Source organism: Rhipicephalus microplus, chromosome 10 (assembly GCF_043290135.1).
Source record: "Rhipicephalus microplus isolate Deutch F79 chromosome 10, USDA_Rmic, whole genome shotgun sequence".
Classification (NCBI taxonomy): Eukaryota; Metazoa; Arthropoda; class Arachnida; order Ixodida; family Ixodidae; genus Rhipicephalus; species Rhipicephalus microplus.
Genome location: NC_134709.1, coordinates 56238031 through 56310119, shown reverse-complemented (window position 1 = coordinate 56310119; position 72089 = coordinate 56238031). Strand labels below are relative to the sequence as shown.

General features: G+C 47.0%; 2 protein-coding genes and 1 long non-coding RNA gene across 3 annotated transcripts in view; 2 read left to right on the top strand and 1 right to left on the bottom strand.

Moving 5' to 3' along the window:
- The window catches only part of LOC142774254 (uncharacterized), a 43485-nt gene extending 38350 nt beyond the window's left edge, over positions 1 to 5135 (bottom strand). Inside the window, exons 1-2 of the mRNA XM_075874643.1 lie at positions 5007 to 5135; positions 2677 to 2861 (exon numbers count right to left, since the gene is read on the bottom strand). Coding sequence (XP_075730758.1) covers positions 2677 to 2861; positions 5007 to 5135 — 314 coding nt within the window. The remainder of the gene's footprint in view (positions 1 to 2676; positions 2862 to 5006) is intronic.
- Positions 5136 to 19689: 14554 nt separating this feature from the next.
- On the top strand, positions 19690 to 26345 carry LOC142774408 (uncharacterized). Its single transcript, XR_012886385.1, has 5 exons — positions 19690 to 19780; positions 22668 to 22741; positions 22841 to 22855; positions 24875 to 24892; positions 26244 to 26345. It is a non-coding gene; the product is annotated as an uncharacterized LOC142774408 (long non-coding RNA).
- A 661-nt stretch (positions 26346 to 27006) lies between these two features.
- On the top strand, positions 27007 to 57481 carry LOC142774253 (uncharacterized). The gene is made up of 8 exons (XM_075874642.1): positions 27007 to 27030; positions 27730 to 27824; positions 39343 to 39453; positions 42269 to 42502; positions 45289 to 45309; positions 48125 to 48145; positions 53107 to 53317; positions 57319 to 57481. The coding sequence occupies exons 2-8, from the start codon at positions 27752 to 27754 to the stop codon at positions 57479 to 57481; spliced, it is 834 nt and encodes a 277-aa protein (XP_075730757.1). The 5' UTR covers positions 27007 to 27030; positions 27730 to 27751.
- Positions 57482 to 72089: the final 14608 nt, after the last annotated feature.

Below are 72089 nucleotides of genomic sequence, written 5' to 3'. Positions count from 1 at the left end.
GCTTCCAGTTGGAATCCAGTCAGTACATATACCCTTAATTAGTAGTGGTTTCGGGACATTCAACCCTGGATATTGTACATTGACGTCAGAATGAGCTTAATTTGGATTTTTGCATGGCCTAAGCAAGAGAGAGAAATAAAGATGAATCGTCATATAGTTTCTACCACCTGAGGTTCGTTAATGTTCATCCGGCCAACTAGATTTTTCGCCTGGCTCATGTCCACGACGGACGTAGCAGCGAGTGATGGAAAGGAAAATGGTAGGTGTAGAGACAGGAAAAGATCAGAGCAGGTCAGAAAATAAACGTGGGTTAAGGATACTAATGTTGAAATCAAGAAGAGTAAGCGGACATGCCAACGTCAGAGTGGCGCCACCGCGGTAGTTATGGCACTCGACTGGTAACCTGAAAGTCACGGGATCGAAGCCAAGCTGCGGTGGCTCACCTGTCGATGGAGGCGAAAATGATAGAGGCCCGCGTAGTTAGATTTAGGTGACTTTAGAGATACCCATATGGTAGACATTTTCCGAGGCATGCAATACCGCGTCTCATAGTCATATTGTGGTATTCCGATGTTGAACAGCAAGTATCGTAACGTCAAAGTGACCTTAATTCCGCGTTTTGCATTCCCTAATCATCACACGATTTCTTCCACGCGATGTTTTAGTGCTCGTCCAGCGTACTAGATTTCTTCCCCCCCCCCCCCCCCGTGTGAATTCGGCCCTTGTGTCTGGGAATATATTTACTTATCCTGGAGTACTGCCATGCACCAGCTCAGCTCTTAGAAGTTCCCAAACCAGCTCTAAAATTAATAAGAACAATCGCGGTATTTTCTTCCAGTGTTACACATCCTTGCGGCACCATTCGTGACGCCGGTTGTTTGCACACGTAACATCAGGATGAAATAAGCAAGGTAGGCGACAATCCGGAAAAGATATCTCCCGTATATGGACTGATCCATCGATATACGGGAGATATCTTTTCTGGATTGTCGGCTACCCTGCATCAGCATGTAGCGCGTAATGCTGACTGGATTATCCCTAAGTGCCGACAATCCACGTGCTTTTTTTAGCAAAGTAGGTGGGGGCGAGGAGGTGGTGTTTGCAAGAGGGGTAGTGAACGTAAGAATTATACTACTTTCTTGTCTTTGAATGCAATGTGGTTTAGGGGCTCCTTGACATCCTGTACATGCTCTATCCACACGGCCGCACCACACGTACCGGGACACCTGCCGCACGCAGGAGAAGGGTGAAAGATCGTCGCTGATTCTCGGCCCGTGCGGTGAAGCTGTGCTGATAAAGCGCGTAAAGGCTCTGAAGGGGCTCTGCAACATTTCAAAGATGATATTATTTCTCGGGGTACTTCGACGCTAAACTTGTATTTTGTCTGTCTGTCTTTCTGTCTGCACATCATTTGTCTGTTTGTCCACCGTAACGATACTCCAAACGGCATCAACGATACCCCAAACGCCCAACCCCATCCGCAGCACTCACCAATATTGCTCAAGTTTCAGCGTTCATACTTGTGCGATCGTCAATGAAAGCGCAAATATTTTGCATATCTGATCACCATTACGACACGTCAATATTTTGTACGTGTGTCTTGGCATACATGAATAATTTTAAAGGTGGTAGCGTTTATCACGCTGCGCTGACAAAGCAACGTGAGGCTCAAAAAGGCAAGTGTTTCGAACGCTGTGCTAAGACGGCACGGTGGTGGCACCTGCCCATCACTTTGCGTTCTACACCTTGTCGCCTCCAAGACAGGCGCACATGCCTTCCTTCGTTGTTGAAGACAACTGCCAGATAGCGCTCGTGTCTAACATGCCTCAATGCGCTCGTTCGCCTTCGCTTCACGGATCGAGACTCTCAACCACAGTGCCACTAGAATACAACTCATCAATTTTCTCGCGCAGAACGTAAAATAAACGTTTTGCTCACTCTCTCCAGACGCAAAACTATCGTCTTTCGACGACATTTGCAGTGAAACATGCAGATATGGTGCCAATTTTTTGTAGAAATCTTCCAATGGCTTTGTTGCGTGCGCTTCTTCAGTCGCAAAAAAGGCTAGTGCAAGAAGATTTAGAATCCGTGAAGTTCACGTGGAATTCTAAACAGATTAATCGCACGCGTCCAGAGCTTCCTATATTGTTTTGTGCCAGCATGCCAGCTGAAAGGTAGGCAGGGTTGGGCCGCAAAAGGGCGAGAACGGCATTATCTCGCCTCTAAAGGCGGCGACGGCGCAGGCGGACAACTACGGCGCCAGAACCGACCCTTGTTTGGATTTCATAACAGATTTCACTGTAAAAGCATTGAAGGACCACTTTAAGACGTTACGGCTAGTGATAGTGGCTAGTCATATCTGAATGTGACTATTGGAATGTCGCCTAATGTGCTAACAGCGAAAAATTTCTGCTCAGAGTTGCCCCGCCACGGTGGTCTACTGGCTAAGGTACTCGGCTGCTCACCCGCATGTTGCGGGATCAAATCCCGATTTTGGCGGCTGCATTTCCAATGGAGGCGGAAGTGTTGTAGGACCGTGTGCTCACATTTGGATGCACGTTAAAGAACCCCAGATGGTCGAAATCTCCGGAGCCTCCACTAAGGCGTATCTCATAATCATATGGTAGTTTTCGGACGTTAAACCCCGCATATCCAAACAATTATGGCCAGGCTTACATGGCTCTGCAGTCGTCGTCGTGCTCGTCGTCGTTGTGCTGGTCGTCGTCGTGCTGGTCGTCGTCGTGCTGGTCGTCGTTGGAGTTGTTGTTGGGGGCTGCGTGGTTGTCGGATGACGCGTAGACATCGTTGTCGTACTGGACGTAGATGTCATCGTTAGACTTGGCGTAGTCCTTGTAGTCGGACTAGGCGTAGGCGCTGCAGTCGGGCCTTGAGTGCGTGCTGTTGTCGATGGACTCGTCGGACGCCTTGTCGGACCTGGCGTGGCCCTTGTCGGCAGACTTGGCGTATACGTTCGTGTGCCAGGAACCGGTCCCACAGCTGTAGGGATGACTCGTGGTGCAGTGGTTCGTGGCGTGGGTCGAACGATAGGAGGCGATGCTCCTGTAACGGAAGAACGACCTTAGTACGATGGTAGAGAAACGCATTCGATAATCCCTTTGCGACATACGCAATATGATCAACTGCGATAACAATTCAAATGCTCCAAGAGAACGTGGCACCTACTACGACACTTGCTCGATCACTGTGCGTCCAAGTCGCCTGCGCAAAAACAGCTTCACCGGCTGCTACATTGTCACCCTGGCATGGACGGTGAGCTGCTTGAAGAGTTGGCTCGTCGTTACGTGAATCTCGCCCAGCCGAACGCGCTGCCAGAGCGCTTGCCCCCATACAGCAGCAAACCGAACTCCCGACTGGACGAAGATATTACGGAGTTCGAAATCTATGCCGCATGCAATGCTCAAATTTCGCACAACGTTGGCACCTGTTCTTGACGGCGTAAGGAACAAGTGCATCCGAAATCTCGACGTGAAATCGCTGGCTGCCGCTCACGCGATCCACTAACGAGTTCTGGTGCTCGGGCCACATACCACAAGAGTGGAGACATGCGAGGCTCGTATTTATCCCCGAATCAAGCAAGAAGATGGACATCACCAACCTACGCCCCATATCGCACACATCATGCATTGGCAAGCTAATAGAACGCGTTTTTCTGGCTCGATTACAGACCTACACTGAAGAAAATCACCTTCTCCCTCCCACGATGCTAGGCTTCCGCGCCCACCTGTCGACGCGAGACGCGCTGTGCAAATACACCACGACTTCCTTCGCACCCCACCGAAGGCTCGCACTCGCGCCGTGCTCGGTCTAGATCTTCATAAGGCATTTCACTCGGTGCGACACGAAGCCATTGCCTCAAACCTTACCGCCTTTGACCCGGGTGAACGTACGTATAACTACGTATGTGACTTCTTTTTGAACCGTACCGTTGGAATATCGTTAGCCAGTGGCTCCGCCTCTAAAAACCTCACACTCGCAGACAGAGGCGCCCATCAAGGAGCGGTTTTGTCTTCATTTCTATTAAACCTAGCTATGCTCACGCTGCCTTCTTCACTCGATGGGATCCCAGGCCTTCGTCATACCATCAATGCAGACAACGTCACGCTGTGGACCACTACGGGTTCAGACGTCCAGATATAGGAGACCCTCCAACGTGCGGCCGACGCCGTCGTTAGCCACGCGACGCAGGCGGACCTCACGTTCTCGGAGAGCAAGTCGGAGCCCTTGCTGCTTCGCCCTTCCGACCACCGTCGGTACAAGTACCCTCCCCAACCAGCCATCCACGTCTATGTCAACGGTGTAGCCGTACCGCAAGTTGACCACATCCACATTTTAGGCCTATTCGATCAATCAAATAAACAAAACACCATCGCACTGGAACGCCTCATTGTTGCCGTCACTCAAACAACCCGCCTAATTGGTCACGTGTCCTCTTGAAAGCAAGGCATGAAAGGGAAAGAGCTACTCCCGCTGATTCACGCCGTCGTCATATCTCGTCTCACGTACGCGCTACCATGTACACCTGCACCTACTGGGATGCGAGAAGGACAAACCGGACCGACTTATTCGGAAAGTGTAGAAGACGGCTCTTGGCCTCAATCGCACGACCTCTACGTCGCATCTCCTCAGCCTCCGCATTCCCAACACTGTCGACGAACTGATCGAAGCGCATTGCACAGCACAGATTCAGAGACTTCGCGGTAGCGAGACCAGCCGCTGGATTCTCGCGCGCATAGGACTTACCGCCTCGCCACCGAGCGATGACCCGGTCTCTATACCTCGGACTTTACGTCGACGTTTTTGCATCAAACTTCTGCCAAAAACATGCTTGCAGGACACTACGACGGTAGACGGTGAGCACGAGCCCAAGCCTTACACGACGACTACGCCTCGCGGCCCGATGTGACCTACGTGGACACTCTGCCCACTACCCCTCTCAACCAAGCGCGTACGCACTTGAGGGGGGTGCGAGTAGTTATTACGCTAACGCAATTTGACGAGTAGCCGGCTCCGTTCGTGCCCTCCACTCCGCCGAAGTCGACGAAGCGGCCACAGCTCTCGCGGTGTCCTTCGTGTTCACTGCGATCCTCAGCGACTCGAAAACCGCTATCTCCCATTTCGCTCGTCGTACCGTTGCTCGCGGTTCAGTCCTTTGCCTACCTCGAAGATGGGGATCCACCACCCATATCTCTCCTCTGGGTCCCGGCGCACGCGGAAACCCGGGGAACGAGAGGTCCACCGACAAGCTCGAGAATTCGTCAACCAAGTGGTGGGCCACGCCACCTACCCAGAGAACATCGGCGAGCCCCTTAATCCCTATCACCAAATTGCTCAGCACTATCGCCTCACGCGTCTAACAAAACCACCGCCATATCCTAAACTCACAAACCACAAGAAATCACGTGGTGCCGCCTTCAAACGAACTCGTTCCCGTGCCCGCGGGTAAACGCACACATTTACCCCGATCTGTTCAGTCCGCACTGCTTAAAATGTGGCTCCATCGCCTTCGTCTCTCATATACTATGGAACTGCATCGAGGAGCCACCCCCACCTGATCTCCTGACCACTCCCTCGTCCGAGGTGTAAGAAAGTGTACCCCCCGATACGAGCCTAGATGTACAGCTCTGGGCTATACAGCTAGCTGAGGAGGTGGCGGCCAGGCACAGCCTGACCACCATTCTTCTGTGAATTCTCTTTCACCGAAATAAAGTCGTTTCTCTGTATCTCCCCCTCTCTCTCCCTATCAAGTTAGAAAAATGAGCGTCTTATCCTTTGAGCCAATGCCCGCCTTTGCAGCAAGACTCTTGGCGCCAGAAGTTCACGTTACTTGGTGCTATGAGTTTTCCATTGGTCGATGTACTAGAGATATCCGGTGTAAACTGTCGCCTACCTTGCTTGGCCATGCAATTGCACGCCCGTCCTGTTTTGTTTCTCATGACTATCATGTGCGATAAGCCAATTTCCCTTCGTCCTTCGCATTTGCGAATGCTTAGCCATAAGTCTCTATCTCAACGACTAACACCCATAAATAACGATTAAACAACCTTTGTAGTCATCGGTCACTGTAACTGGAGAAAGCGATGGGAAAGGTGTCCCACGCGTGGTGAGTCGATGGTCTGGCTTACTTGGATTTCCTCACACTCGTTCTATTTCTCACCCTTTCATCTCTTGCTCAGCCTTAATTTTTTCTTGTATACGTTGGCTTCTTCTTCATAATAAAGTTTCAATTGGAAGCGCTCGTTCGCGTACCCTTTTCTGGTGGTCAGTCCTTTTCTTGCGCTGCTTTGCAATGTAACCTCTAAACTTTTTTTCTTACCTACCACGTTTTCTAGTACCACAGATAGCTATGTTTTGAAGCACTTCTACAATTGAATTTAATACGTCAGATTCTCACCGGTTGCCGGCGCCTCGGTGGTAGGAACCACAATTTGAATTGGGCGAGGATCGCGATCACCGCGGTCTCTTCGAAGAAGTTCCCCTTCTTCGTCAACTGCGAACGGTGACGCCAAATGTTTAGCAGCTAGGAAACAGCAATGCCATATACAGAATCATTTAAACAAATAGAATCACGAACACAGTAATGTAACACGTTGCGCTAAACATTGCTGGTACATAGGTTAAAAAAGCTATTCCAGTTTAATATTGTTCTGTAAATAATTATTCGTTACGTTAGAATACTGATCGAGTGATTGCGTCGATTACAAGTGTCAGAGCCTAAATACAACGGAATATTGTTAGTTGTATCTGGATTTAAGGTCCCGTACTATAGTTGCTAAAAAGGTACTTTGTCTGCATACGCTCTTGTATTTATAATAAATTGCAGACTTAATCTTGCTAATTTGCTAATAAATCAGTGGCTCACATCCACTTATATGCATAACACCCATGAAACTTAGATCCTGCAATTTTTTTTTTGTGATTGGTTAATCTTACGCCTAATGACGAAATCCTATTTTTCTATTCATAGTCCGTGAATATTTGCATAACTAATAAATGCTAGCATTCATGCCGGATGATTCATTATACTAACGAGAAATGTTTACGGAGAAATTTTCGTGCCCTTGACTTGCGTCGGCACGTTTGTTTGAAATGCGATGACAGATAATTCATTATGCCTAAGGGAAGTCACTCTTTCTCACGACCTCTCTGAAAGGATGTAAGTGTGTGGTATGAAACGAACATTTTATATATATTGTTATTTTCATAAAGACCGTTATTTATAATATATCTATTCCCTGTGCGTTTTAACAACAATAAAAGCGTGAAGAATTTATATTTATATAACTTCATTGCCCATCGCACAGCTTTTATCAGACTAAAGTATCAGACTAAAGTCAAAATATCAGACTAAAGTAAACATTCATTTGCGTAAGAGGACTTGCCGGTGGATTCCACTACAAGTGACTATGCTTTCATCATCACCATTATCACCAGAGTCGGAGAGGTTATGTAAGTAGCTGAATTTTGATATTGCAAACATGATTTTATCATTCAAAGTGCACTTAACAGGAACAGTGGCTTGTTTTTGATAGACTATAACTGCACTCTGAAATCTATAATGCCATATAATATCATAGGTTTGATTCTAGCGGAGAAAATCGGGGTTGCAATTTCATTTTTGAATTTTTTGTGAAATATTTGTGCGGGACGTTCAACATTTCAAAAATATATTTTCCATATTTTGCGGCATTGGCTCGATGAAACGTCAGAAACTTCGTACGCTAGGTCTGTGGCACCCACAGATCACAATATATTTCGTTTTCATGAATTACGGGCTATCTAGGAACCAGTTGACGCCTTCAAAACGTTTGACGCCACCAATGTTAAGTGCAGAAAGGGTTTGGTAGAATCTCTACAAGCTTGTTCTTTTTGCGCGTTTTCTCACTTACCAATTGTCTAGTGGCGGTATAAGAGTAGTGTTTTCGGGGTTGCGAAATGGTGCTTTACTAATACACAAAACGCAAAATAACATTGCTCCATCGAAGCCTGATCGTAAAACCGAATTCATTATCGTGAGTCTTGCAGCGTTTGAGTTCTAAGAGTGCAGATTATGGATATAAATCGAGTCATTGTTTCTTTTTAGACTGCCTTAAAGGCCATTGGCTGACTAAAAAGCAACAACGTGCGGCTGCAATATTACTCACTCACCGTCATTTGCGCCGACAAACAAGAAAGCGACAACCCCAACGAGGAATATCAAGCAGCACACAGCGCAGATGGCGAAGACGATCCTTTCCGCTTCCTCCTCATCATTGCTGCAAATGCACATAAGAAATGTGCATACATCCTTTACACGTTTTGATAAGGAATGTTATCAAACCATTGTGAAGTTGGGTAATCAGTGATGCTTTGCACTTGCTACTAACCACATGGTATCACCACCGTAATAAAGTACACTTTTTATCCTGTGTAGGAAAAGTCATGGAGCACGCAGTTCTCATTAGAGTAACCGACTTTATCGAAGACCGTGACGCATTCCTGCACACCATGCTGGGATTCCGCCGCAATCTCTCCGCACAGGGTGCACTTCTTAGCGTTTCGTCGAGTTATTGCCTATTATTTCAGCTTAACGAGGAGGTCATAAGATCCCGTGCTACGTGACGCCAACAGACAAAGAACAGGTACCCCACATTTTCCGTAATAGATACTGACACTCCCACGTTTAGAATATATATATATATATATATATATATATATATATATATATATATATATATATATATATATATATATATATATACTACATAGAGTGGGCTCTCTGGCCATCAATTGGCCCTTGCACCATAAAGCACCATATATCATCATCATTATCATCGTAGACTGGATGGGACTGCAGCTGTAGCTCGGTGGGTAAAGCCTCGAATGCGTTCTTTGAAGCTGGTGGGGCGAAAAGTTATTGCTTTGTCCACTTTTCTTTTTTACCATTTACAATACAATGACCGCTACTAACATCCTTTATACACTCCTTGGCATCATGGTCTGTTCGCTCTCAATAATGTTGCGTGAATAAAAAAAACAAGTTTCTAAATTTTCTCTTCTCTCCTGCAAGCACTATTCGCGTAGTGCATGTGCCCAGAAAGAACACGGTTTCTCGTTCGAACATGCCATGAATAACTTTCTCGTTCGAACATGAATAACTTTCCTTGCTCTGATCCAGCAACTTATTTGTAACAGACTTTGCGAGGCTTAAGAAGTACTTGCTAACATAATTGCCACATAAAATGTCACAAAGACTGTCACAATAAACTGCATCTCTGCTCTTTGTAAGTATTACCTTTTCTACGACAAACTCAGTAAGTTGTAAAACAAGCCACACAATATCATTCAATCCACTTCAAGTGACATGTGGGAGCTTTTAGCGCTAGCATTTACTGTCGAGTACAACAGCTGGGTTTGATTGTTATTATTTATGCAGAAAAATCTAGGTATTCTGAATTACACCGAGAACGCGGCACACCCGTGTGGTTCGGAATAAACAAGTTAAAACATACGAGCAAAATGTGTGCAGTTGTGGTCGAGCAGCTCGGATATTTACTTACATCTCAATATCTGGAAAGCAAGATAACGGTGAGGGTGACTTCATTGTGTGAACACTCTTAAGGACATACAGAAATTATACATTGCTACGATACAGTGAGTTCCACTTTTTTAAAGAGTGAAGCTGAGTTGACTGACTCATATGTACTATAAAAACTGTCGTTCCCATAAAGCTCTAATGTTTTAGGAAGTGTTGTAGGCTGTCGACCACTTAATTCTGAAAAACAAAACTGACGCTGAGCTGAAGGAAAGGCGGCAAACATCATTGAATATGAATGAATACAAGTTTATATCATAAGCTTGCTTTTTCTTCCTCGAGTTGCGCGTCCAAAGCAGCTGTATGAACGCAGCCTCCCATTGCGAATGGCTGGCAGGCTGCGTACACATGGCTGCTGAGTACGCGCTACTAAATCTGTCTAACGTCTCTGCCGACTTACTACGCTTTTGAGGCTAGCGTAAAGAAGGTGCAGAACTCAAATCACTGGACTGCCGTAGCTGGCGACCATTTATTTTAACGCTCTTCATTGAAAAAACTCCCAAGCATTTCCGCAAGGGTGAACATGGTTAAGTGCGAATACACTGGGTGATGCTATGAGGGGTATTTATTAATTCGAACTAATATATTTATTAATCACACTATGTTGCCTTTATGATGTGATGGTTCCTGGGAATCGCAATTTGATCACACGGGGGAGTTTACGTTAACTCACTGGCGAATGCCAACGGATTATAACTTTACTCCCCCTCACGACCCGCTCTCGACGGGAGACTAAGAGAGAAGGCGGGCGCGCGAGAGAGAGGGGTGCGCGCGCAGCTGCAGTCAGCGAGGAGAGTGGAGGAGCGAGCGAAGGGGGAGGGGGTATAAGGCGCGTTACAGACACCGATATCAGCGTCGCGTCCGTGGCTTATTAGGTAGAGCGTCGCGCTGCGGCCCGCCAAGTCCTGTTTCTTTTAAAGCTAGAGAGAAGACTGCGGACGCCGCCGACGGCGGTGGATGATTTGGGGTCGCTTATAAAGTGTATTCACACTTCAAAAAAAAAAAAATAATAACGCGGGCTTATCTTTTAATGAGACCACTGCATTGCAAAACACTTGTGTAGTGTGGGAGGACGACAGGAACTAACGCCTGAGAAAAGCACATTGTGAAGCTGCGATTCCTCCATCCTACTAGCAGGATCGTCAGAGATTTTGGTCAACGCGAGCTACCCCGGGTACCCAATGTCTATTGAGATGGTAGAAAACTGCGCAGTATTACATTCTCCAGTACTTGCTTGTCGAAACGGAGGACCGATGCATGTACGTATTCGTACATGCGCACTGCTTCGGATGCAGAAACAATAAAGTGAAGCTTCACCTTAGTAATTTCAAACGAGCCCAATATGTTCTGTTGTCGAATTCTGCGCAATATTCATACTTCACTTCGACTGAATGAAAAAAGATAACTGTCTCGCATTCTACAACGGTTCTTACCCGTCGACGTCGCTGGAGAGAATCCACCTGCAATTCCGAATAAATAGGCAGAAATGGCGTAGAAGATTAGAGGTTGGCAGTTATATAATCTTTCTCTAGTTGATGCATGCAATGCGACCGAAAGAATCGCGACATACGTGTCCCTCTACTTGTGGATAAAAACAACCTCAGGAACTTCTATCGCTGTCCTTTCTCTCGGGACAACATCTTCGTTTCATGATGTGTGCTTGTGCGTTTGCTTTCTGTGTTCTTATCTCTTTTTCGCGCAGTTTTCGCAGTTATAGATTACGAACTCGCCCAGCGTTCTGTCCTTTTTCTCTAAGTGAGCTGTGCACATTTTTTCTATTCATAGCATACGCCATACTACGAATCAGATTATATTTACTGGAGATAACAAGATTATTGTCACTTTTTATAATCGCTTACCGCAGTCATATCAGCATGAAAGGATCGCTTTATGATCGGAAGTGACTTGAGTTCATCTACAAGTGCTCTGAAAACCTTCTTCGCATTAACTCTTGACGTGCGCACTGATTCTTTTCAGGGATAATGGGACGAATGTGTCGCACTTTCATTTTCTTTAGTGAAAGCTTTCTCCTCCGCTTCTTGTTGCCATCAGCTCAATGCATTTACGCTACAGTGTACCAGGAACATTTAGAAAACAGAAAATATATTTGCCACATTTCCGAAGCACGGTATCAGGGATGCGTTCAGTTTAATTGTTTTTTTTTGTTCTGCCGAACTTTCTTTTTAAATGGCGTCAAATTGTGAGCAAGACAGCTAACGTTGCAGACCTATGGTATGTTTTTCCTCTGTTGGATCTTGAGAAAGTCAATTTTTGTATGAAACTACGAAATTCCTATCGAAGTTGAAGAACTTAAATGGCCAAAAAATTACGTTGGCAGTGTACTTCACAACAGATGAAGCAATTCCTCACTTAGCCCAGCTACATAACATACACGTATGGCTGTTTACTTGAAGTTTAAAAGGGACTACCGTGTTGCAAAGCAGCACTTTGTTATGGAGAAGGCCCTTAAGTTCTTCTTTACCCCTTTTTGCCACTATGAGAGCAGTGACAATTGGACCAAAAGCTTCAGCTAAAATGAGGTTTATGACGTTGAGGTAAAAAAAATAAAGAATGACAAAACTCATGCTTTAGATGGGCATGAAGCGAAAGGGAAGGCAAATGCTATGAGAACGCCTGATATCACGGGCCTGAATAAAGTTCACAAATCTTACGTAGTTGTTTTAAACACACCTCTATGATTCAGTGCATCCAGTGACGTCACGTCAGTGTAGGAAGCCGTGATTCATGACCGAAGTTTTATATATGGGCAGAAATTCAAGCATAAATGCGGTGTTCGTTCCTATATACACTAACCAAAGAGACTGAAAGAAACTAAACTGGTTGACCCTACTGTGGTCATTTAGTAGCTAATGTACTGGGCTGCTGACCCGTAGATTGCCGGATCAAATCCCGGCTGTGGTGGCTGCATTTTCGATGGAGGAAAAAATGCATGAGGCCCGTCTGCTTAGATTTGGGTGAATGCTAAGACCCCCAGGTGGTCGACATTTCTGGAGCGCTCCACAACGGCATCTCTCATAATGATATGGTGACTTTGGGGTGTTGTACCCGACTTATTGTTATGATGTATGCGAAGACCTCCAACAAGACCACTGGGCCGAACATAACAGGCCGAAGCGCAGATTGTGTACCACATCTCAAAATGAGTTTCCCCCAAAATTTTTTACAGTTTTTGAAGTATCCTGCTGTACTTCTCGCACTGGGCATTTTCATGCAAAAAATTTGGCAAGCTGATTATAGCTTGGTGCCCTCGTAATACATTGGGACAAGTGTTGTCTCCTTTTTTGGAAAACTCTTCGTGGGTCTCTGAGACACATGCGTCCCTTTTTTTTCCTCATGAACTAATGGTCATATTTTGCGGAAACTTGCTCTATACTGTTTCTAATGTGATGATGTTTATTCGAACAGAGGAGTCGCAACGAGGTCGCGACGGAAAATGGGCAAGTCTGGCAATGGCGGCACAGGTTCTCGCGCAATCAGAGCACGGGCTTTTCCTTGTCTTCCGAAGGCGCATACGCGATGGTGCGTATGCTCTACTACATTACCCCCGGGGTGAAGGGTAGCCATCCTGGCGACTCAGGGAGTAGGCACAATGAGGGGGTCGTAGTAGGGCTTGAGACGGTCGACGTGTACGGTCTCGCGTCCTCGACGGCGCAAATCTGATGATTGTGTTAATGGCTCGATGATGTAATTCACCGGGGAGGTCACGTCAATGACACGGTAGGAACCATGGTATCGGGCAGAAGTTTAGAAGACAGGCCAGAAACGTGCGGGGGCACCCAAAGCCACACAAGGGAGCCAGCACGAAATGTAGGAGCTATGCGGTGAGCGTCGTCGTGTCGAGTCTTTTGTAGACCTTAAGCCTCACTTGTCAGAGACCGAGCCAACTGACGGCAGTCTTCAGCGTATCTGGCGACTTCCGAAAGCGGCGAGCACTCAGATGCATCAGGGTGGTACTGTAATGTAGTGTAGAGTGGGTGGGAAGGTTCGCGGCCGTACAACAGAAAGAACGGGGGAAAATCAGTAGTCGCTTGCGTCGCGATGTTATAAGCGAAGGCAACAAAAGGTAATACAGCGTGCCAGTTAGTGTGGTCGGAGGAGGTGTACATCCTAAGCATGTCGCCAAGTGTGCGGTTGAACCATTGAGTGAGACCACTCGTCTGTGGATTGTATGCGGGAGATTTCCGGTGGATGAGGTTCCATTTAGCGATGATAGCCTGGATGACCTCCGACAGGAACACTTGACACCTGTCGCTGAATGATTCCCGTCGAGCACCACGGCGTGGATTGAAGCTGCGGAGAAGTAAAAGTGCAACTTCGTGGACGGTCGCTGCCGGTAGAGCAGCAGTCTCAGCGTAGCGTGTCAGTTGATTGACGCCGCCAATAATCCCGCGGTTTCCAGAGCCACTAAATGGGAGGGGGCTATAGAGGTCGATACCCACGTGGTCGAATGGGCCAGCCAGGCACGGGAGTGGCTGCAACATGCAAGTTAGGTGCCGCGGAGGTGTCTTGTTTTGTTGGCAAGTGGTGCAAGACTGAACGTATTTCCGCACAAAGCGATACATTCCTCGCCAGTAATAGCGTTTGCGCAGCCTTTCGTATGTTTTCAGGACACCTGCGTGAGCACTTTGGGGATCTGCATGGAAATTCATGCAGATGTCAGAGCGCATATGAGTTGGGACAGCAAGGAGCCACTTCCGACCACCAGGCATGTAGTTGCGGTGGTACAGAATGTTGTCTCGTAAGAAAAAGTGGGCTCTTGTCGGCGTAGCGCTCTCGTGGAAGGGACAGTAGACGGATCGGTAAGGTAGTCGACTAACAAGGCAAGGTATGGGTCTTTACGCTGCTCCGAAAGCATGTCAGTCGTGTCGAGTAGTGACAAGGTGGTAAAAGGCGGAGACAGAGAAGCCACATCTGGTGTTAATGGGGATCGCGAAAGTGCATCGGCATCCGCATGCTTGCGACCGGAACGACATATGACACGGATGTCGTATTCTTGCAATCGAAGTGCCCAACGCCCCAGGCGTCCGGACGGGTCTTTCAAGGTGGACAGCCAACATAGGGCGTGGTGGTCTGTGACCACGTCGAAAGGATGGCCGTAAAGGTACGGGCGAAACTTCGTCAATGCCCAGATTATGGCCAAGCACTCCTTCTCTGTCACGGAGTAATTCAATTCAGCCTTCTTGAGAGCGCGACTTGCATAGGCGACTACGTATTCAGCTTGGGTGCCTTTCCGTTGTGCCAAAACTGCACCAAGACCGATGCCACTTGCATCGGTGTGAATTTCTGTGGCCGCAGCAGGGTCGAAGTGACGAAGAATAGGTGGTGAGGTCAGCAGGCGGCGAGGCTGGCGAAATGCGTCGTCACATGCAGGTGACCATGCAGATATGCCTTTGCTGTTGGAAAGCACACTCGTGAGAGGTGCGATGATGGACGCGAAGTTGCGCACGAAGCGACGAAAGTAGGAGCAGAGACCGACGAAACTTCTTAGGGCTTTCAGTGACGTGGCCAACGGAAAGTCAGCGACAGCTCGAAGCTTATCGGAATCCGGATGAACACCGTCTCTTGTGATGACATGTCCCAAGATGGTTAGTTTTTGTGCTGCGAAGTGGCACTTCTTGGAGTTAAGTTGTAGGCCTGCAGAAGTTAGACACGTCAGAATCTCGTGGAGGCGAGCAAGATGTGTCGGGAAATCGGATGAAAAGACTACGACGTCGTCCAGGCAACATAAGCAGGCTTTCCACTTGTGGGCACGCAAGATGGTGCCGATTATGCGTTCAAATGTGGCAGGCGCGTTGCAGAGCCCAAGTGGCATCCCTTTGAACTCAAATAGGCCATCCGGCGTTACAAAGGCTTTTTTAGGACGATCACATTCAGCCATTGGCACCTGCCAATACCCACAACGCAGATCCAAAGAGGTAAAGTACTCAGCGCCTTGTAAACAGTCAAGAGCATCGTCTATTCGTGGTAGCGGGTAGACATCTTTTTTCGTAATATTGTTTAAGCGGCGATAGTCCACGCAAAATCGTACGGTGCCATCTTTTTTCTTGACCAGAACCACAGGTGATGACCAAGCGCTTTGAGAAGGCTGTATGACTGCACGTTTAAGCATTTCATCTACTTGCTCCGTGATGACGCGGCGCTCTTCGGCGGAAACGCGGTAAGGACGGTGTCGCAGAGGCGAATGTGAGCCGGTGTGAATAGAATGAGTGATAGTCGTGGTGCGGCCCAAATCAGGTTCTTGAAAGTCGAAAGGAGAACAAAACTTGTTAAGGAGAGCAACAAGTTGGCGGCGATGCAAGAGGGGAAGGTCTGCGTCAATAGCATTGTCGAAGGCTGACGAACTTGATGGCTCAGACGGATGAGTGATTGCAGACATGTGACATGGCGTTTCGTCGGGAAGAATAATATCATCGATATGGTCGACAGGTTGCACATATCCTAACGTTTCACCACGAAGTAAGCCAATTGGGTAGTTGCAGTGGTTGGTGACATCGGGCATTGGCAAGCTAATAGAACGCGTTGTTCTTGCCCGATTGCGGACCTACGCTGAAGAAAATGACCTTCTCCCTCCCACGATGCTGGGCTTCCGCGCCCACCTGTCGACGCGAGACGCGCAAGTGCAAATACACCACGACTTCCTTCGCACCCCAACGAAGGCCCGCACTCGCACCGTGCTCCGTCTAGATCTTCATAAGACATTCGACTCGGTGCGACACGAAGCCATTGTCTCAAACCTTACCGCCATTGAACCGGGTGAACGTACGTATAACTACGTATGTGACTTTCTTTCGAACCGTACCGTTAAAATATCGTTAGCCAGTGGCTCCGCCTCTAAACACATCACACTCGGAGACAGAGGCGCCCCTCAAGAAGCGGTTTTGTCTTCATTTCTATTTAACCTAGCTATGTGCACACTGCCTTCTTCACTCGATGGGATCCCAGGCCTTCGTCATACCATCAATGCAGACGACGTCACGCTGTGGACGACTACGGGTTCAGACGTCCAGATATAGGAGACCCTCCAACGTGCGGCCGACGCCGTCATTAGCCACACTACGCAGGTGGACCTCACGTTCTCGGAGAGCAAGTCGGAGCTCTTGCTGCTTTGCCCTCCCGACTGCCGTCGGTACAAGTACCCTCCCCAACCAGCCAGAGGACGGTGTAGAGACGGTCTAGAATAGAGGTGAATTAATACTCTTTTCTTAAGCGCACGTGAAAAGTGTGTGTGCCTTCATCGATTTAACTGTTCTGAAAATGCATTTTTTTCCAGGCCACGCGATCGAATTCATAAATACACAAGCGTGTATCACTTAAACAATCTGCCCCCCCACCCCTCACACACACACACTTTTATTTAAACGATGCCTCGGAAATTTCGGGACCTTGTTTTCTTTTGGGCGAAGCTCCTTATGGCCTGGCTCACGAGCGTCTATTACCATCACCATCATCATCAGGATCAGTACAAATGCAGGGACGGACGCACGGACGGACGGATGGATGGATGGACAGATGGGCGCACGGATGGACGCACGAACTGACGGAAGCAAAAGCTTAAGGATGGACGGAAACGCGGACGGACCGATGAACGCTTCGCCCCACTCATCATCATTCACTCCGTGGATATGCTGTGATTTTTTTCTTTATAAGATGACCATCTCCAAGCAATGTAGCACGCGTCCACATGATGTCGCGTGCGAGCTTAAAGGTGCAATGTCTCTAACATTAGGTGAGGGCTCCCCCACCCGATACCGGATAAGCACCACAGTTTCGGAAAGCCTTCCGCAAAAACTGAACATTGTGCATGGCCTAGTGCAGAGGGCAAACTACCTGCGTGAAACGGTGCCTCATACACATAAGGTGCTATATATGAAAAGAGACACGTGAGGTAACACACAACCTTAAAAAAAGTAGCGAGTTTGCGTGGTGTAGCACTGGTCTTCGCGTTGATATGCAAACTCGCAGAGTTGTGCTCGCACATACCAGGAAGGTATGCTCAGCTGTGTAGAGACCGCAGTAAAAAGGACGCTCATCGTTCTAGAACTTAGACAAGAACCACCATTTTACGAAGTTTATACATATGTGCCTAATCATGTGCGTCTTATCCTCTTGGCTAGGGTTCCCGTCCACAGTGGATGCAAATTAAGCGCTGGACGCACAAGCAGCAACATCAATGAAGTGAACTATCCTGACTTTACTAAAACCTACTTCTAATATTATTATTATCGCACAGTTTCGAAATTCTTCAAATGAAATCGAAACTTTGAGACCTTCTGTTCAATGTGACGAAAACTTCGAGCCCCTTAAAATTATGATGTAGAGCACAAGGTGTAGCACAGGGCAATTTATTGTTAGATCAATGCACTCTGGGTGCTCCCAATGAATGTTTACTTACACATACTTGGTTTGGTCTTTTTCTTTTAAGGTTACCATCGTGATCAAGTACAAACCACTTTGAAGAATTTTGATTTTAAATAATATGAAAATCTGGGGAAAATGTTCTCAAAACTTTCGTTTTGAGAACATTGTGCGAAACTCACAGCAACAGTTGTAGACTCCTTGAGACCATTCGCACTGGGTCATTTCAACATAACCATACATGATGATGATCACCTCGTATGCATGGGCCATGTGTGATATGCCTCCTTCAAGATATACAGACGAGTTTTCTTTTTTATATACGAAGCTTATTATCATCGAGCTCAATCCGGTGTACGGCGTGACCACTCTTACTCCGCATGCGCGCCTCGATCCCCTTTCTCCTCTGTTATGCTTTCCGCGTCTCCCGGCTCGCGATGGCGATGCAGGCAGCGTCTGCTGGTCTACGCTCGCTTTCCGGCTCGTCTCTCCTCCAGGCATCTCTCACGGCGGCGTTCACACCTCATTGCGGATGCACGCCCCCTCTCCTACCTACGCTCCTCCCTCTATTTCGCCTTGCAACACCGGCGCCGGCAGCGTGTGCTGGCGAATTTCTTTAATTGAAAAAAAGGCCGAGTGCTCGCGCAGCACAACCGTTCCTTGGCAAACCCGTACATATAGGCACTGGATCTTGACCTCCACAGTAGTGTCGATGGGTGATTTCTCCTCTAAGTTGTTGAACAATAAAATTCTCAGCGTGCGCATTAACTAAAAGTGGACTGCGGGTCTCTGCGTCCAATCGGAGCCTTCTGTCTTTGATTGCACATTAGCAGTGATTGGCACGTTACAGTAGGGAAGGCTGGTCCATCAGAGTGTGCCTTGCGCCTCCCCGAGTTTCTCTCCTGGGCAACTTCGCATGAGCGCAGCGTCAACACCACCATTAGTGTAAGCGTTAGCGCCCGCTGCTTCGCAACTACACATCGTTCTCTTTAGCGGGAGATGGTGTAATTTCTTTGAATGAAGATATCACAACTGAATGAATTTTAGAATCTAGTTCATTCAAGTGTATGACAAAAAAATTTATCACGCGTGTTACCTTTTTCTGAAGTCCTACAACATTTCACGTAATTAAAACCAAACAAAAGGAAAAGAAAAGGAAGCTCAATTTGCAGCGACATTTCTTGTAGGTTTTAAGTGGAGTGCTTATAATGTAAATGAAGAGTTACTACATCAATTGAAAAATCAAGTTGCCATCGGTAGGGTCCAAGCCTACAAATTTCAGAGAATTCGGCCGATACTTTAAAAAACAACGCGCGTATGACGTCCGATGATCTACAAGCATTCGCAAGAGGAAGAGCTCATTCGTCCACTTCAATTAATTTATAATAACACAATAATTATTATGACACAGCTATAACCTAAAAACAATGTCTCATGTACTTTCCTTAGCTTCCTTATCTGTCGATTTTGTTAAGCAGCATCTAATCGATAGGAGAGCCATCAATCAATCTCTAATGCTTCATTAATTCATAAAACACCCACTATATGACGAATGCTTCATAGAGAATGGAAGTCATTGTTGAACGAGCAGAAAATCAGCTGCGTGAGCCAGCCTTCTTACAGTGGGTAAGTGCCACATCTGAAACGAACTGACACGCGCTGCGCCTGACACGAGGCGAGCGTGCGCTGATACCGGCAACGGCTATTCCTTTACCGGACATCACGTCAGAGTGGCTGCCCGTCCTCGAGAGCTTCTCTCGCAACTCCTTGCTTCCGCTGCCGAGCCTTTCTCTAGTGAGCTCAGCTAACAAGGTCAGTACTTGGCGACACTGCCCGTTCTGCTCATCCCCTAAAGGCCACATGTGTGGACAAAACTTTCAATTACCCAAGGTTTCTTAGGTGGGTTACTAGGTTCATTACCGCAATGTTCATGGAAGTGGTAGTTGAATGATTTGGAAAGGTTCATGATTCTGTGACGGTGCAACGCAAGGACCCGAAACACTGACGATGTCTTCTTTGCCGTCAGTGGTTCGTGTCTTAGCGTTGCGTCATTACATATTTATGAACATTGTTCATGAACAGGACACAACGCAGAGACGGAAGGTACAAGATGGTTCATTGTAAAAGTAATGCTAATGTGTACTTAGTTGGGCTAGTATTTTCATGAACAGTGAGTCCCAGCAGTACAAGCTACCAGACGCCGAGTACACAGGAGACAGCTCTGTGTCCTGCGTGCTCAATGCCCCATTTTATGCGCTCCCTGCTGCGGTGGTCTAGTGGCTAAGTATACTCGGCTGGTGACCTGCAGGTCGTGGGAACGAATCAGCTCGGCGGCTGCCTTTCCTACGGAGGCGGAGTTGTTGTAAGCCCGTGTGCTCAGATCTCCAAAGCCCTTCACTGCGGCGTCTCCCATAATCATATGGTGGTTTCGGCACGTTAAACCCCACATATAAAGCAAGTTGTTGCGCATATTTTCCTTGGACACCTAATAGTCATATTTATTGGCGCAAAATCGGGTAAGGCTGACGTTACCTCAGGAGTGCCAGAAGGGTCAGTACTTCGCCCCTTGCCCTTCTAGAATTATGTGAACCACATCAGTGGTGATGTCGATTCTTCTGTACACATGTTCGCATATGACTGTGTGCTGTATAGAGCAGTTCATGAGAAAGATGATTGTGCAACTCCGCAAGGTGATATAGACCGGATCACACAGTGGTGAGCAGATTGGCACACGGAACTGAGAGTTAAAAAAAACTGTGCACACGTGTTTTAAAAAAAATCAAAAATATCAGACTCTTTAAAACGGTAATAGAACTAAGCTAATGCCAATATGCGATTTTAAATTTTTGGGAGCGTTCTCATGTGATTTCTCATGAACCCGACAGACGGACTACGTTATTGCCAAAGCATCTCGGACGCTCGAGTATCTCAAAAAGAATTCCAAACGATTTTCGGTCACTGTAAGGACTTTATATACTTTATCTTTCCAATGTACGATCAACGCTTGAGTATGCCGGTAAGGTTTGCGAACTCTGGACACAAACGAATACAGACAAACTGGAAAGAGTACAAAGTAAAGCAGTGTGGTTTTTTTTCAAAATTATTCATGGCAATTTAGTGTATCTGAGACAAAGAAGTTAACTGGGCGGGACGGTCTTCAAAAACAACGCCGTACTCGTAAAATGAAATTGTTCCATGACATCTACCACTCACCTACGGAAATGAACCGTACAAAATATTCGGACCATGATTCAGACATAAAGGAAATATTGTGTACAAGTATCATGTATGAAAAGTGCTTTTTTCCGAGTACAATTACAGCTTGAAACCGGCTGCCGTCTGAAATTGCGAGAATAAGTTCGAATACAAGGTCTGTTCAGGCGCTATACGTTGTTACTGTTGGTTGCCTGTTGTATAGGCCATGTTGTATCGTAGTAGTATAGTTGTGATAATATTTCTCTGTTTGGTCATAGAACCTGTATTTGTGCTATCTACTCCCCTCCACCTCCACTGTAATGTCTGTGAAGGTGCTCTGGGTATTCGAATAATAAACAAATAGATAAACCACGACACCATCGCCGTGAACTCGCGAAAACATACAATGTGACTTGAAGGTGACACGAGATATCTGCGGCATCACCAGTGCACAAGTTCCGAGATTCTAAGTCGCCATCCAAGATTCTAAGTCGCCATTGCCTTTTTGGCAGCTTTTTCATCAGCTGCTTGCTATTCAGCGGCTGCTCGTGAGTTCGTCCCTGAAGAGAGCGCGTGATAACCTTTAGAAAGACTTTGTAACCAGCTGATGATGATGGTGACAAAGGCATCGCACTGCACATGCTGCACGCGAATGAACGCGAACTGGCTATGCAGGCACCACGAAATTTCGTCACTGTTCGAAGTGCCATTTCGCGCGCTAGATTATACACAATTGTGTGAGTTAACTTGTTTCCTTGGATTCCTTGCGAGATTGGTTGGTAACAACAGAATAATTAATTATCAATCTTGTGTTGCAGCAATCGTTGGGCTGCATTATGATGAATATAACTTTTAGTAACACAACGCGAAGCCCCACTCTCCCATAAAAAAACGCACCAAAATATTGCTGCCAGTTCACCTTTGAAGGTAGGTTCTCCAACCACTATTATTGTAATGCATAAAGTACGTTTTTGTAATGCAATAAATATTCAGGAAAGAAAAAAAAAACAAACATTGGGGCTGTCACCTAATGCAAAATTTTTACATATTATTTATTTATTTATTTATTTATTTATATACCTCAAAGGCCCCTATAGGAAGGAGCTTTACATGAGGGGTGGGCATATCTACAAAAACAGCTCTTCTATGATGCGTTTGAAGATGGCTTGGTAGGAATGAAGCACTGCCTTGGTGGGAAGGTCATTTCAGTCCCTTGATGTGTGGTTGAAGAATGAGGAGGCATGGGAGATAGTGTGGGCTTGAGGGGGGTACACGGTCTTTTCGATATTTATCCTGTTTGCGGAAACAAGCGCACATCTGTCCGTCCATCTATCTATCCGTCCTTCTATCTATCTATCTATCTATCTATCTATCTATCTATCTATCTATCTATCTATCTATCTATCTATCTATCTATCTATCTATCTATCTATCTATCTATCTATCTATCTATCTATCTATCTATCTATCTAAACTGCTGGTTTGCTCGTATGCCTATGTGCAGGAGAGCTTTTTTCGACCATCAACAGTTCGTGGACCTCTTAAGAGCTCCGAGTAAATAAAACCAAGTCACCATGGGTAAGTGCCAGCCGCTACGCTTTCATTTGTTTCTGTGGCATGCTGTTTAACAACGTATTCTGCCGCGTCTGATACTTAATTCTCATACTCTACACGCAGGTGAATCTGAGATAAGTAAGTATACGAACCAACACACTGAAAGTATCAAGCTCAAGTACTCGTTCCTATTATACGACATACGTCATTCATCTAAACAAAACCCAAATCTTTGAATGCGTGCAGATATGTGTGGTTTAACGTCTCAAAACCCCCATATGATTATTAGAGACGCCGTAGTAGAAGGCTCCGGAAATTTCGACCATCTGAGGTTCTTTACATGCACCCAAGTATGAGCACACGCACCTACAACATTCTCGCCTCCATCGGAAATGCAGCCGCCGCACCTGGGATTCAATCCCGCAACCTGAAGGTCAGCGGCCGAGTCAGTGGCATACCAACTCTTTCGCGAGTGAGGGGAGGGGGGGGGGTGGCTGACTTACCTCACTCGTCAGCTTTGATTATATATATATATATATATATATATATATATATATATATATATATATATATATATATATATATATATATATATATATATATATAAACAGCATGCAAGGAAAACTCTCACAGTGGCTATGTTAGCAAAATTTCACTATCTCGTAAGATTGCCTCGTAACAATTTCATTCTACCGCAAAAACATAATTGAGGTATTACTGTTGTGATCGAAAACTATGCCTTACTTGTTGGTTTCGCCAGCGTGCAGCCCAAAATGACCACTGTAGAAAGTGGGAGGGGGTGGGCTCAGCCTCCCAACTTTTCTCAGTAGGGGGGGGGGGGGGCCTGGTGCTCCTTTTGCCTAGACCACCACGGTGGAGCCTTCAGATCTGTGCATCATAACGGTAAAGAGGCCTTGCAATTCTTTCGGGAACGTGGCCAGAAAACGCTGCCTATCGATAGTTGGGGCTCCCGAGAACACGTGAGCCAAATAATATGACGCAGCTCGCGAACTAGAATTTAAAATAAATTCTCCAAGTTACCTGAAATCGCTTTCTTTTCTACCGAAAAATGACACTACAAGCTTAGAAATAACTGCGTCACAGGCCAAGTATCAGCTATTGGCTGTCTGAAGCAAGGTGTGCTCGGTGGTGACTAAGTCCGCCGTAGGAGGCTAAGACTCGTGCACACGTGCACGCGCGATAGCACTGAAAAGCGACGCACTTTAGAAAAAAAAAAGATAAAATGTGCTCAGTGTCTTGAGGCGCGTGAAAGGTATTGTCTTCCTCCATGCGACCTTTGGGACATGAAACTAAATGCTGAGAAAACCGTATTTATGTGCATTACTAACAAAAAGCAACCATATGAACATCAGTACAATCAATGGTCTTCTTATCTCTGTGCTCAGCTTCTAGCGCCTTTCGTCAGGACGAGAAAATAAAGAATGCAATTCAGCGTGCGACAAATCTTGGTAACTCCGCTCGTACTGGACAGATTCCAGAAATATTTCTGAGCATGAATTCGCGTGGCAATGAGCTCTTTTAGTGAATTCATTCTATGGCTACGTAAAAAGTTTTGCAGCGTCCCTTTATAAGAAAAGAAATCACTATTGCGCCACCCAATAGCTTCAACTGGGGCGCGGATATGCTCCTCACTTGATTCCGAGTGTGCTGTTAAGCATGTCACTTAGAATAATGTCTACTCTTTGAATGGCCAAAAGATCTGAAAGTGTGAAAAAAAAAGGCACAAAAAGCACGGAAAGAAGTTCTAACGGTGTGGGGTGATATTTGCACCACGCTTTGAGATGGGTTGCTTTGAAAAGCCGCTAGAATGGTTTTTGATTGTATCGTACTTGACTCTATTAGCTCTCTATTATCTTTTAGGCTAGCCCACTTGAAGAGAAATGCGAACGACTAACAATGTGCAAGCCGCTGTTATTATTGTTTTTGAATTTTCTTGTGGCTTTTCCATATTTTGTCACCATGTGAAATTTTACGCATTTTGTTAAGAGAGACACCTAAGAATAGCAAAGTTAAAATCAAAATGACGTAATATGCAATAAAACAAAACGACGCAGAACGTCTTACAATTGTGAACCTCATTTATTAGGCTAGTTCATGCGTGAGCGTTTTCTAACCTTCGATTTTGCTCTCTTTCAGGTGAGGTGGAATTGTCAAGTAAGAAGGACCACTATTATATTTAGTTTGTATTGGTCTAAAGCATGCGTGTAATAACTTTCACGAATTTTGGCCGCATTCAGGGTGTTTTTCGTCTTTACGACATTGTGACATGAAAAAATGACTGCGCTCGTAAATAGTCCTGCTGCTGTACTTATATCGCACAGGAATTAAGCGAACCTCAACCTTGAATTCACACAGTAGTGCGTCCTAAAGTGGTAAGCATTAGCTTACCACTTGACCAACAGGATTACGATATTCGGAAGATACGTGTACAAATAGTAGTGAAAAGCAGCCACGCTAACGCCGTAGTTGTTCACGCGCATGGCAAAGAACGAATGGATTAATTATTGAATGAAATAATGAATCCATCCTAATTTTAACATTCCAGGAAGCACATAACACTGAAATGTTATAACAATATACACTGGCTGAACACAATAGTCAAATTCTTTACATACAGTAAGTGCTCTTAAGTCGTGAAACTTCTTCCGCGTATAGGTAGCGAAAATAGGCTTGACATCTTCAAGACAACGAAGTAAGTTTCGATGCCAATTGGCGGGTCTGCGTAAGACCAGCAACGGAAGCCACTGACCAGAACCTCCGTGAGTAGCTCGTGGAAGTCATCGCTGAGGCCACAGCTGGGCACACTTCAGTAGCATTGATTTAGAACCAAGGCATCGATTCAAACGTGTTTCTGCAGATCCTCTGCGTTACGCAAAGGCACCTGACCTTTGCTAAGTGTGGTCTTATCATATCGATAAAAGTGTACGCTGCAGTGAATAACAGGATAGGCTGCAGCAATCACATCCTCGTGTCCCATTGCATGAAAGAGGAGGAGAGAGCTCTCAGTGAAAAGCAGAATCATGGAGGCAGCATGAACTCGCTTGTTTGCCACATTACAGGGAGTGGGCAGGTAAGGAAATGAATGCTTTGTGGCGCAGAGATTGGAATATGAAGACAGGAGAGGCAGAAAGACAGATGCGCGCCAACTATCAATTGTTCCTTGACAGCAACAGAGGCTAGCTAACGAAACTTCCCAGCATGTGCAGGTTCGAGAAGTGACGTCATATTTTTTGACGTACCTGCGCATGCTCGGCAGTTTTCTCGGTTCGCACCTTTGTTGTCAATGAACAGCTGCTAGTTGGCGTTCATCTGTCTTTTGTTACCGTCTTTATGTTCCTTCATGTTCCAAGCTTTGCGTGACAATATGTTGAACTTCGCGCCGCCTCACCCCAAAAAAAAGTTCTTCAAGGGCACTGGGTGGAGGATGGAAAGAGACAAGAGTATGGAATTAGATTCATGACGAGTTTTGCCGTGGAAACTAACTTGCATGTACATTCCCTTGCAGCAACCGACTCCAGCACAGCTAGTAAGTGTAACAAAGCGTATCTTTCTAGTCGTCCAAGAAAGTTCGCATAAAGAAAAAAAGAAGAGCAGAGAACGTACTAAAGCACGTGGACAGCCGCTTAGGTGAACAGTGAGGAGAGGAGGGTAAGGGTCATTTGCTCAAAGCCACAGTTTCGACAGGTGGCGAGGATGAATACGATAATAATAATAAATAATAATATTAATAATAATAATAATAATAATAATAATAATAATAATAATAATAATAATAATAATAATAATAATAATAATAATAATAATAATAATAATAATAATAATAATAATAATAATATAATTTCCTAGGTGCTATGCAGCTTGGTTTCACCACATCAAGCACGTCCTCCATTTTTTTTTATTGCCGCATAGCGCAGGCCTGTGCCATTTTGTTTGCGGATGTACGCCCAAAGGCGTGCACATGCCGCAGGCGGGAGAAAAAATCGCCGCTGCCTCCCCCTGCTCACATAAAATGGGGCGCTAGTTTTGTCCCTTACAGGGACCGAATAGAGAAGGCGCTGCCGCGACGAGCCTTTCCCTAAAGCTATCATATACAGTAACTCTAATTTTCCTCTCCCCAACTCCCTAAGGAGGAACACCAATGTGTACGGGTCTAGGCGTACTATGCCTTATCATAAACCGTTCTATGTTCCAAAAAAAAAGAAAACCAAGTTTTCACAAAAAGCACTTGAAATTACTTTGGTTCGTTTTTAATAGACATGGTTCACAGTTACAGGTGCTGCTTCTGACGGCGGGTAAGTCTGGCAATAAACGCGCTGCTGAACGTTTTTCGCATTCTTTCCTTAAAAAAAATCTATGCAGGAAGCACTGTGGTGAGAATGCTTGTTTCACTTTCCGTAGCGTGAAACTATACCTAGGCGGGCAGAAAAGCTAGGACTGTCGAATCATACACTAAATCACAGTGACATTAGCCAAAAACATTAGAGTAAGCAAAACCTCGAAAATAACGTTACGTTCAATCAAAACATCATGTGACAAAAATACACGACACGTAATTCATGAGTATAGTCATTTAGTGCAAAACGCTCCGTGTAGAGATTAAAGGTGTAGTTTTTATATTTTACGTTGTAAATATGGACGCAATCGTGGAACTACAATCTTTGGCGTGGGATACACGAGATTTGGCTGTACAGCATTGGTTTCATTGGTAAGAAAACTTGTACGCTACTATACATGTAACGGGAGCAAACTCCTTAAGACTTGTATTCGAGAGATTAATCTCCTTGAAGACAACATGAATCACTTCTCGAAACTATGGCTCCGACAAAGCTCCACCTCCCCCGCCCCCTTTTCAAGAAGTTTTCAAGGATTTTTCGCCTCTTCCAAGTCAATATTCTCCCTAACATCAGCCCTTTTCGTGAGTCATACAGTGTTTATGGTGTCATTTCACAATCTCATGAAAGGACATTGCATTTTCCACCAAAAAACGACAGTGGTTCGAGCAAGACGGCCCTCATGGTCATCGTTCTGCTTGTCGTGGTCGGTATCGTCGGTGTGATCGCCTACTTGGCAGCCTCTTCGAAGGCAGGTGAGACTTCCAATAGCGTATCGTGACATGAGCTTTCCGTTAGGCAAAGTATGACAACTATTCATTGACACGATATCAAAAAAACATTCAGGTGTGAAGCGTGTATACACGCTAAAGTTATACCGAGTGTTCAAAGCTTCATGTTTTTTTTTCTAAATTCATTACTGGGAAGAACATTGGAACCACTTTCGCAGATACATTATGTATCTAGCGTGACACGAAGTGAGACACTGACTATGCTGTTGGTGGTCTGATCAACATTTATTAGTCACCTTTCAAGAGGTAGTAACAAGTGGACATTTTTGTATTGAAATGTTGGAGGCATGCAGTTGCGTGCGTCGTTTGGTCCGACTACGGGTCAAAGGCACAGGAAAATATGATAATGGTTACGCTTCTACTACCTATTGGCGATAGCAAGCTCTGGCTGTTCGTCGCATTGGGGAGGAACATTGCGCCGATCTTGCTCACCTTGCATGTGTATTCATGGAAAACGCGAATAAACTTTGAAGCATGATATCTCGGAGTAGAAACATACAGAGGAATTGTTCCAAAGGAAATGTGTACAAATCTGTATAAAGCAACTGCCTCCACGTTTAAAAAAACATATCTGTATGCTGGTGTCATAAAAAGTTATTTCAGAAATCTTTTTAATTAAGTGACTGGCGGTGATAATTTTGGTATCACTTTTTGTCCACATTGATACATAATGGTGGTTCTCATGTTACTCCTAGGGTTGAACATTAGGAAAACTATGAATCTTAACTTTGAACACATGGTAATCACTACATAAAGCGGAACGACTGTATAAACGAGAAAAGAAAAACAAATTGGCAAATCCCACGCACTGTGGGAATCAAGGATATGTGAAACACGAGTGAAAAATGTTAATATGTCACTTTAAAATCAGCGCAACGTTACGAGGTGGAGGCGAATGATGCCGTACATGACTTCCGCGTGATGTTTATTATGTTTGGATGTGTCGTTTACCTTCGTCACCTATTCACGTCACGTGACACCAAATTTAGTATATGTGGAGCTAGCGAAACGGCCGCGAGCACGCTATGAGCGTGATATGTTGTCATGTTCTTGCATGACAGGCGTGTCAGGACAATCATGTTTGCCCCAGTCATATATTTCTTCATTCATTGACGTCACGCAACACCAAATTTGGTATAATGCCGAGCTAGCAAAACGGCCGTGAGCGCCTCATGAAGGGCCCAATAGACTCCAACGTAGCGTTGAAACGTGCGCACGCTGGGCACAGCGACGCATGCGTTAGCAAAACGCGAGCACTCTATAGTCTGACCGTGGTGTAAGAAAAATAATTTAGGTCTGGACACTCTCCGCCCGCCGGGAAGGAGAGCGCTTCCAGATAATGTCCGCCTTTAATACATGAGCCGGCCGCAGTTTCGTGGGGGGCGCTGCGACATGGGGGCTTAAGAAACCTATTGCGACGAGGTGAACGTGCCTTTTTTTTTCGTTGTTGTTTTTCACCCCATTCCAGTTTTTTTTTTAACCGTGCACGCTAGCCACCACGTTTCTCGTAAACGTACTCGCGACCGAAAAACGTGACGTGCGGCGAACGCCGGAATCGGGAGCACGGCGTTAGGAAAAAAAAAGGGTTATACTTCTCACGTGCGCCCTTACGAACGCTATGCACGCAGCTCGTCTTCTATAGGACATGCGCCGGCCGCGGTTGCGTGGGAGGCACTGCGACGTAGCGGCCGAGAGGAGGAAAGAGGTGAACATTATGTGGAGGCTCCGACGGGCGGAGAGTCCACACCTAAATTATTTTTCTTGCACCATGAGTTTGACGAGAGAAGTGACCAGCGTCCGTCAGCGTGGCCCGACGGCAACCGACACGAAATGCGACATGCTGCATTTCGCGCCGATACATTACCCAGACAACCCTGCGTCTCCCTCTTTTCGGGACGGAGGGATGTCGGATGCGCTGAAACGCGCATGCGTCAAAGCAACGCAGCACGGTGCGCGCCTGTGACTGTATACGGCATGACTGGTGGCTGGCGTGGCAACGCCGGCGTGATGCGACTAAATAACTCCGGCGAGCACGCGCACCACGTCACGTAAAAATGCATTGGCTCCTTGACTGTGGCATGTAGTCATATTCTCACATGACACGCATCTCATGATTATCATGTTTACACCAGTCACGTACCTTCGTCATTCATTGGCGTCACGTAATACCAAATTTGTCATATGTGAAGCTAGCGAAATGGTCGCGAGCGCATCATGAGCGTGGCATGTAGTCATGTTGTGACATGACACGCATGTCATGATTTTCATGTTAGGGTCTGTCGCTTGTGTTCGCCTTGCAATCATGCGATACCACGCCAGTTTTGAAACATGCCATGTGAACGAAACCACCGCAAGAGCTGCAGCACCATTAAATGTAAATCATGACATTCATGACATACATGTCATGATTTTCATGTTATGACTAGTCAAATATGTTCTACATACAGTCATGTTTTGCCATACCCAGTTTGGTATCGATACCATAATCGAAGCGACCAGGAGAGCGACAAGTCGTAGACGGCTATGTAGATAGATAGATAGATAGATAGATAGATAGATAGATAGATAGATAGATAGATAGATAGATAGATAGATAGATAGATAGATAGATAGATAGATAGATAGATAGATAGATAGATAGATAGATAGATACGCTCAAAGTCGCTGATTTTCATGTTATGACTAGTCAAATATGTTCTACATACAGTCATGTTTTGCCATACCCAGTTTGGTATCGATACCATAATCGAAGCGACCAGGAGAGCGACAAGTCGTAGACGGCTATGAATATAGATAGATAGATAGATAGATAGATAGATAGATAGATAGATAGATAGATAGATAGATAGATAGATAGATAGATAGATAGATAGATAGATAGATAGATAGATAGATAGATAGATAGATAGATAGATAGATAGATAGATAGATAGATAGATAGATACGCTCAAAGTCGCTGAAGTTTGCTAAGAAATGTTTCGCATTCAAAATCGCCTTTGTTGGCTCGACAACTTTGAAACTGTTGAGACATCTCAGCCGAGATGGATTCGCCTGTCTTTATTGGCACTCGGCTTGCGTTCCTTGGAATCAAAGCTGCAGGTTAACCTGCCGATAGCCACTCGGCTTGCGTAGGAGTCTTCTGAGCCTGAAGGTTGTGTCGCATTCGCTTGCGCTTCGCCTCCACTTTCCTCTTCCATAGATCTGCTGCGTGACATCTAATGGTGTCCTGTATTGGCAGATTCCTACTCTGCTCTAGCGGAGGGCAACCGAAGAAAATCTACCAACGGTACACAAGCGCTCCCGGTGGAACAAATGACAGGGTCAGAATTGAACACGATGCGCGTCTCTGTTCATGGATAAGTAGACCCACTGGGTGCTTTGAGGCTATATGCTAGCAAAGTGTGAGCGCTGTAGAGTCCGAAGCGAGGCGCGACCGACGTGAACGGCGTCCATCGGCGCACCCGCAGTTTAAACCGCTTCTGATCGCTTGGTGCCTGCGACTTCTGGCAAAATCCATCGCTTTTCGCAGAGCAGAAGTTTCTTCCTGGAGTGTACATTGCGGTGGAGGTACTTCGAATCTTCCCATGAAACATTGATAACACTCTCCATCTACCAATGGAGGAGGAAAAGTGCATTCAAAGTGCTCGTAATCTGCTCATAGATGACACCATTGCCCTCAGTGGTCTTTTGCTATCACTTCGTTGGATTGTACAGGGCGATTATGCTTTTAGTGAAGCGTACCTTATGGTGCAAACACGCGCTTACATTACAAGCGTGCAACCTGATCGGTGTTGATGAAGCGAAAGCGAACTTTCAGTTCTGATGCAGTGGCCCATTTACTATATCTATTTTGATATTGATTGGTCATGTAGCGCTTTCTCACAAATTAGTTGCTTTTATGACGGCAAGCGAGATGACACGCTAGTCTGGCCACCTAAATCACCCCCCACATTAAAAATATTCCACAAGCGTGGTTAGGCGAGAGCAAAGCCGAAGGAGTAGTCAACCTTAAGGCAGTGTATAAAATTAGTTTACATGTTCAGAACATATTTATATGTGTGTGCAAACCATTTCATTCATTGTTCTCAATCTGGGAGAAGTACTGCGTTCGTGTTAGAATACGACGCATAACACTACTTGCAGAAGCCTCAAGCAAAACAAAAAACAAATACAGTTTATTCACGGAGTTAATGATAATGAGTGGGGTAAAGCGTCAATCTGTCTGTCCGGCCCTCACTTTAATCATCAACCAGAAGAATACCCTACCGCCATCTAGTGATCTCATATACAACTTTACTTATACACACACACTGCCATCTAGTGAGCAACTCATAAACTAGGGCTAGCTACACACTGTGTACTATCGACGCAGGAGGGAACGACCCACCCCCCAAAGAGCATCACCCTAAAAAGTGAGAAAAAAAAATGGAACAGCTGTTGATCTCCCCGTCAGAAGGTTTGGTGTAAAGGAAAGTGACGCTTGTTCCCGAGGAAATAGTTGACTGACTACTATACATTCATATAGCAGAACGTGCACAACAATTTTTTGTTATTGTTAGGCAGCCATGAAGAAAAAGAGATAGCACAGGTAGCTTTCCCCAGGTAACTTCCCATGAAGCACACGGATACGCAGCGCTTGTGTGTCCGTGTCTTCTCTCCAGTGGGTGGGTGTTCGCCTATTCACTCCCTCTCTCTCCAAATGCACTATACTCCGTTTCATACATCAGGCGCAACGCTGTGAAGGCTAGGAAGTAGTCCGTAAAGAAAACACGAGGTGTTGCTCCGCGCGGTTTCGTAGCCGAGTGTAAATAAAGAAAAAAAATGGTTTCGTAGCCGAGTGGTCTGACGCGTCGCTCCGGAGAGTTCACCGTAGTTTTAAAGTGCATAGGTTCGAATCCACGTGGTGCCATTTTTTTCATAATTTTAGCGAGTTCAATTCGAAATCTTGTTTTTTTTTTCAGTAACTTCAACTTACTTACTGACAGCTTTGATGTGCGAAGCTTAAAAAAAATTCGCGCAGGAGAGGTGGTCGAGGACGCAGAGCTGGACGCCATTTTTTTGAAGCTGCCACAACAAGTAAAAAAAAAAACGGCGGCGTGGGTCGCGGGGAGAGCGAAAACCTGATACGAAAGCGACAAACATAAATTACCAACTCGCATATTTGGATTGTTTATCCGACAACACAGGCGTTTGTTTTTTAACCTGATGACAAATATGTATGCTTAGAAGTTTCCTGAGAAGCATTTATTGATTCTCGTACACCCCAAGCGGCGCGCTACTTTTTGGTCGCGGCAGTACACAGCACAAACAAGAGCGCTAGCTTTGACAGCGTTGCACATGATGTATGAAACGGAGTATAGCTCACCGAGAAAGCAGCTTCGATGAGGTTCCTATGAAGGCGCTTGCTCCTTTCGTTCGAGTTACAATTCCCGTGATGAACGAAAAAACCCAACTCCCGACAATAGGGTGCTGCACAAGATCCGGAAAAATATATGAAGATATTCGCAGCGAAGCGCACAGATGCATGGCCAGGATGAATGCTAGGAGCGACGCTTTCGCGAAAGCCATATACTTGCAGTGTAAGGCAATGGTACGATTACATTTCATTTGGAAACTTGCCGAACGGAGCGACGACGCTTTGCCGGAGATAGTTGTGAACACGATGCATTACTTGAATCTACCACTCCCAGATGGTGACACAAACTTTGCAAACCGAGAGCAGTGCGATGGGATAGAGTGAGACAGGTAAGACGCATTTGTGGAGCTTCCAGAAGACAGAGAAAAAAAAGTCTGAATCGACTACAACCTTGTGGTTATCAACCGTCTTTTTTTATCTGCGTAATGCATAGAGAATTTCCGGTAAGACTTGCGAACGTTATTACCCTGAGCAGTTAACCGATTAATTTCTTGATTTGTATCAGGTGACGCGAACAGATAGAGTGAGCTAATTTTTAATGTGTCAGTTTAAGCAATTTTATGTGTATACGCCCACCACAGCACTGTTCATTCAAATGTTGAAGATATTGTTACGCCACGTATGTGCCGGACGAAGAAGGAAAAAGAAGCAAGGGGTGTGGAAGAAGAAGATCATCATCATCTGCCTGCGCCGATACGGCTCGTCCCTCGAACCGTGTATCAATAAACCCCCAGACGCCTACTGAGGTCGTAACAGAGTGGTGGAAGGTGCTGGGTATAGGAACCAACGACGGGACCGCTACCCCTCGGATTTCGCCGGAGTCGTCGCCTCGCCGGCCTGCCTCCTTCTTTGGCCATCATGCCTGACGAAACAGAAGCTCGGGAACCAGTCCCCAGCAGTTCTTGGCCGTATCACAGAGAGCCACGAACCTTCTCCGGGAGGGCCAATGACGACGTGGACTCATGGCTCAAACATTTCAAGCGAGTAAGCAACTGCAACAAATGGGATGCTGCCTCCCAACTGTCACGCGTTGTTTTCTACCTCACTGATGTTGCCCTCGTTTGGTATGAGAACCATGAAGATATTCTGACAACATGGGAACGCTTTGTTGAAGAAATCAAGAAGTGTTTCGGCAACTCAGCTGCAAAAAAGAAGCTTGCCGAGCAGAGTCTTGCACAGAGGGCCCAGCTATCCGGTGAGACCTGCACCGTGTATACTGAAGAGATTTTGAGGCTGTGTAGGGAAGTCGATTCCAGCATGTCGGAAGAGGACAAGGTGGGGCATTTGCTGAAGGGAATTGCAGAAGATGTTTACAACTTCCTTATTAGCAGGGAAAGCCTGACTTCAGTGTCTGACGTTGTACGGCACTGCCGCACGTTTGAAACCCTGAAGCAGCGCAGAATAGCGCCTAAGTTTGGTCGTCTGGCAAATGTCACCTCAGTAGCCAGCATAGAAGCGGCCTCAACTGGTGACCTTTCGGCAACCATCCGCCAAATTGTTCGGGAAGAGTTACTCAGACATGGCGAAATGACACGTGAACGGGCAGCTGCCACGTCTCCATCCTATTTCCCGCAGGACACCACTGCCCCACAGCTTACAGTTTATGAACATCCATCCGTCAACGCAACGGAGGTTGCAGGGCCTCGGCGTATTCAGCAGTCAAGTCCGGTTTTTTACGAGCGATCACAGTACCCTCAACGTTTCCGTTCCGTACGCCCATACCACCCACCGACAACTGATTTCATTGAATCTCGGGCTTACGCGAACGCTCGCAGACGTGAACACTTCGAAGAACGGCGACGACCTCGTCCTGCGCCTGTGTGCTACAACTGTGGTCTGACTGGTCACATATCGAGGTATTGCGATCGTTCGCGCATACCACGCTATGATCAGTGGACAAGCTTGACCGATAAACCTGCTGTCCCACCTTTTCAAGGACACTGGCCCACCGACTCAAGACCCGGCAGCAGCTTCTGGCACGGACACTGGCGCAACAACTCCCCTGCCTCTGATCGAAGTGTGACGCCACCTCCTGCGCCTCGATCCCACCGGTCTCCATCGCCACGGCGCCGCCCATCGTCACCACATCAGGAAAACTAAACAGTGCGGCCGATGGGGGTGAGGTCGCTGGTGACTTGCTGCAAAACGAAATACCCCCGTCTGTGTTGATGTTCAAGAACAAGGTAGAAGTTTTTGTTGATGGTGTGTGTACGATGGCTTTGGTGGATACTGGTGCTACAGTTTCGATTATGAGTGCTGCTTTTAAACACCGTTTAGGACAAAAGGTGATGTTTTTGTGGGAGAAGGCAACAACATTCTGTGGCGTTGGTGGTAACTCGCTGTGTCCCATTGGTGTCTGTACCGCAGAAGTGTGCTTGGGTGATCAAGTGTTTGTCACAGAGTTTACGATTCTTCCAAGGAGCACACACGACATAATCCTGGGGATTGACTTCCTTCGAATGTGTGGCGCCACTGTTGATTGTAGAAATGGAGAGGTGTACATATGTGATGCTGCCCCTGGAGAACTATTAGAGAATTCAGACAGGGAGCACGGTGCGCTCCGGGTCAGTGAAGATAGCATTGTGCCGGCATTCTCTGCAGTCTGTGTTCCTGTATACTCTTCACGCATTGAAAACAGTGACAGTGCGTTCGACGCATTAGTGGAGCCCTTTCATCTCAGTTGCATTAAGAAGAACACATTGGTGCCGCATTGCATAGTGTCACTCGTTCAAGGACGCACAGGACTATGGGCGGTAAACTGTTCAGCTGAGTCGGTGGTTCTACCAGGAGGACTGAAGCTTGCCAAGTTCAAAACATACTCACCGATGGCAGTGGCTGCCCTCAGTGATGCTCCAGGTGGGGCCTCAGCCAATACTTCTACGGCCGATTCAAAACTTTTACCTATGATCGACAAGTCACTTACTACTGACAAACGCCGCATGCTTCTGGACGTTTTGTCGAAATACGTGGCGATTTTCGATTTTTCCCATGACCATGCGCCCTCGATTCCCGCGTCTCGGATTCTCCACAGGATAAACACGGGAACAGCACAGCCCATCCGCCAGAAACCCTACCGAGTGTCGCCGTCTGAGCGCAAGATAATTGATGAACAAGTGCGTGATATGCTGCAGAAGGGTGTCATTCGAGAATCATCGAGTCCTTGGGCGGCTCCCGTGATTCTAGTCAAAAAGAAGGATGGTACCTGGAGATTCTGTGTGGACTATCGCCGTCTAAACTCCGTCACAAAGAGAGATGTCTACCCTCTCCCACGCATTGATGACGCTCTAGACTGCCTCCATTCAGCATCCTACTTTTCGTCCATAGACTTACGCTCAGGCTATTGGCAAATACCTGTGCATTCAATGGACAAAGAAAAGACGGCTTTCGTTACTCCGGATGGACTATATGAATTTAACGTGATGCCTTTTGGTCTATGTAACGCGCCCGCTACATTTGAAAGATTCATGGACACCATTCTGCGCGGCCTGAAGTGGAACATCTGTATGTGTTATCTTGACGACGTTGTTATCTTCGGGCGTACATTCAGTGAACATAACGAAAGGGTAGAGCTGGTTTTGAAATGTATTCGAAATGCTGGCTTGGTTCTTAATGCAAAGAAGTGTCATTTCGGAGCTCGACAAACACTGGTGCTGGGACATCTCGTCAACAAGGATGGCATCAGGCCCGACCCGAATAAGACGGCGGCTGTTAGAGCTTTTAAACCACCTGGCTCAGTGAAGGAGCTTCGGAGCTTCTTGGGCCTCTGCTCTTACTTTCGCCGATTTATTCCCGCCTTTGCAGAAGTTGCCTTTCCACTGACCTGTCTTCTCCGCCAAGGTGCTAGTTTTGAATGGACTCCTGATTGTGAAACTTCTTTCAACCAACTGAAGTTCTTGCTCACGTCGCAGCCTATCCTGCGGCACTTCGATCCTTCTGCGGCGACTGAAGTTCACACCGACGCAAGCGGCATTGGCATAGGTGCAGTCCTGATACAGCGATGTAATCAAGTGGAACACGTAATCGCATATGCCAGTCGTACTTTAAGTAAGCCGGAACGCAATTACACTGTGACCGAACAAGAATGCCTTGCACTCGTCTTCGCTGTGCAGCGATTCCGCTCATACCTATACGGTCGTCCTTTCCAAGTAGTTACGGATCATCATTCTTTGTGCTGGCTTATCAACCTTCGGGATCCGTCAGGCCGTCTAGCACGCTGGGCCCTCCGGCTGCAAGAGTACAACTTCACGGTATCGTACAAGAGCGGCAGGAAACACGCGGACGCAGACTGCCTTTCAAGGATGCCAGTTGATGCTACAGTTTGCGACGCTGACGATTTCGATCATCTGATTGCGTCCGTAGCACCAGCGTTCCCGGATAAGGCCACCTTTGAAACTGAGCAGCGGAAGGACGTGAGTTTGAATCCGTTATTCGTGATCGCACAAGCATCCACTCCGGAAAGCCGCTTTTGCGTCCGTGATGGTCTACTGTACAAGAAATCCATCTCCGGCACCGGTTCCCGCTTCCTGCTGGTAGTTCCAGAGGCACTACGGTCATCTGTTTTGTACGCCATGCATGATGACGCCACTTCAGGTCACCTCGGAACGACGCGCACTCTTCATCGTACCCAGGAACGCTTCTACTGGCCACGTATGCGCCAGTCAGTTGAGTTGTACGTGGCCAGTTGTGCGCAATGCCAGGCGCACAAATCTCTCTCAGCAGCTCCGGCCGGACATCTACAACCTGTGACGCCTCCCAGTTCTCCGTTCGAACAAATTGGCATTGACCTGGTGGGCCCTTTTCCGCGTTCATCGAAAGGCAACAGATGGATTGTGGTATGTGCTGACCATCTTACTCGGTACTGCGAGACTGCTGCCCTGCCATCCGCGACTGCTGGTCAAGTGTCGTCCTTCCTTCTCCATTCTATCATACTGCGTCATGGGCCCCCTCGCGTCATCATAAGTGACCGTGGACGTCAATTCACGGCAGACGTTGTCGAACAACTTCTCCGTATGTGTGGCTCAGAGCTCAGACACTCGACGCCTTATCACCCGCAGACGAATGGTCTCGTCGAGCGAACAATTCGAACACTGGTGAATATGCTTTCTATGTACGTTGCTTCGAACCACAAGAACTGGGACGATGTCTTGCCGTTCGTCACATACGCGTTTAATACTTCCCAACATGAGACCACCGGCTACAGCCCGTTCTTCCTCCTCTATGTTCGCCCCCCCCGTTATACTCTGGATACAATATTTTCCTTCTCTGATCGGGACCAATCAGAAATCTCCCTAGCAGAAACTCTTTGTCTCGCCGAAGAAGCTCGTCGTCTTGCTCGTTTACGTACAATAGCCTCGCAAGACAGATCGAAAGTTCGTTATGACAGCAAGCACCGGCAGGCCACATATATTCCGGGAGATCTCGTGTTGGTGTGGAAGCCTTTACGCAAACGTGGCTTGTGCCAAAAACTGCTCGCGCACTACATCGGACCTTTTGTTATCCTTGACCGCCTGAGCGCAGTCGACTACCGCATCGCACGTCTTACAGCTAGCGGGAGACGTTCCAGAAAGACAGAGGTCACGCATGTCGCTCGCCTGAAGCCTTTCAGTCAACGCGACACTGCATGAAACGCGCGGCGCGCTTTGTCTGCGAGGGGGGAAATGTTACGCCACGTATGTGCCGGACGAAGAAGGAAAAAGAAGCAAGGGGTGTGGAAGAAGAAGATCATCATCATCTGCCTGCGCCGATACGGCTCGTCCCTCGAACCGTGTATCAATAAACCCCCAGACGCCTACTGAGGTCGTAACAATATAATAAAAATGGCAAGGTAAATTCTGCAATAAGGCTCCACTGAAACCCTTGCGTAAAATATACTTCATTTCTTTAGTGGCGCAACAGAAAAGACGGGAGGCAGGTAAGAGTTTCAGATCACAAAAGTTCAACGTAGTGAAAATTAACGCCACTAATGACTTCAGAATATAATTTATTCCCCTAAACGGATGCGCTTCACGGTGGAGGAGTGAGGGCGTAACTATATACCCTTTCTCCTTTTACACGCACGACCGGCAGGAGGTCCCGAAGACTCTGAAGAGGGCGATGGCGACGATGGCCCCCTTGGTGGCAATAGCGGGGGCGGCGGCAGTAGCCCACCTGCGTTTCCTGCACCACCTGCACTGACCAGTGAGTATGCTGCGCGGCTGGAAACGAGTCACCTGCCACATGGTATTACGTATATATATTATTAAAGGGTATGTGTGCCGCTCACGTAAGAGACGTCGCTTGGCTCACATGCCATATCTTCACTTCATTGCAAAATACTACCATTACGTAGCACACAAAGTGGCTGCGTTCGGTTGCCACGGTGACAATCTTTTACTATCATTAGCGTTTCAAACGTTGTCCATACATGATGTACGGGCTTTACGGGGCTGTATGGGCGGGCGCCGGAAATCGCGACCATCTGGTATTTTTTTTAACGAGCACTTAATACTGAGTACACGGGCCTAAAACATTTTCGCATTGGTCGAAAATGCAACCGCCGCAGCCACGATTCGATCCCGCTATTTGCTCACCAGTAGCGGAGTATCTTAGCCGCTAGACTATCGCGGTGGAGCAAACGATGCCCATATGCCTTTCCGTCTTTCACTTCTTATCGTCTGCGTGCAAAGCAATTTGCCTCGCTTCAAAGAAAGCTAACTCATAATCAATGAAACATCTAGTTATACCTATTTGATGGTGCACACATGTGGAAAGGTCTATTGTCTTTCTATTGGCTATGGGGCCCTGTAGGCTTCAGAAAGCTGAAGGGAACTTCTGAGATAGGGTATAGGTGAAGACCTAAGCTGCGCCGCAGATAATGTCTAAACACCATTCAGCTCCTCTCTTTATTTACACCCACCTCAAATTTTTCGCTCACAACTAAATACACCATCGCCTACGCCACGGATCCCGGAATTTCTGCGAAAATAGGTGCTTAACGCCGTCGTGTTAGAAACACGCCAGCTCATTGGGTGAGCAATGTATACGGCAGAGCGAGTGCCGCAATCCAAGGGCCTAATCGAGACGTACAGCAGGCAAGCTGCAGGGCTTGTCGAAAACGCACGCTTGGGGCACTGGCGTAGCCAGCAGGTGGCACACCGGGCTCGGGCCTCAACCCCTCCTTCAGAAAATATATTTTTGCTTACGCACTCTCGCATTTGGTGCTGACAATAGTTAAATGACGCATACAAATGCGTAGTTCAGAATGTGGTTACCAGTGTTTTCATAAAACAAAATAATATAATAAAATTTCTCAGCTTTCACGTATGAGAACCACGATATGAGGGATGTCGTACGCCAACGGAAATATTTACCATCTGCCATTCTTTAACGTCGTCTAAATGCAGTACGCTGTTTGCAGCATTTTACCTCAATCTAAATACAGCTGCCATGGCCTGGATTCGAACACGCGACAGAGGGTCGGCTGCAGTCTCACACTATAACCACTAGACAAGCGGCCGCGGGTATGAAACAAGTAACGCCGCCTTCAAAACTGAAACGATGGTGCACTAAACGTGAACAATGGTAGCAAAAAAACATTGAACTTGTCTGGTTGGTTCATCGCTGGAAACAATGACGAGCAGCCAGAGAAGATAGACAGTGAAGACACGAGAAGCTCATATACACACACACACTTACTGCCCTTAACGTCGTTGCACCTCGTAACAGTTGCCTCAAAGCCAAAAAGTACATCAACATAGACCATCACTTACCAGCTGCTTTGCATGACAGAGTGTCTCACGAGGCATGACATCTGCCTAATCTTTCGCGTATGCAGTTGCAAACGTTTGCACTGGCTTTCTAAAGGTCTGCGCCCCTCCTGTGTTCCCGTGCCTCTAGCGTCCTAGCGTCCTAGATTTAGGCAACACCCATGAAATTGTCTGCGTAAGAACAGACCTATTTGTTGAGGCGGCAACTTTCTGACAACGCCATGATTGCCCAAATTTTGACAATGACATTGCAGCTGCTAACAGCTGAATGAACGAGCATAAGAAATGAATACGCATAAGGATTTTCGTGCCTATAAGTCTGAACATAAGGGAACAGAAGGCCTCAAAAATATAGTCTTTATAAAATGCACTGACAAGTTAACACAGACCCCCCACGGTGCACACGGCTGCTGCCCCGCAGGTGGCGGGACTGAATCCCGTCCGCGGCGATCACGTTTTTGGCGAATAAGAAAATGATTCAGGCCCGTGTGCTTCGCTTTAGGAGCTCGTTCAATAACACCAGTTGGTCGAAATTTTCGGAGCCCTCTACTACGGCCCCTCTCAGAATTATATGGTGGTTTGGGTCGTTAAACCCGAACATGTACAATTACAAATTAACACACAGTCAGAGTTCAGAGTGTGTTTCCAAAGAAGCACTTTTTTGTTAAGTGCAAAGTATTCTTTCTTTAAGACTTGAATAGTGCGGCACGCGGCACCAACGTATAAAAAGAACATGAACGAGCAAACCAACCTGTATATGTTTCAGATAAGGTTCCAACGTTCGCTGTTTCTTACGTGAGTCTTGGCAAATCGGCGCGACTAATGTTCTCATAGGCGTGCTTAAGAAGCGATCTGGGGAGGAGGAGGGGGGTAGTGTTAGACTATATTCTTCTAATGGGGTGGAGTCGCCAAACCTGCCCCATAGCTTGATTAATGATCTCTCTAACGGACAGACCTGCACAAGTGCATGGTTGTCTCTTCAATGGAGCCCCTACGGTTCCGAATATTATTTCATCGGGGAACACATGAACTGCTAAATACGTGCGGACTTGAAATTTAGCCACGCGCATATCAAACTAAGACTCGGTGCTCTTCAGCGCTTGCAACAAACCATCTCGCAAGTAAATATATGTCTGCTTTTACAGAAACCGCGACAGCACCCCCCTCCAAATCCTAATGCTTTTTGATAAGAAAGTAACAATTTCCTTACCTACTATGTCTAATTTCATTCATTTTGGTTATTTCAGCCAGCAAGGCCACGCCCACTGCAGAGAGTCTGCCAACTACGGCACCAACCGCACCAACTACACTGACGCAACCGACAACGCCTACGCCACCGACAACGCCTACGCCGCCGACAAAGCCAACGCCACCAACGAAGCCAACGCCACCAACGCCACCAATGATGCCAACGCCACCAACGAAGCCAACACCGCTAACGAAGCCAACGCTGCCGTCAACACCAATGCCGCCAACGCCAGGTAAACCATGTTTAGTTGGTTTGAAGCTAGCGGCCCTTAAAAGCATCTTAAGCTGCTCTTGAGATACTTCACGTGAGCGAATCACTCCACTAAATATCAAAAAAGGGAAAAAATGCTCAGAGAAAAAAAAAAGAAACTGGGACAGATGAAAAAATTTACAGCGTATTCACGGAATGATGATGAGTGGGGTGGAATGCCCGTGCGTCCGTCTGTGCGTCCGTTCGTGCATCCATCCATGCGTCCGTCCGTGCGCCTGTACGCCCACACCTCGGGATCCTGCCGACGAGCACGGGCCGCAGCGGCCTTCCGCACCAGGCGCTCCTCATCATCCATGTTCCAAGCAGCACGATCCGGCGAACGCACTCGTGCGGCGATGATAGAGGAGAATCAGAGATAGCGGGCGCGGCGGTGGAGCCCCGCGCAGCAGCCAATCGGAAAGAAGCTGCATCGCCAACGCCATTTAGCGTACCTTCCCCCAACCGCCTTATTGTATGCATGTCTATGGAACAGCGGCCTCTCGGAAAAGAGACGAGAAATGAAATACGTAGAGCGCCATTTAGTATATCTCTTAGATATACTCCTACTCGTGCAGGCGGTGCAGTAGTTTGGTGTTCAGTAGTTCGGTCTCAGTTTGAATATGTAGTTTATTTTTTGTTCGACTAAAGAGTTTCGTGACGTTCGTTGATGGACTCCACAAGTGACCTTCTGGTGCTTAGCATGCTCGGATGTCCCGTAGTTCACAAATCTCTAGCACTTCTTCTCCACCGAAATGTGACCGCCACTGCCGATACTGAACCCCGAGTATCGGGTCAGCAGCCGAAAGCATAAATTACTGCACCACCACTGTGGACGAGGATCTCATGAATAAAATTTATAAGAGGTCTGACATGCTCCAAAAGGTGTTTTCGCGAAAGACGTCTACGTCATCCACCACTGCATCATCGGTCTGCTCTACCTTCCTACTCGCCATGTGGTACTCCACTTGGCAACACTTTATGTTGCCAACTGACAATAAGAATCAGCTGCTTTTAGCTATAGCACAACATAAGGTCATACCTCCAGAAAAGAAACACAGAGGTCCTTTGAACAAGCCCTTTGAACATGATAACAAACTGAAGGGGAATTTCACAGCTGGGCAACAGCCAGATAGCTTACGCCGCGAATCTGCAGATTCGGTGTTTATAATAGCGCTACTGATATATCCCCGATCGGCAGCTACGGCATGGGAGCCATAGCAACGGCGAAAACGAGTAGGTCTTATTAACCTTACTCGTACAGGCAGTGCAGTAGTTTAGTGTTCATGGTTCTCTCGGTTTGAAGTTAACGTTTTTTTAAGTAGCAAGTGAAGCTTAAAACACTTCATGTGAACAGCTTACTCTAAATGAAAAGTGGAGAGAGGTTCAGGGACAGACTAAACTTGAAGAAGTCGAAAAATGTTTGCCCATGGAGTGGCTTCAGGCCATACCGACACCCCGCAATCAAGAGTTTTTTTTCTTTTCAGTCTGCCTTTTCGACAACATCAATCAATTAATCAATCAATCAAATAATCAATGAATGAATCGCTTGTTGAGTCAGTCAGTCAACCAATCAATCGTCCAATAAATCAAAGGACAGTTTCATTGCACTTGAATGTGGAAAATTCACACACGAATACTTAGACCCGTAGCCTAAGAACCTAACAGATTATCACGGAAATAAAAGTATAAAATAATTTATTTGTAGTAAATATGGCATAAGTGCAAACGGTGTAAAGTAGACGACGTGTCGTCAACACGGACATGACCTCGCCTCCCTACGCGCCACTAAAGAGGTGCTCTTCTACCATCGCTGTGTTTCGATATGTGGGCACCCGCAGGGTGTTCTTACTACTTGAAGGGGCTGATGCTGCCCCACCCTGGAGCATTTTTTTCTCCGCGTCCCACACCAGGCAACGGCGCCAATTTCGAGCGGTAAAACGCTAGTAGGACAGCCGTGAGCCCAAATATGGCAACCACGCTGCAGTAAACGCTGCGGATTACCTCACCCTAAAGCGGTGAAAACATGCATCAGAGCATGCATTGTATACCTACTACCACTACTCACCATCGAGAGAGGCGTTGCGGGAGCTTGGTAAGTTCTGTGGTTTGCCTTTGAACGACAAAATGACCGGCCGCCATTGCGAACACTCTTATAAACCTGGTTCGCTATTGAACCCCTTCTATTAACGCGACAGTGGCGCTGTGGTACATTTCCGTTGTTCGCACCTCGTCCCCTATAAATGTACAGATTCTCACTTATGCAGAAATATCGATCACCCAATCATTGAGATGCTCAGAGCAGTCGGCTCACTACCGAGCGACCTATCTCTAGATGGCAGTCTTTAAGGCTAATCGTTGGGTTAGTTTACGCCGCATAAAAGCTCTTTATGAGCGTCTACCGCTGGTCGTGCGACCTAGTTGCGACAAGCTGTTTGATCACGAAGACGCCCAAATAACACGTACTACTCCAGACGGGCACGTATTGGTTACATGTTTTTTGTGTGTTCTTCTTCGTGTCTTTCCTGAGAGCCGGAGCGAGATTGTAGCGCTACCAAGATGCCGGCTGAATAAGAGCACAGATTTTACCTAGCATCAGACGAGGCATTTCGGAGTTGGACGGTGCCAAAAGCCATGTTGTTTGCGCTTCTTATGATCACGACAGTTTGCCAAATGCAGGCAGCAAGTTCATCATTGTTACGTACGGTGATCTTATCGCTGGTTGAAGGGGAAGCTGAACCAACTGCTTTTGTTTTTGTTTTGCTCCTGTAGCACCGGCACCATGGCCAACACGTAAGTCACAACTCAAAATTGCTAACTGTTCGGTTAGGCTATCGTATTGCCAGTTTTGAAGCATAAATATGCGTACATCGCGCGCAGTCGCTTGCTAGCATTAAATAGACTCTAAAGTAAAGCAATGACATTGTTTATATTGATGAAGTGTACGCTGATAACTCTAATATACCACAAGCGCACTATAAGACGAGACAATGAAGGTTTTAAACGCGCTTTTTTTTTAAATTTTGTGCGAAAACCAGCAGACTTCACGTCACGGATTTTAAAGTATTTTTTATACTTTGGCGACAGTAAATCAATAAAGTGTTCTGAAATTGGTTGCGGTAATTCTATTGCCACGTGAGACCAGAATGTACTTTCTTTCAGCCCCGTATTCCCTAATTCCAGCACAGGGTAGCATACAGGATCCTAGCATCTGGTTAAAGACTCCTGCCATTCTTTTTTTTCTCTTTTTTGTCTCTATCGTCTTGCGGCAAAGCCTATTCAGGCCACACGGAGCTAAACGACGCCGAAAGAACGAAGATTAGACAAATTCGTGCACTACATCATTCCCACGCTCGTTGAAGCATCGTGTGTTGCAGCTCCAGTAAACACTATAGCGCCAGAGTTTCCTCTAGTGTGAGGAAACGGACCCAACCACGCCCCCGGGAAGGGACCGTGTATGCGCGTAAGACTAGCTGTTTAAATCTGTCTGAGAGTGTCTAGGGCAAGTACTATTGCAACCTGCCCATTTAGCCACAGTTCGGCTTTTTTTGTTTCTGAGTTGCGAACTTTCCACTACACATCCGTTAGGCAACACGCACACCCGCTGAGCTGTTCAATTAGTCGTCGATGCTGCAGCTTCTCACTTCCATTAGGTGAAAGCCCCAGATGCATTATCAAACTCAAACTCGGACCAACGCCTCCCATGTCGAAGGCGTGTCACGTTCCGTGGCGTCCGTCATCACGTCATCAGCATGACGTGGTGACGTCACCGTTTACTTATTTAGGACGTCAAAGCAGCATGCCAAAATTTATGTCATTTATGGCGTGACATCACGCGCTAACTTCATCCCATCGCATCACTATTTGGTGAAATGGGGTCCGACTACGGAAGCAATGAAAAAGCTGGCGGGTTGCCTCCAATCACGGAAGCAGTGCAAGAACGCGTTAGGTGCAGAAAGCATTTGAACGGTGACGGGGGCAGCATCACTACATCGAATGAGAAAACAAAGAAGATGCCTTTCGCTTTCGAGTCGTTTGAGGTGAATGCATGAAGGCCAAACTCCATAAGCGCGAAAATGCACGCGACAGCGACGAGCGACGCGACGTAGACCGGCTTCGCGCGATCAGTCGCTAGCGCAGGCAAACCTCATTCACGCGCCGGCTTCGGCGAGCGAACTTCACTGTTGCTGGCATGAGGCCGTCAACTCGCACCAAGAAAACCGCGTAGCGAGCGGTTTACAATTTAAAAATAAGATATATTGTTGTGTAATGGAACGGAAAGTGTTTATTATTGCCTTGCAGCGTTTTTTATATGCGCATGCGTAATAAACATTGCGTTACTTCTTGTTGCGCATACGTGACTCGGGCAGGGTCACGTGCACCTATGTAGTCTTCGTCTTTTCCGGTTTTTCGCTATTGGCTGCTTGAGCCCAGCACTTCCGGGCGATGAGCGACGGTTTCCAAATCTGGAGAACCGAGCGATCGCGCGAAAACGAGCACGCGACACGTCGCGCGAACGCCCTGTTTCGTCGCTCATAGCGTCGCTCGTCGCTGTCGCGTGCATTTTCGCGCTTATGGAGTTTGGGCTTAAGAGATACAGTGTTTCTGATGTCGCGCAATACGAAAGTAAGGGTCACAGAGTTTTCCACGTCAAGAGATACAAAAAAAGAGAGATAAACATTTACCCAACATTCCAAGGTGATTACTTGATTATGTGAAATCGTCTATGCAGCAGACTGCTGCGCTGTGTGACATTTTTCTGTGGACCTTAGAATGGCAAGCATTCACTGACACCCCATAAGCCATCATTTTAGGTCGAAACTTTTTTTTTTTTGCGACACAGACTTGCCTTTAAGGAATTAGATCTTGTGCATGTATCTGTATTAAATCTGCGTCCTTGGGCCGGTGTTATGTATGAAATGAAGTAGTGATTTGTAGAATGTGTTATGTATCTAGCGGTCGTGACTGGTTGTGTCGCTGTAGTGAAGGCCAGATTGCAGCAGATTACGAGAGCAGTCGCTTTACAGTAGTCTTGGCATGTCCATTTAAGGTGTTATGCAACTGCTTGCATCACTGGAGTAGTAAAATACGACGTATCACCAACCGGCAACTGAGACCAGTTCCACTTTAATATAACAGCCGGTGTAAGTGCCACTCCTGCCCGAAGTCTCACAAGCACGACCTCCTCCACCATATAAGGTGAGGGAGCGAGGAGAGCAGACACACGGTGGGATAAGAGCGCGTGCATCCTGCAGGAGAACATTTGTGCGGGCACCTTGAGAATTCAGGGGTTGAGGCAGAAGGTGGATAGCTAGAATAAGGTCTATATTTACAGTGCATCGTGGCTGCTTCTCAGCAGCAGTATTGTATAGGCCAACACTCGCGAGGGAGAAGCGTTAAGTATTAGTGTAATGGTGGCGCCCTTTTTATCACATTTGCGCCATTCGCAACCACGAGGTACCTGCTTTGGTGATGTATCTGCCTCGTATTTGCGCTTTACAGTTCTTATTGTTCACGACAGTACTGATCGTTATATGCAATACGTTGTTTGTTGTTGCTTCTTCAGTGAAATGTGTTGATTTATTCACGATATGTTCTTTTTCTTCAGCCATGACGCCACCCGGACGATGTAAGTCACGCATTGATTTATTCAGCTCCTAGCCGAGTGGGTGGTTCTCAAATCGGGGTCCGTGAAAGCATTTGTAGGAGTTCGCGACCCCCCACACCCTCGTGCACACGCACGCACGCACGCACACGCAGGCACACGCACACACGCGAGCATTTCCAGCAGTGAGAGTGCATATTCGAAGAGGAAACGTAGTTAGAAAAAAGTTGAGTGTTGGTATAGACAGGGCAACTTATTGACAAGCTATTAAGATCGAATTGACGTGCTGCACTAGCTTGACGATTCTTTATCGGGAAAAAAAATGAACGGCACCACTTCCAAGAAGTGTCACTTCCCCCACCCACACATTTCTCTCACTGCAAGTGGTCCTTCGCCACGCATACGGGCCAACAAGGGGTCCCCGAAAGAACCATAATTCAGCACAACTGTCTTTGATAAATTTTTTGTACAGGAGTATATTAAATAGGTAGGGTATAGTGGGTCAAGCGCGGAGTGGAGAGACGCAGCGCTAGCGTGACCAAGCGCAAGGATGCTATTCATGCCACTCCGTGGCACCTGCGCTGCTTCCCCTGAAGCCCCATCACAGTCGCACATTTTCATAGGGGCCATGCAGTGCTTCAATGGACAATAAAGTGAGACCGCGTGAAACGATTTAAATGAATATCTTGCACTCTTAGAATTCCAACGTCGCTAATTTGATCATCACAGGTTGTTACTAAAAAAGTAAATTATTGCTAAAAAGTCAAAGTGATTATTTTTTTTTACTTCGTGCGTAAATCACCAGACTTCACGTCATAGATATCAAAGTACATTTTTCGTACTTTGGCGACAGTTAAATAAAGCTTTCTGAAGTTTGATACGTTGATTGCGTTAATACGTTAACACGGAAGGTTATTCATTTTCGGTGATCAACAACGACGTATGGCCAAGTACATGGTGTCAAAATATTTGACGTCACGACGTTTGAATGGAAAATTTCGGTGTGCTACCCACACTCTTTGTGCGCTTTCTCGCTTGCAAAGCATATTCTGGTGGTAAGTGTGGCGATTTAGGAATTATTAAAGACTGATTTCCTAGTATAAAGAAAATGACCTTTCTCTTTAGGGTCCCTCCAGAAACTGAAGTTGCCCATGCGTCTCTTTGTTGGTGGCGCGCTGAATATGACACTGCATTGCTGAATTATATTGACGGGAAGGCCTCGGGGAAACAACTTTGCACCTGAGGTGTGTTTCGTTGGAATACTTGGTCACACATTGTAAAAGGGGAAAATAGCGCAAAGCAGCAAAAGTCAAAGCAATGCCCCTTAACAAAATAATATAGGGCTGCTCATTGCATCAATGACGTCACGCGTGTTCATCAAGCGAGGGCGCACAGAAGGCTTTGAAGCCGTCACCACCGACGTCTTTAGTGAAAAGATAGAACATTCGCAGCGTGTTTTGTAGGAGCAATTTTGCCTTTAGCGCCGGTACTGGCATAAGTGTAGCGTTTTTTTTTTGGCGCTTTCTATTCTTGAATGGTTTAAGTCATTAATTATTCCACATAAAAATAAACCACTCTGCACTGTCGATCGTGTGACCAATTTATAACAGCAATGTTTGATTCCCCCTCCCCCAACAAATGTAGTAAATAAGCGAAAATTCAATTCACTCTTTATTCTTTGCTTGAACTGCTGCTTGGCCGTATTGGTTCATGAATTAGATAGATTTAATAATGCATAAATACGAAACACCTAAAACACCTTGAACACACACACACACACACACGCACGCACACGCACACGCACACGCACACGCACACGCACACGCACACGCACACGCACACGCACACGCGCACACACACACACACACACAGCATTGAACTCACAATAAATTTACTGTACTTCAAACGCAAGGCCTTATATTTACGGCAAACACTGAAGCATCACAAAAATAGCAGGAATAAAAGAACGGATGAACAAAAATTTCGTGACAACTGGTCAGCGAAAAACAATGAATGAAAGGAGACAGCGCGGTCCAAAACTTGTAAAACGCTAAGTACGCCCCCAATATAAAAAAAAGCGAAAAAGACAGTTCATTCAAAAAAAAAAAAAGAACCAGCAGTTACGGTAAAGCCACAAGCCAAAGCAGCCACACAAAATATCTAAGGATCTAAGCCACTAAAGGGTAAAAAAATACAAGTAATGTGTAAATCCCGGGTAAAAAAAATACTATTAAAGAGGCATGCGCTGATAGCACCGCCTACCATCGTCTGTTCTAACCACATTGCCACGTGCGTTTATTGTAGCATTTAGACGTTTTTGCTGTGTCAAAAAAGACCCGTAAAACGCATCTCTCGCTCCGCTTGTGAAGTCGTTAAAGCCGCGCTTGTAGATGCGTCTCTGTTTCGCCATCGTTTTGCATCTAAGCAAACCGCGTCTCCGCAAACCCACTTGTAAAAAAAAAACGACGCTAAATCTTCCACTGTCTTGTCACGTTACGTTATCGGAAGGGTGATTGTCACTGACGCACAGCTGAAGGTGTCTAATGTCAGGGCTTACGCTAACAAACCAGAAACACACACATCATTCTATAGAAAGAACCGAACGGGTTAGTGTTGTTGCTTTTAAAGCAAATGAAAAAAAAAACATACTTTCGTATGACACTAAGCACTCACGTAATGAAATCATCCTGATAAATGACTTTGTCTCATCTAGCTTTTTGGTCGTCCTTGGGGAATGAAAGCACTTGAACCTCCAGCACTTGAACTTCCAGTACAGCAGCGACAGTTAGGCCCGCAGCACTGCCTCATTAGGAGAGCTTCCAGGTGTACAGCATGCGCCAACATTCAGTGAACGAAAAACATCACATCACCACGCAGCAATTCATTGGCGCCTATAAAAACAGGGTCATGTTCATGCAATCGCTAACGGAGACACCAGCGCACCACGACAAGCTTCATCAGGCTTAGCAATCATGCTTTCTCGAACGGCGGGAACATGCATGCTCACGTCTACTCGGCAGGAGACGAGGGTAAAAGCTGACCCCCGTATTCACAAACGCTCCTCGACTCGACTTTCTTCCTTCACTTGACATAGCTGGGCCCTGCGCCACCGCTCAGCTGAAAATGACGCTGCGCTGCTCAACAATCACAGCAGATCACTGCTGATATGCAGTGACTTGCCATGCTTAGAGACGGCGCTCCAATCTGCTTTCTCAAGTGAAGGTGAAGCGTTGAGTGAAGGGACGTTCTAGAATACGGGGGTGAGAGACAATAGTATTGAAAGTTGGGCTCGTTGATACGATTTAATTTGTGGCTACAGCTCGAAAATTATGAAGACGGAAAAAATAAGGGACACAAACGTGCGTTGAGTGAGGTCAGGGGCCATGCCTGCATAGTGATCATGCCAGAATGATTTCTCCAGTGTTGAATTCCAATGGCAGATCGCGAGCGCCGGGCCGGATTGCGAACGGAGTGCGCAGATCCTAAAAGGGTTGCTCTCGCCATATCTGCAATCGGAACGCGCGCGTCTTGACGGGGAGAGTTAGAGAGCGTAAATCTATCGAACGTGATTGAATGAAAGGCGGACGCATAGAATACGTCACGTGAACTTCTGGTCAAATCCGCTGATTTCGGCAGCGTAACAATGACTTTATTACACATAAACATTTATTACACATTCAAGCTAAAAATACTATGTCGCAATAAAAAAACACGAAAGGCTTCTTGCTCCACAGAGCGATCCGTGATCTGCGGTTACTCTCAATGTGTCGTTGGAACACACAATTCACGCTCCCAGTCTGCCATTGGAATGTGATTGCTCCGCTGAGAGCAGAAGGTTTTGATGTATATTTGCAATTGGAATTCACCATAGGTGGCATTGAGTCAAAGACTAAGCAAAGGGCGAGGGTGAAGTTTTTGTGCAGCAGAAGTTTCAGGGGTGAGTGTAAGCTAAATGGGGGCGAAGGTGAAATTGAGGAGAGAAGAGAGAAAGTAAAATCGCACTTCCTCTGTTTTGCTCGTTTTGAAAAGTCAAGTCCGATAAAAAGGCCCTGCAACACTTTTTGAGCATCGCCAGATAACGGTGCCGATCAGTAGTGGAGGCTCCCGAAAACACCCGAGCCAAATAATATAGCGCGGAACGTGGCCTCGAATTCGCGATAATTGCACACTCAGTTAGAAATCGCCTTCTCTTCTTTCAATAAACGACGTAACAAGCTCGGAAATCGCTCGTCACAGCCATTTTCACAGCCGTTTGCTTAATTGAGCATGGCACGTTCGCCCATTTCACGGATCGCCGCGAAAGGCCACGACTTGTTCTCGCACGCTTGCGATCACGCTGAAAAGCCGCTCATTCAAGTGCTCAATGTCGCGAAGCATGCGTGACGTATTTTCTTTCCTCGTGCCGTCTCTCCCTGCTTACCATTCACAGCTTTTGCCAGGACGATAGAGGAGAGAATGCAATTGCAGCGCGTGACAAATGTTTTTATAGCCCTGCTTGTACTGCATGGACTCTAATTTTTTTTTTTTGCTACTGTCATATTGTGAGGCAATAAGCTCTTCCAGTAAATTCATTTCATCGTTACTCGAAAAGGTGTTGCAAGACCCTCGTAGAAAAAGAGGAAGTAATAAATGCGTGCAGGAGACCACTGCGAGCAGAGAGGGAGAAGTTGAAACAGTGAATGGCAGTCTGGAATACAAGCTCAAAAGCATATTACTTGCATTTTTATTGCCATTTCATTTCTTTATTGTTATTTTTTAATTTCATAGTATATCTAAAATAAAATTTGAGTCTCAACGTTGCACTCTTGGCCAATCCACCAAAGTGGGTACGTGTTATTCATCAAGGAAATAAGCAAGCAAACAAAGAACGGCGTTCGGTCTGGTTTCTTCTCCGATCGTGCAACCCTTTTGAAGCCTCGCTTAATTTTGTTTCCTTGCCCCGCGCGCACTGCACTAATTGTTTCATCACTGCGTATGTTTTACAGTCTCGGTCAGCACACTCATCTGCACGGTAAACGGACAAGCGATATACGCCAACATGCTGCCAAACGAAGACTTGTGTACAATGGTCGTCTTCTGCCACGTTACTGCGCGTGACAAGGAAATATACGGCACGGACAACAAGCTCAGCTTTGACACGTTCAAGGAAGAAATGAGCAAGCGTAGGAAGACCGCCGGCGTGTCTTTCGATATCAGGTCGGTTGTAAACGAGGTTTCGACACCTACATGAGCATTGAACGCTTTTTTTCTTTAGGCAATAATAATAGTTGTTTTACGCCACGGTGTAGCAGTGGCTAAGGTGCTCGGCTGCTGATGTGAAGGTCGCAGTTTCGACCCCAGCAACGGTGGTCTCAGTTCGACGGAGGCTAAACTCTATAGAGGCCCGTTTGCTCCGCACTATCAGCGAACGTTGTCGAACACCAGATGGTCGAAAACCCCGATGCCCTCTACTACAGCGCCTCTTATAAACATGTCGTGGTTTTTGAACGTAAACCCTGTGGTGTTGCTGTCGTCATGTCTTGTTCATTTTTACCCATACACCCCGGGCCACGCGTGGCCTCGCTTCTCTGATAACCGTACGCGCCCAACACCGCCGTGGGTTTGAGCACTGCGCGCTCTACGCAGAGAGCTGCGTCCTCGTTCGTCTCTATCGTCACATTGTGTACCGTTCGCACTGCGGCTCATGAGAGTTCGAACCATCACCGCGAAGGGACAGCTGCCCGCGCGCGAAGAGAGTAGACCCTATAGGTGATGCTCTCCAAGTGGCTGGTTTATCACCGAAAGTTTCGTACAGTGAGATCAATCATTTCGTACAATCAATCGAATATGTAACATGATTCTACAGAGCTCCAACTAGCTAATACAAGTTACTAAATGTATCGATCAGTGACCACAAATGGAACACTCATAAAACAAACACACAAACAAAGAACCAAGTTTGAAGCGCCGACCTACACTTTGGCCAGCGCTGCCACGATCGTGCACCCCAGAGCAAAATAAATAGAACACAGACATAGGGACAGTTGAGAGAAACATCACGATCAGAAGGCGCTGTCCCGGGGCTTCGACACCGCCGAAAAGAGCGCGCACCACGTTGAGGCCGGGGCCCCGACGAGACGACGTAACCGCCTGCCAGCAACGAAGAACGAGGTACAAAGTATCGCCGCAGGCCGGAGAGGCCGAAACACATACGCATCCTCCAAGGTGCCGACAATGTCTTCCTGAGGCCTGTGTCGTGCCTCCGCTTGTCAGACGAGCGCGAGCAAGTCAATGGGACACCGTGTTAAGCCATTGAGGGGCAGGATGGCAGTGGAGTGACAACGATTGATGTCCAGCCCCCCCCCCCCCCCCCCAATCCTTCCGGTGATGAGGAGAGCGATTCGAAAACTCTTCAAGGAAAAATGGCGCCAGGCAGCTTTTGCGGACGCCTGAATTTCCACAAACCCCAGACACTACTACAAATAGTAACAAATGTTAGTAATTTACAGCATAGAGCTATGATATGATTATGAGGAACGATATGTGGGAGGCTTTGGAAATTTCGACCACCTAGGATTTTGGAAGGCGTCTTGACACGAAAGTTTTCAGTTGTTTGTGTGTGTGTTCTCTGTATGGCAAAAAAAAAGGTTCTGTTATAATAGAGTGAATCATGACAGAGTAATCATAGTATGCTTTCATCAGGTAGTTTCAATTTATCTAGTAACCTGACGTCCCGAAATAGTATGTGATTCTCGTCTCTTAGATGTGACGTCTCCATGAGCGCTTGACTCCGTAGCTCCGCTGATCACGCACAAGCCGCCACCTTGAATGCTTCTGGGTATGCACAAGTGGCCATTTCAACTCGATGGAGTTAAACAGCTTGTTTTGCAGAAATTCTGGTTTTGGCGCTTGCACCGGCGTCGGTGTCATTGGTTGTGAGACGATAGTAAACCTCGTCAGTGATAAAAAATTGATAAACATCAAAATATATAATAAAAATTTTCAATTCAAACAATAGTTTGAGCCAGGCCTTCAACATGGCAAGCAGGCATTCTACCACAGAGCTATCGCGAATCCTGATACTTATTAGGAAGAAAACACTATTTATAGCGTATAGTACGAGGAGTCACCTTAATACGTGTAATATTGCGTGGTAGAATCATAGAATCGTGCCAGGCTTAAAACAAAACAACTCCACATACAGCGGGTGTATTAAAGACCCACCTTCGTGAGACCTTCAATGATTCTCAAAAGAAAGAGTTGTGGCGCAGTGTGAACACGGTGCCACTGTACATGCAGGGGGCATTCTATAATAGTTAAAAAAGGCCAATGTTAAGCACACAGACGGTCCTTTCCATAGGGGAAGAAACAATAGCATACGGCAGGATACGACAGTCCGGGCCCCGACAGTGCTGCATACTTATTATTCAGCAGTCCTTCTATGGGGATTGTAAAACCAAGCGGACGTTCACGTGTGCCTGCCAAGAATACATTACAAGATGATGCTCTTTCTATAGAACGCCGAAATTTCGGCCCGTTTATACTTCCGTTCGTCTGCCTATGACAAAATTCATCCCACCGGGCGAAGTTTAAGCGCATGCCTAACACCCAGCCACACTCACACTTGAAAACATTGCCGATCAAAAAGCAAACATCAAGCATATTTGAGGCGAAACATCAATAGTAAGTTTAGGTGGTGGTGTGTTCTTTCACTAGAAAATATATAGATATGTAATTTTGACTACCCCAGTCTTTTATAGGCTGCGCTAAAAAATTCACGCTATACACGAAAGAGACGACCGGCCGAAAGCTATCGTTTTTAGATGACATTGGCAGCGACGCACGAATACGGAACCAAGTTATTTCTTTATTTCTTTTGTTTCGCGCAACGCTGCATGCCTCGAAACTGCCTCCCTGCATGCTGGAAAGTAAAGCATCAGCACAGTGTCTTTCAGCGCAAGTCTTCAATACCCATAGGGAACAGCGATGTTCGGTGTGTTTATTAACAGCAACAATAATTGAATGTAGCTACGACAAATGAAAATTCACATCGATCAAACACCAGACTCGCACGTCACAGACAGCTGACCAGCGACATGCCCACGGTTAACATAGCAATACTTATTCGCAAAGCGGCGCGTGCAGACATGGACCTGATCGGTACTCCTTCGAGGGCATTACTGTCCTACACGCAGGAATGCCCGTTCGCTTGCAGAAGCTGCACTTTATCGCAGTCACTCCTATACAACATGCACTTGCGTTGAAAGAGAATTTCCGCTAAAAGGGCCTCCAAACCTCCTCTGAAGATGCAAAGTTCAAGCACTTCATTTTTTCCAGGCATTTCCCGTCTGTTCGGCGTGACTCTTTATTGGTCCATATGCGAGAGGTATAGGTTGTGAATTGCTTCTTACTCTATATACAAGCCGTAGTGAGCTAATTCTGCCTTGTCTCGCGTTTTATCCGTGCGTGGTAAATTGATGTGAGTTTGTTTTGTGTTTTTTGAAGTGCGAAATAGATAACAGCAAGTAGCCGAAAAGCGACCAATCTATAGGCTCGACGCTCATTGCTGACATTGTAGATGTGATCCATTAAGAAACGTATGACGAGCAGGAGATAATGCTTGTGGAGAGCGTAGCGAAGACGTCTTTCAACTCGGAGTGGTTTAAGGCTACTTTAAAATGCTTGTGTTGGTCGCGTCCATTCCTGTGGAGTGGCTGAAGCTAAATTTAAACGTACATACAAAGGAAGGAAATAGGAGGATGGTGCATACACAAACAACTGGCGTTTTATTTTATTGAAACCCTCTGCAGAATATGCGGGTGTGGAAATCTACAGTTAACAACATGCGGTCAAAAATTACTTTGACTAGACAATGCTAAAAAGTTGGGCACATGTCATGAAGGTGTAGTTTCTTTCCGAAATAACAAAACTGATGGGGCGCTGAAACAATCTGCGCCTGTAATTTTTATGGTGGTAGCTTCTATGATAACACGAGCGTCCGGGTCTTTCTTTTTACAAAGCACTTCCGTACTGCCCAAGCCTGCTTGGCACTCACATGTCCGACAACGGGCTGAGAGGTGGCCTCTGACTGCGCACGCCTTAACACTTTTCGCGTGTTCACTGGCTTGCTCGTACACGCGGAGTCCAAGCCAAATCACCAACTAACCCAGATGGAAATCATTCTAATGGATTCATTCAGTTGGTTCAATCGTTCACAGGTACACTTCGGGCGCAGCCTTTGGCAAAGACGTCGACAAGGCGATGCAGGATCTTGCCAACAACAAAATCAAGCACTACGGAGTCCTTAACGTTTTGGACTCGTCTCCGCTCGTGAAAGCCAAGTACGACAAGGCAAAAGAGTTCCTGGCGGTAAGGGCATGACAGCACTGATCTTCACACCGCTGCTTCTGTACAAAGTTCCAACTTGATATAACAAAACATGACATCACGAAGTTCCCACTTGAACAACAAAATTTACATTACTCAGCAGGTATCCGCGCGTTTCGTTGTTCTCGCCAACTCGACTGATTGAACAAATAGCACCACTGAACCAGACCTAATAAGGTGCTTTTTCCTCAAATATTGCGGTAAAAAATTAGCGATTTCATTGAAATTTTCACACACTGAATTTCACCGAACGCGCGCTTCAACGTTTAGTAGAGGTGAGTTGACTTGAGTCGAATAAACATTATTTGCCAAACGGTTCTTGCTGTGCCCGGGGCAAGGCTTCCAGGGACACATCGTTCGAGGAACATCTTCTGAGGTCCTCGTCATTGCATTGAAATATCTAGATGCCCTATAACTATGGCGCTAGATTTACATTGACTAAGTGTCACGCTACGCCTATGCGCAAAACAAATAACTCGACTGTGGGTATCGCTCTAGCCTACCGGATGTTCCTAGATGCGGGAGTGGTAGCTTTAATTTCTTGGTTTATGTGACGCATATGAGTACACTTTGGAAATCACTCCGGTAAATTATACATATTCAAGTACTTATCAATCGATTTTTTTCAATTTTCCGAAATACCCGATTTAACAAAACAATTTTGCCATCTTCATCACTTTCTTGAATCCTAATTCAGCCACACCAAGTGTAATTATACACAGTTGTACTAGGCTGGGGTGTCAGCCATCTTCTGTATTTCTAAGACCTTCTTCCTCTTCGTCTCCCTCCAACCCTGCCTGACGTCCACGTACAGTCACCCTCTTTGAAGACTCATCCCTCCGGGGGTGATACATGAAAACGTTTCCAATGGTCGCAAACTCCAGCACACCGTCATCGTTGGTGTAATCAACCCTTTTGAGAACGCCATGTTGCACTGCAGTCTGCACCACGCGATGAGGTCCCATGTACACCAGCTTTGTTCCGGGAAGACCTTTCTGACGAGCACCAGATCGTTCAGTTGTATCTGAGGTATCCGCGTGTTGTGGCGGCGGTCAAAGTTTCTATTCATATTTTCCTGGTATCGGTGGTAGGCTTCCGAAGTGTTTCGTTTTTCGCACAATTGCAGGCAGTCTGCAATGCAAAGTTCTTGATTAGCAGGAAGGACGGGTACCTTTCTGAAAGCTGCCAAAATTAGGGTTACAGCCGATGCTCGCAGTGTGCGACCGATTGTGATGAGCAACAGCTGCCTCCGATCAGCACTTTCATCCGCTCTGAAAACCTGAATACATTGAAATAAACTGCTTCAAATCCCGAATGATTCCTTCAGCTTAGCCATTTCCTGCAGGATAGTACGGAGTGCAGCGTCGCAATACAACTCCTCGTTCCGTCGCCCAATCTTGCAAACGCTGACTGAGAAACGCTGGTCCATCATCTGAAATTACTATTTTCGTACCCTTGAACATCTCTCGATTCAAAAGAGCGATCGCACTATTTGCGTCTTCCCTTCTCGTTCATACAGCCACTATTCTTATGCACTGCTCTATTGTCACTAGGAAAGACTGCGTTTTTCTTACTCTCGCAGCCTTCTTCTTGAGCTCTGAGAAATCCAGATGAATGACTTCAAATGGTACGTCGGATTGTTGAGGCAAAATCATCTCGTCCGTTCTCTGAAGGTACTTGGCCTTGTGAACTTGGCATTGATGACAAGACTGAGCGTACCGTTGAATGTCCTCATTCATGTGTTTCCACTGGAGACGCTGACAAATTTTATGATATGTCCTCCAAAAGCGGTCATGCCCACTTGAATGCGGGGAGTCGTGATAGAGTTCCAAAATTCGAGACACCATTGTTTCTGGGGCTTTGACCTTTCCATTGTGGAACTTAAGCTCTTCAGTTCCCTTCCACAACAATGCTGCGTTGACATTTTCTTGATCAGTAATTACCGCAATTCTTGAAAGCGCACCTGCGTCCTTAAGGTGTTCTCCAGGCCTGTGGGGGACCACGGAAGTAAACTGCTGGAGTTCACTCACCCACCTTGCAATTTTTCCCCGAGTTTCGGTGAGGTTAAGGATATACCCCAAGGCTTGGTGATCAGTAAAGAGCGTGAAGCTCCTGCATCCAGGTAAGGTTTAAAATAGCGTACGGCCATTAAGACTGCCAAGCTTCCTTCTCTGTAGTGGTGTAGTTGAGTTGCGTATTCGAAAAGGTGTACGAATAGTAACCGACGGCCCTCTGTTGGCGGCTCCACGGAGAGTCGGTACATCTTTGGTAAAGCACTGCGCCTGAGCCATAATAAGAAGCACCGGTGTTTAGTTCAAAGGGCAAATTGAAGTCTGGAAGAGTTAGGGCCAGATCCGACGAAATAATGGTGACAAGGCTGTGATAATCAGATTCACACTCTGCAGTCCATTGAAATGGCACATTCTTCTTAGTCAATTCTGTGAGGCATTTGGTTTTTGTCACATAGTCTCTAAGGAATGGCCGAAAATGTCCTGCAAGACCCAGAAATACCCGCAAAGAGTGCAAGTCACATGGCTTCTGCATTTTTGCAATTCGTTCAACTTATTTCTGTTTTGTTGTCTTGGTTTGGCCGTTAAATACTCTTCCACAAAACACCACTTTACTTTGCAAAAACTTTGTCTTGTAAATAATTTTAAGCTCGGCGTTGCAAAGCGCTTGAAGTACACTAGCCAGATTGTTTGAGTGCTATTCCTGGTTGCGGGAGTATACTATTATATTGTCTATGTAGACGTTATAAAACTCCTCGAGAGACGGTCGCAAGACGTCGTTCATCATTTTCTAGAACCAAGCGGGTGAGTTCTTCCATCGAAATAGGAGTCTGCTTAGTCTTAGATGTCAAACAGTGCGATGAAGGCAGCATATTTATTGCAATTTTCAGAAATCTGAATTTGCAAAAATTCTTTACATAGGTCAATCCGCGAGAAAAGTCTGCAGCCACCCGTGTCATCTATGATAGAGTCTATACGTGGCATAGGAAACGAAAAAAGCTCAGTCTGTTTTTCAATTTGACTGTAGTCCACGAAGAGTCGAAGACTTCTATCTTTGTTTGGTGCAATGGTGATGGGTGAAGCGAACGTAGACGTGGATGGACGGATGATCTGCGCATCCAACATCTTTTGAATCTCGTTCTGAAGCCACTCTCTCTTCTCTCGTGACATATTGCAGGGCTTTTTTTTCTCAGCACCGTCGTGTCACTTAGCTGGAATGGTACCTCAAACTTTGTAGTTGCCGTAGGATAACCTTTCAAGCACAGCAATTCCGGGTAAAGCGTCCTAACATCTTCACCTGACGATGGCTTCCGCGGAGTACTTGAAGGCGACACTGCAGCGTTGATAGTGCGGCGCTTTTCTTCTGTGGTAATTTCTCCTGTCCAGCATATATCAAGGCGATGTGCACCGATGACTGAATGCGAAAGCAGTAATTCATACCGCACTCTGTCGAGTACCAGTGCTTGCGCAGCGACAGTGTTCTCAAGACACGATATGGTTATACAAGTCCATCTCGCCTTCCATCGTATCCGTGAACTTCTACTGGCCTTCCCTGTTTTACTTTCGCCCTCTCAACAATATCTCCGTTTATAAAAATGACGCTTGCTCCACTGTCAACTAACGCACTCCATTTCTCGCCATAAAAAACAGTTATGTACAATAGACTTGCATGAGACAAATAAACAGCTTCTCTGGATGCCATCGGGTGGAAGCCGAGACCCTCTCTATTTAGTTTTTTTAGGTCATCTAGCTCTTCGCCATGGTCTTAGCCTCCCTGGTTGGTCAAAAAGGACACGGGTGTTGCAGTAGGTCTTTAGTTCGCAAGCGGGCGTTATTCGTCAGCTTGTTTGGCCTCTGTATTCCTTGCAGCAATTTTCATGGGTTGACGCTGGGTTTCTAGATTCTGGAGGTAGAGGTTTCTCATTCCCTGCAGAAGTTCTTCGACCATCTTGGTTCCTCGCATTTGTATTTGCTTCTGGATGTCCGGACTTAAACCATGGATGAAAAGCGGAACCACAGACGTCTCAGGCAAAGATGAGTCCGCCAGCTGTAGCAAGCGCCTTTTCTCATAAAATTAGCTGAGTGCAGATCCAGACCTCTTTTGAACGCGATTGCTTTGTCCCATCGCAACACCTTGTTCTCGCTGAAGGAGCTCAGAAAGCTTGCTTTCCACGCAATCTATGGTTTGTTGCTGTGAGCGTTGACACGCCATTCGTGCCAACTCTTGGCTATGCCCGATAAGAATAATCGCATGTTTTTCGCTTTATTTTCGTCGCTGTGACAGTGGTTTTCATTGCATGCATACTCGTAAAATGTGAGCCAGGACTTGGGACTACTTCACTCTCCGTCAAACATGTCTGGCTTCACGTGTTCCCAACTTGGTCTGCTTAATCTTTTCGTGACGTTTACAAACAAGCGAATTGAATCATTTTACTGCCTGTTCTGTTTTTGATGCCGTTCTAGAAGCTTGTTGATCAGCTCGCCAGAACTGTCAGGCGAAGTAGCCGTAGCAGGTTTCGTGCCCTTTCTTACTGGAGTCACCACTAAATCCTCATAGTCCTGAAGTTTCATGTTGATCCTCACCGTTCTTTTAGCAAGTAAATGGTCTGGAGTGAGCTTAATTTTAGTGCTTATAAAGGAAACAAATGTTTCAGCACTCGCTGCTTCCGGAAGAGCTTGTTCCTCTTTATCTTGAGGCGTTGCAGTCAAGATCCGGATGCCACCGCGTTGATTTGCTGCAAGAGTAAAGTCCACCCACATCTTGAATGTCATACGCGGGACACTAATTTGTCGAAAAATGTAGAGTGCAACTCAAGTATGCCTCGAGAAATCGCCGTGAAAACTATCACTGCTGTGCATAGCACGCAGATGAGTAGTCGCTGCGTCGTGCATCCTGTCGACTGCGCCAACTTGTAATGATACACAGTTGTACTAGGCTGGGGTGTCAGCCATCTTCTTTATTTTTAACACTTTCTTCCTCTTCGTCTCCCTCTAACACTGCCTAACGTCCACGTACACCAAACTTTCGTGGTTACTTAATCGGTGAACGAGAGATGCTTTTATTCACCTGCTTTTGAACACTGGGATTTCAGGGTGACAGCAATTGATGCCTTTTCGAACAACAGTAGTTCGAATCTCAGAGAACATGCTTCTCCAAAGCAATGTTTCCTCATTTGCCATGGCACATCCTTCTATGAAGAGAAACCCTGGTGACCTTTTAGTCAAGATGTTATTGACGATGATGACACTACATCATAAAATAAATCCACAAATTTATCATTGTTTACGAGAATCAGGAAAGCGCGAAGAAAATCAACAGATCTACTTAAACGACCCAAGAAAAGCTCCGAGAACAAATTTTAGTTAAATGCTGGCAGGTTTTGTGTGCCCGATGAAGAGCACCATTTTACAAGAATTTTTTTTCCATCGGTTCATTACAGGGGGATAAAACCAGTAAGTTTTGGAGGTGCACGAAACCCTGGTGAGAGGAGGTGATCTCAAAGCCATTCGCCCTTCACCCCACGTCACCTAGGCAAATCGGGCTCCTTCCATACCGTCCTCGGTATTCGAGCGGGAGGATTAAGTGGCGCATACCCATGAGCACGTCTTGCGCACGCCATGTCAAGTGTGCATGACGTGCCTCGGGAAATCTGAGGCCTCGAGCACGTGAGCAGTTTTTACAGCGAAAGTTGTTGTGAGATCACAACACGGGTCACATGCACGCCTTAGTTGGCCAACGCCGCCGCCGGTGCCGTTAACCACTATCACACGTAATCAGAAAGAAAGCTCAGTAAATAATAAAAAAAATCACGAAGAAAACACAATGGCATTCGAATTCGGGTACCCACCGTGGTAGCCCAGTATTCTATCACTGAGCCATGCCGATAGTTGCAACTTCTTTGCAAAGTGGCCTTGGACAGGCTGGATGTCGGAAAAGGAATCGCGTCAATATGAGTAATAACGCGTTATAGAACAGCAAATGAACAACCTGGTGTCACATGATGCGAATTGCGCGCAGGGTAAGTCGTGGAATGCTCCAAATCTTTACAAAAGCTTGATATTGTTCACGTACTTACTGTGGCGCATCCCGATGTGGGGGATTGTGGAGAATACAAAAGCTTGTGACTATTCTTCATCTGATTCAGCAACAGCACAAAAAAATTGGCAGATCCTACGTACAGTGGTAATCAATTGTATGTGAAGCATGGATGAGAAATGTTGATATGTCACTTTATAATAAGCGCGACGTTACGAGCTGGAGGTAAACGATGCCGCAAATGACTTCCGTGTCATTATTGTCATGTTTGAATGTGCCGTTTACCTTCGTCATCTATTCACGTCACGTGATGCCAAATTTAGTATATGCGGAGCTGGCGAAATGGCCATGAGCACGCTATGAGCATAGTATGTTGTCATGTTCTTACATGACATGCGTGTCAGGATTATCAAGTTTGCACCAGTCATACATTTCATCATCCAGTGACATCACGTAACATCCAATTTGGTATTAAGTGTGAATACACTTTATAAGCTACCCCCAACCATCCACCGCCGTCGGCGGCGTCCACAGTCTTCTTTCTATCTTTAAAAGAAAGAGGACTTGGCGGGCCGCAGCACGACGCTCTACCGAATAAGCCACGGACACGACGCTGATATTGGTGTCAGTAACGCGCCTTATATCTTTAACGCCGCTGCGCGCGTCCCGCTCCCTCTTCGCTCGCTTCTCCGCTCTCCTCGCTCGTTGCAGCTGCGCGCGCACCCTTCTCTCTCGTTCGCCCGCCTTCTCTCTCAGTCTCCCGTCGAGAGCGGGTCGTGCGATGGATGTCCCGGAGGCAACGCTACAATCAACAACGAATGCAGTACAACCGAATGCCAGCACTGCCCCCGTCGTTGGAGGTGACGGTACCGCGGTGGTTTCGCCGACGTTGGAAGACAAGGCGGCGCTGCGAAGGGCTCGTGAGACCAAACTTAAGCGGGCGAAGCGTGCAGCGGATGCCGAACTGCGTGCTCGCGAGGCCGAGTGCAAGCGGGTGAAGCGTGCAGCGGATGCCGAACTGCGCTCTCGCGAGGCCGAGGACAAGCAGGCGAAGCGTGCAGAGGATGCCGAACTTCGCGCTCGCGAGGCCGAGGACAAGCGGGCGAAGCGTGCAGCGGATGGTGAACTGCGCGCTCGCGAGGCCGAGATGAGGCGTCAGCATCGAGCCGCGAACGCGGCCCAAGAAGCGGAACGACAACGCAAGCGCCAGGCGGAGAAGGGCGGTGAAGGCCGGCGTCAAGACGCCGCTCGCAATCGTCAACGGCGAGTAGACGCTCCCGAAGCCGTTCGAGCCAGTGAACGTGCCGCGCGGGAGACGGTGCGAGCCCTGGACTTTGCTCGTCCGGACGCGCGTTTCAAACGCGACTTTGTGGATCGCAGCTTCAGTCACAGCTGCGCCATGTGTGACCGGCTGTGGTTTGATAACAACCTGAGCTGAATTTCCGGCGTTAGGAACGAGACCAACAGGTTGAACGCGTTGCGGGTTCTTTGGAACGAGTTCGGAAGACGGTCGGGCGAACACCGATGCGATGACATGGATGCGCAAAACCCGCGGCTGGCTCCGTTCGGTGCGTTCCGTGTGTGTGCGTCTTGCCAAGAGTCCCTGCTGGCCGGGCGGGTTCCGCCGTTGAGCAAGAGCCACGGCTACGCGTACCCGCCTCGTCCCGCGGACCTCCCCGATCTGAACCCGGTGGAAGAGCGCCTCATCTCGCCTCGACTCCCCTTCATGAGCATCAGGCGGCTCACGCGGGGCAACGGTCAGTACGGCATTAAGGGACAGATCGTGAACGTGCCCATCGACGTTCCGAGCATGGTGGAGTGTCTTCCGCGGCTGGTTACCGAGGACCTTGCGATAGACATGCACGTACATGCGTGCACTGGTGAAGCGCGGTAGCATCTTGGCGTGGTTGAAGCGCCTGGAGCATGCACCGTTGTATGTCGCTAGCAGCGTGCGCATCGACTGGAGTCGGCTGGGTGCCTTCGATGACGATAATGCGGCCGTTTGTGAAGGTGAACGCGCCCAGGGGGGAGACGACGTGGATGACATCGAGACTGTCCCCGAGAACATAGATTTGGACGACCCCGTGCAACTAGCCATTGCCCTCAATGGCATGTCAAAGACGATCTTCTTTAATGAGGAGGGTGAGCAACAACCGCGTGCTCTCTTGATGAGAGATCATGGGGAGCGAAGCGGTAAACTGGACGATGCCGCTGCCGCTGAGAAGCTGATCGATCAGTCGCACAGCCTGCACCTCGCTCCGGGAGAGAACCGCGTCCCACTGGCGCTCTTCATTGATGCGTATGCGGAATAGCTCGCCTTCCCCACAATATACATGGGCGTGCCTCGCAAGATCATCGGTCCACGTTCCACGCCATTCGCCATGGCCAGCAGCGAGATACGGCGCACCAACCGGCGTGGAGCAACGCCGAAGCACGTCTTGTACATGGCCGTGAAGGTGATGCGGTCCAACGTTGCGGAAAGCAACATGATGTTTCGCACCAACGAGACCACTGGTTCTATCACGCGCGAGCAGCTCGAGAGTGGCGGTAAGAAGTTCCTGGAGGAGGTGCTGGACCGCGACCTCGCATTCTTGCGGGGCGTTCCAAATACGGTCCAGTACTGGCAGGATCACAGGAGTGAACTCTCCGCGATGATCCGCCAGTTGGGCAAGTCGCACGCGTTCCTGACCATGTCCGCGTCCGAGGTCCACTGGGAGCGCCTGCTCGAGACCCTGGAGCGGCTGCGGGTTGGGCCCGACGGCAAGCCTCGGCTCGTGTCCGAGATGATGGCCTGGGAGCGCGTGGAGCTCGTGAACGAAGACCCCGTTGCCTGCTCAATGTACATCAACAGGATCTTCGACGTCATCATGAACGTGCTCGCCGACTGAAACTGCTCGCCGTTCCGCCCGTACGTGATCCGGGATTACTTCAAGCGGGTGGAGCTCCAGCAGAGAGGAAGTGCGCACGTGCACGTGATCCTGTGGCTCGAAGAGGCGCCCGACGAGGAGCTCACCGGTGAGGAAGGTGCCATGCCCAAGACCCTCGAGATGGTGGCCCAACTCCTCATGCTCGACACTACGCTCCTCAGGCGGCCGCGCACGCAGACGCATCAGCACACCCACACGTGCTAGAAGCGCGGCCGCACCAAGTGCCGGTTCGGGGCGCCCTTCATGCCCAGTGATGAAACGAGGATCGTGGTGCCGTTTCCACCGGAGGGAGACGATGCGGTCAGTGAGCGGGAACGCGAGCGTCTCAAGGCCCTCAAGAAGAAGTATGATGAAATGCACGAGGGCTTCGAGTCCGGCGACTTTAAGGATCTCGCCTCGTTCCTACGCGCTTTCGGCCTGCACTCCGAGAAGGAGTTTATGGATGTCCTGCACGCCGTCCTTTCGCGACCCTGCGTCCTCCATCAAAGGACCCCGGCGGAGAAGTTTGTGAATGCATTCAACGCGTGCATAGGCCGGGTCTTGGATTCCAATATGGATATGCAGATAATACTCGATCACTACGCGTGCGCTTCCTACGTGGTGGACTATGTCAATAAGTCCGACCGCGGAATGTCCAACCTCAAACGCACCATTGCCGAGATCCTCAAAACGAATCCCAACGACGACATTGAAGCCGTGATCCGCAAGCTTCGTGTGGACATCCTTAAAGGAACTGAAATATCGGCACAGGAGGCGGCTTGGTTTCTGCTCAAACAGGACATGTCGCACAAGAGCCGGGAGGTGGTGAACGTCCCCACGTGCTACCCCGAAGAATGGGTGCGCGTACGCAAAACGCGTGCCGAGTTGGAGGCGCTCCCTTCGGGCTCCACCGACGTCTGGAAAGCGAACCTCGTGCAAAAGCACGAGGCCAGACCGTCTACCCTCAACGACGTATGCGTCGCCGACTTCGCCAGCAAGTACCGGCCGGCGAAGGGTGATTGCCGTTACGTGCTCAGGGTACGGTCGGCTGTGATACGCTACCGCGAATACAACCCCGGTAACGATGTGGAGTTGTATATGCGGGAAAATGTTCTTCTATACGTCCCGTTCCGAAGCGAAACGGTTGATGTGTTGGTTAACTCACTGGCGAATGCCAACGGATTTTAACTTTACTCCCGCTCATAGCATCACCCCATGCATTCGCACTTAACCATGTTCACCCTCGGGGAAATGCTTGGGAGTTTTATTTGGAGCTAGCGAAAGGGCCAAGAGCGCATCATGAAGAACCCAATATACTGGCACAGGGACGCTACGTTAGGAAAACTCGAGCACTCTATTGTCTGACGCAATCGCGACCAGCGTTCGTCGGCGCGACCCGACGACTACCGGCGCGAAATGCAACATGCCACATTTCGCGCCGATGCGTTACCTAGACAACACTGCATCTCCCTATTTTCTTCACAGAGGAACGCCGGACGCGCTGAAACGCGCATGCGTCAAAGCAACACAGCGCGGCACGCTCCTTCGAGTATATGGCAAGACCGGCGCCTGGCGCGGCAACGCCGGCGTGACGCGACGAAATGAACGCCGGTGCCCTATTAAAAAAAAACATATTGTGGACATAGTGTAAACCACCGCCCACTATTATAGTGGATTGAAGTAGTGGGTGGATGCTGGAAAACGTCCACCATGGTGTATGGTGGGATATGGTGGATGCTCCAGTGCCGGCAACGCTTGACCACGAAATAGCGTCAGAATCATCGTGACGAGCTGCCACAAAAATAAAAATATTGTATAACAAACGATGTAAAAAACACCCGTCCTGTAAAAAAAAAAACAGGCTACCACAGAGGATGGAACTTACATCCTGCGGATTGCCGTTCGGTGAAAATAACCACCGTGTCATGCTAACCTGACTTGTTTGACGTGTTAAACAGCTAGTTCACATACGAACTTACGATTCGACTTCAGTTTTGTTTGTCGTGTACTCGACATAGACGACATCTGCACCTGCTACTAAAACTTGCACACTTACTAAACAGAAGCAACTGCTGCCTGTAACGATTGCTACTGTGATACTGGCACCAGAGCTATCTTTCGTTACAATTCGTAACCGCAAGGAAAAAAAAACCAAGTGGACTGGGGAGCAGGTACAGTTTACCGGTGGGGTCTGCCAAGTTTAATATCCGTTTCCCACGCGTTCTAAAGGGCGACATCTGCTCACGCTTTATGACACCTCTAGGCTCATACCATAGATACGCCCACCTAATTTTATTGATGGAGTATTGGGATGCTTTTCTCGCAACGTAGAGGGCAGTCGTGCCAGTGCACTGCTGTAGTTCTATCACTATAGCAACAACTACATAACGGCTTGGCCAAAACGAATGCAGTGTGCCGGAAACATTATGCTCTCATATTGGTCACCCAAGCATACGAATCACCAAGTCTGTGTTCTCGGATAAAAGCTAAAGAAGTGCCGGCGAACATGACCGCCGGCTGTCGGTGAGAGGAGACGCACGCTCTCTGGGAGTGCTGGAATCGCGTCGCATTGATGTTTGTTGCTTCTTGCGCAGACACCGTAAATATTGAAAAATGTTTCATTTAGGTTATTTGATGCCATGGCTATGCTTTATTGTCATTCTTACACGTCGAGATTGTGTATTCTGTCACGATCTGTCATGTGAACGAACCCACCGCATGAGCTGCAGGACCATGAAATGTAAATCATGACATTTATGACATACATATCATGATTTTCATGTTATGACTAATCAAATATGTTCTCCTTACAATCGTGTTATGCCATACCAAGTTTGGTATCAATACCAATATCGAAACGGCCAGGATAACTAAAAGTCATAGGCGGCTAGATATATGAATAGATAGATAGATAGATAGATAGATAGATAGATAGATAGATAGGTAGATAGATAGATAGATAGATAGATAGATAGATAGATAGATAGATAGATAGATAGATAGATAGATAGATAGATAGATAGATAGATAGATAGATAGATAGATAGATAGATAGATAGATAGATAGATAGATAGATAGATAGATAGATAGATAGATAGATACGCTCATAGTCACCAAAGTTCGCTAAGATATGCTTCGCATTTATTAAAAGGCGGCTATAGCACGAGTAGAAAACAGAGCCTTGTACCAACTCTTAATACATGGTGATTGCTGGTGTTCTTCAGTAGTTAAGTCAATAATATCATGGAGGGTATGCGTGAACAATAGGCAGTAGTTTTCCTCTTAAGTGTACCCGTGGGTGGTGCCGAAAAAAACTGACGAAGTTGCGACAGCTACCTAAAAACTAGCGAGCAAACGAAATGTTATGTATTTTAATTTTTCAAATCGGCAGGCGACCGTGACCTATGACTTATACACCTGGTAGTAGTACTAGCATTGTGTGTTTAATGCGTTTGGTCAAGCCACCGAAGAGAATCTCGGAAGTTACGTAGAAAACGAAAAGCACGCGGTTAAGATAAGCTCCACCAGGTGCAGAAACGATCATGGCTGCTCACACGCGCACGCGATCAATGAGCTCATCCAAAGTATTCTTTATCAATTATTGTGAGAATAAATTGGTGCTCACCTAAAGTAACCGTGTGCTCCTATAACATGCGTACCCAGTATGACTTCTAACTTGAAGTGAGACAAGAGTTCGCACACCATTTCCATTCTTGATAACACCTTAACAGCGTTGCTTGCGGCGCTAAATCGCGGTTACCATTGTCGTTGTTTCCTTCCCAAATTTACTTTCGGCTGCCTGATGCTCATATAAAAGGCATTACATTCGTGACGAAAATACATCACTAGGTTGTGATGGTGGTGGTGTTGCAGCAGGCGGGGTTTGACTGGCCTGCATGGCCGGCAATTGTTCCGCCTGAGCATCTCCCGAATTTGGAAAATGTCCCCACGTGTCAGACAGCCCAGTGTCTCGCAGGAAGACCAACAAAATTCGTTGCACGTTCCTCCTAGTTGCCATGGGTCCTTCAGGAAAGATTACGTCATCAACTGTCCGGTGCCTATGACAGCCTTTTCGCAAGGTGCGGATCATCATTGCTTTCTGCACATCAAACTGTGGGCAATGCCAACTGAGATGTTCAATATCCCCGATGTCACCACAGAAGGCACAGAATGGGGAAGCGTATCTCCCAGTCTTGAATGACCAGGCCGGGGTGTATGCGGAGCCGGTTTTTATGCGGTACAACTGCGTCGCTTCTTGACAAGAAAGTCCATGAACTACACATGCTTGGTGTGGAAACTTGTAGATCGCCTTGAAATGATTGCGTATCACATCTTTGTTGTTCTGGTAAATCTTGGGAGTTCTTATTTTGGAAACGATGTACGTGCTTCGCATGCAAGGGCATCAGCCTTTTCATTGCCCTCAATGCCAACGTGGTATGGGATCCACTGGAACTTTATATTAAAACTCTTGCCATTTAGCTGTTTGATTAGTGCCAGAGATTGCCTGGTGAACTTTTCTTGAAGTAGGCCATGATGCAGTCTTTGTAGCGCCGATTTGGAGTCCGTCAGCACTACAACATATTGTGCAGAAAAGGATCGCAATTTTCGCAAAGCCGCCGTGATTGAAGCGCTTTCTACCGTTGTGGGCGAAACCACGCGATCCAGGCGGCCCGACCATGACACGCCAAGGCAGGGTATGCAGAAAGCCGCTGCGCAGCTATCCGTTTGTGTGCACACTGATCCGTCGGTGTACACTTGTAGGTGGCTGCGGTACATGGTGCTCAAGTGGTCCAGTGCAAGAAATTTTGCTTCCGCGGCTGGAATTGTGCGCTTCACTGGTAGATTGGGTACGCTGAAGTTACACTCAACATCCACAAAAGACCATCGCGGGTCCATAGGGCGTCGTTTAGGCAGTTTCAAGCCTAAATATCGAAATGTGTTTAGTGCCGCGTTGAAATGTGAGCCAGTTCTTGCTCTTACCTGCCGGAGAAGCGCCGTTCCTGCGAAGGACTCACCCAGTCTTGACAGCTGCGTCAATAAAACCTGAGACGCCAAAAGGCGGAGCGGAAGAGACTCGGCTTCATTGGTGACCTTCGTGTTTGAAACCGCCTGAGGGACTCCCATCGCCAAGTGAAGACCCTTTCTGTGCACTGCCTCTAGACGTTCGAATTGGCTTGGTGATGGTGATATCAGGGGCAGCTGACTAAGAATGCGGCTTGTTATTAGCGCATCATTCAATTTAAGCATGGACATAGGATCGTTGCCCCAACGGACCCCTGCCATGCGACGAAGCGCGTTAATATTTTTCACTGATGCAGTGATTATACCATCAACCGCACGTAGCCATAATAGCTTGTTTTCGATGGTAATGCCCACGAAACCAACACTTGTTGCACAACGAATTGAGTGGCCTCGAATATTCAGCGATAGACGTGTTGACCTCCGTCGCGCTCCCGGGAAGAGCATGAAGGCCGATTTTTCCGCTGATAAAGATAGGCCAAGTGTCAACAAGTGACGCTCAATGATTGAAATAGCGTTCTGTGCTATCCGGGCCAAACGTTTCTGCTGGTATCCTAAGATCCAAATGCAGATGTCATCGGCGTAGATGAATATTTTAACTGCTTTCAGAGCTAAGTGCAGAGTGTCGGGA

Excerpts from the sequence above, each read along its gene's own strand:
- LOC142774253 (XM_075874642.1), top strand. The coding sequence starts at position 27,752 with ATGGTCATCGTTCTGCTTGTCGTGGTCGGTATCGTCGGTGTGATCGCC. Across the intron at positions 27,825-39,342 it reads GGCAGCCTCTTCGAAGGCAG|GAGGTCCCGAAGACTCTGAA; the intron begins GTGAGACTTCCA and ends CACGACCGGCAG. Across the intron at positions 45,310-48,124 it reads ACCGGCACCATGGCCAACAC|CCATGACGCCACCCGGACGA; the intron begins GTAAGTCACAAC and ends CTTTTTCTTCAG.